This window comes from Odocoileus virginianus, chromosome 20 (genome assembly GCF_023699985.2).
Source record: "Odocoileus virginianus isolate 20LAN1187 ecotype Illinois chromosome 20, Ovbor_1.2, whole genome shotgun sequence".
NCBI lineage: Eukaryota > Metazoa > Chordata > Mammalia > Artiodactyla > Cervidae > Odocoileus > Odocoileus virginianus.
Genome location: NC_069693.1, coordinates 37,041,067 through 37,112,698, shown reverse-complemented (window position 1 = coordinate 37,112,698; position 71,632 = coordinate 37,041,067). Strand labels below are relative to the sequence as shown.

The 71,632-nt window shown below is 46.8% G+C and overlaps 1 protein-coding gene across 3 annotated transcripts; it reads left to right on the top strand.

Annotated features, from left to right (window-relative positions):
• Positions 1–14,632: 14,632 nt before the first annotated feature.
• Positions 14,633–37,801, top strand: IRX5 (iroquois homeobox 5). Of its 3 annotated transcripts, XM_070451293.1 has the most exons (5): positions 14,633–15,329; positions 16,397–16,802; positions 16,952–17,731; positions 20,539–20,617; positions 37,683–37,801. In XM_070451293.1, the coding sequence occupies exons 1-5, from the start codon at positions 15,081–15,083 to the stop codon at positions 37,768–37,770; spliced, it is 1,602 nt and encodes a 533-aa protein (XP_070307394.1). In that variant the 5' UTR covers positions 14,633–15,080; the 3' UTR covers positions 37,771–37,801. The 3 variants fall into 3 exon arrangements, with proteins under 3 accessions (XP_070307394.1, XP_070307395.1, XP_020770914.2); XM_070451294.1 differs by lacking the exon at positions 20,539–20,617; XM_020915255.2 differs by lacking the exons at positions 20,539–20,617; positions 37,683–37,801 and having other exon boundaries at positions 16,952–18,302.
• The last annotated feature ends 33,831 nt before the right edge of the window (positions 37,802–71,632 follow it).

Here is a 71,632-nt window from a genome sequence, read left to right as displayed (position 1 = left end):
CTTGCGGCTTCATGAAGAGTGACCACTGGTATTTATAGATTCCATGTGTCCACAATATCTTTTGTCCAGGTCATTTTCAAGGGCAAGGGCTATTTTATTGTCTTATGTAATTTATATCACTGTGGTCACGGCCATAATGGGTTAAAAATGAAGTTATATTTAGAATCACTGCAAGATTGGGGTCTGCTTGGCCTCAGGTGAGGCCCCTAAGGCCTCACTGGAAGAAATTAAAGATTTATAACATTGACTTTCGTTGGAAGGGTTATTGTGACCCCTTAATGGCGTCTGAAGGTTTCTGAAAAGACATGGGGCTCCATCTTCAGTAAGAGCGCTAAAGTCAATGTATGTAGAAAAGCAAAATAAAATTCTTTCAGAGGGTTTCTCCCAAAATATAACATAGATGCTTTTGTATATGCTTCATTACATCTCAGTAAGTATACCAGCATAATTTCTACCAGAGTTGGAAACAAAGTCATTCTTCCACTAAGCATCATATAAAGTAGCTGCATGTTAGGGGCCAGGTACTAGAAAAGATGGGTTTCCCAGGTAGCTTAGTGGTAAAATATCCACCTGCCAATGCAGGAGACTCAGAAGACACAGGTTTGATCCCTAGGTCAGGAAGATCCCCTGGAAAAGGAAATGGCAACTCACTCCAGTATTCTTGCCTGGAAAATCCCACAGACCAAGGAGCCTGGCAGGCTATAGTCCACAGGGTTGGTTGCAAAAGAGTCGGACACAGCTGAGCATGCCTGCACTAGAAAAAACACTTTTTGTTTTTCATTTCCTTCTTTTTCTTCCTACATGCCTATAGTTGAATTAGATGGGCATGAAACGCAACACAGCTGAACACAAATTGTAAAGATAATGAATTTATTCTACAAATAAAATCTGCAGGCAACACGGTAGTGACAAAAGTTAAAGTCTACAAATTGAAAAACTATTACAATATACCCTTGAATGGTAAGTCTCCTATTAACACTTGGAAATCTTCCCCAAGTAACCTGTCAGCTTTGCAGCCCTTTTCTATAGTGTACGTCTGCCTTTATTCCTTTACACAGAAATTGCTTCCCCCGCCCCCAAAAGTCAGTCTTTTCCCAAAAGTATTTCTCTAGAAATAAGAAGAAAATCTAGTTTGTGGAAAAATGGTTTTTTTTTTTATATCTAGCTACAAGTTATTTAAAATAGTCTGTATGTTTTGAAATCATAGACAAATCCAGTTAAAGCAAAAATACCACAAAAATGTAGATGTTCTCTTTGTCTCCCCTTCCATACACACAAAATCAATTCTAGTCTTAAAAAGACTCTATGTAATTATCATATGACCCACAATCACACTCCTGGGCATTTATCCCAGGAAAATGAAAACTTATGTTCACATAAAAATCTGTACATGCATGTTTACAGCAGTTTTATTCATAATAGTGAAAAACCAGAAACAACACTGAAGTCTCAACTGGTACAATGGTTAAACAAACTGTGGGGCAACCATACCCTGGGATATTACCCAACCATAAAAAGAACAGAATATTGATACATGCAAGTTGAATCTCCAGAAAATTGTGCTGAGTAAGAAAAGTCAATCCCAAGAAGTTATATACTCTATGATTCCATTTATAGAACATCCTTGAAAAGAAAAAAAAGATTATAGGAAAGGAGAACAGCCTAGTGATTGCTAAGATAAAAGGAGAGGACCAGGAGAGAAGCATGTATGACTATAAAAGGGCAGAGTGAGGAATCCTTCTGGTGATGGAAGTTCTGTATCTGAGCTGTAATGACACCAACATCCAGGTTGTGATACTTTCCCTACAGAGGGGAAACTTACTAACTAAAGGTACAAAGGACCTCTCCATTATTTAGTAAAACTGCATGTGAAATCTGTAATTATCTCAAAATATAAAGTTTAACTAAAAACAAAAAATATTCTAGCCTAAAAAACTCACTTTGCTGTACGGAGATCTGAGCTTAAGAATTTATCATAGCACTTTGTGAAAACTATAGAAGTGGATGAAGTACAAACTAGGTCATGTACAAAACAGTCACTCACCACTACTTCTTCAGGTGTCATCAGCATCTGTGCATCTCTCCAGTCCCCTCACTAAGGGCTACCTCTGGTCAGACATACCCCTTGACAGTGTTCACACCACAGAAGCCAGAGGCCTGCCTGCCACAGAGGAATACTTCCGTTTTCCTTCAGCCACCACAAAGGCCACAACAAGGAATTTCCCAATGACAAGGCAACCCCTCATTATTCAGTCTGCCCAAATACAAGAACTCTGTGGAAGACTGGATGTCAACCTTCTTTATATAAACCAAATATTTAAACACGTAACAAATGCTCTGCCAGTTGAGATGATTTTTCCCTCATACCTGAGTTGAGCTAATAGATTTTTTGAAAAGAAAATGTTCCATTCCAGAGGGACTATTATAGAGAATTAAAATTATATATATGGATACCTTTTAAGTCTTTCTTCTTCCATAAATATAATAGGGTCGCATTAAATTTTAAATCTATTCTAATGATATCAGATTGCCAGAAGAATTGCTATAATGGAGAAAGTGATTTTTCTCAGGAGGGAACCCTCTTTTTCACGTATAAACATTCGTTCAGTCCAATAAAGTCATTTTAGAAAAAAAGTCAACATATAAAATTGATTTTATTTTTTCTATACTTTGATTAAAACAGCATTCAGTAACATACTATAACACTAAGCATTTCAAATAAAATTGGTGATCAAGAAGGGCATAACCTCCTTCTGCATGACAACTGTGGATTTAATTGGAAAAATCCTGTAATCTATAAGTAAGAATATCCAAAACATATTTAAACCACTTGAGCACTTGATTTTTCCATGTCCTTTGCATCTAGATTGAACAGACCACAGGAAATTTCAAAGACTGATTGCTGAATCTAAAAGGGGGGGAAAAAAAAAGATCTATTTAGTTGTCATGATCACTGTTACCATCAACCCCTAATATCTTCTTATACTTCACCAACCTCACTTAATTTTGCCCAGCTGCTTTATGCTTGGGAGAAGACAAATCACTAATCAATCATGTATACTAATTAAAAATGCTACCTTTTGGAGGCATTGTAATACCTTAGTAATAGGGGTGAGGATTTCCTCTAACTGCTTACTTTTAAACATTTTTGATAACACATGAACCAGGATGCAGTGAACATTTGCAAATGCTTAATGCTAGAGTCTACATAAAATATCATATTGCCCCCCTCAAAAGTGGTGGTACAATTCTGCAACTGGTTGAGGTCACATGGAAAATAGAATTATATGCTAATTTGTTCCTATATTAAGTTATCATAGAAGGTCAGACCAAACAGAGTAAAATGAATTCTGGAAAAAAATTAACTAAGTAGATTGGTATGTACCGTATCAAAGTAAACTGTTTATCTTAATAGATACAAATGCAAGAAAGGTTTTTCAAACGGGGCATTTCCTCCTTTTTGAAAAAAAATAAATGTTTTAACCAACCCCAAGCAATGACTTGCATGATTTAAAAACACTTTATCTAAATAGTTTTTCCCTAAAGGAGAGCAAGGGCTGGATAGTTTTTTTTCAAGGGGAGAAAAGAAATAGAAAAGGGCAGAGTATCCAAAAGAGAATAATTTCCCCAGAAAAAGCTTTGTTTTATCTATGTAACTATTAAATTTTACTCACATAAATAGTTCTGCACATGTAGGCGAATAGCCAGGTTTAAACTACATGATGGGGTCAGGAGGTGCTTACCATATATATTTATTATTTTACTCCAAAATAAACTAAACAACAACATAGATGTTTTCCTTAACACAGATTTGTCTCAAGAAAATATGCTTTATTTTTTTAAATTACTGAGGAGAAAGATCTATATTTATTTTTTTCTGGAGGGTATACTCTGTAGATAAGTCTTATCCATAGATAAGTTCTAAGGATATGAGATCAACTTAGAAAACTATAAACCAAATTAATGATTGAAGAATTTGGGCTGTCAGTTTCACATATGATGATGGTGCAAGCTTTATATTTCTATTTTCAAAGGTCCTTTATAGAAAAAGGGAAAGAATTTGGAGGAGAGGATAATGGAGAACTAAAATCTTATAGCATTTGAAACCAAGGGACCAGTATTTTTTTTATAAAGTATCCAGTTTATTGTAGGACACAACTAGGATGAGTAACAGAAATCATCTGTCTCACACCCTCAGGCAAATTCCTGGGGGAAAAAAAAAACAAAATGATAATTTTTGTTCTAGAGTCTATCCTATTTTCCATTAAAAGACCTGTTTGTATTTTTTATTTTATTGCAACATTCCCGAAGCAGTACTGCAAAAGAACTAGCACTCACAAAGAGTCATCTGAATTTTCTTTAAATCAAAACTCATTTTTAATTTCTAAAGGGACTTTACCTACTGCTTTCAATAAAATTTCATTACTATTAGTTATCATAAAATATGTTAGGTTATACCAGTTTAGGTATAAGATCTTCAGGCTCCTCAATGAACTATAAAACAAAGCTATATACTACTTTACTATCATTCTTGTTTGAAGGGCCTTATATTTTAGAGCCTTAATCCATTAAAAAGTTGAGAATTACATTTGGAAAGGAGGGGAAATTCTAACCAAAATGGAAACATGCACTGCTGCCTAAAATATCAGGACTTAAGTAAATTAATCTTCATTCCCAGTGAAAGCAATCTGATGTCCAGGGACTGGGAATTATTCTACCATAAAATACAACACATTAAATACTACAATAGACCCATTTGAAATGTCTTAACATAATTATGATGTCATCTACAAATGACTGGATATGGACTTATATGTTAATATTTAATACCAGAGGTTCTAATGCAAAAGATGCTGAAATGGTAAATATATTAAGTTGGCTAAAGGTAACAGCAAGTAAACCAGTGTCTGTTCTATGACTAAAAGTAAGACTCCAAATAAGACTTGAAAAAGAATCGATAAAAGCAAGGGCAGAATATTTGGACCCTGGTTATCACAAATAACACTATCATTCTGATGGTTTGCATATTAGACTCCTTATCTCCACTAGTTGAAAAGAATGAAAAGCTTCTTACAACCAGCTAAAAAGAAAGTCTTTACCATGCTCCTTGAAAAAGCTCATTTTCACATTACTCAGGCTTCATTATGCTAAATCAATATTCGTTTAGTCACTGGGGTTATTGACATATTTTAAAATAAAAGTATACCCTTCAGCTACTGCACTCATTACAGGTAATTTGTCTTGTCAGAGAGCAGGGAATATTATCCCAGTCTTTCAGGGGCTGACAGCCCATGGAAATACCTCCCCATGGTTACAACTGTAAATAATTTTAAGGTAAAATATTGGAAAATCAATGACTGTTTCCTGCAATCTGTCACAAACAAATCAATCATAATCTGTACTGCCAGAGAGTATGATTTGAAGGAGATGGGAGCAGATGTAATTCTTGGCTGGAATCTCTCATTTCAAAATCACTTCACATAATGGTGTCATCATTTAAACACTTAACAGTCAGCGCAACTGCCACTGTAACATCTAGTTGGACAAAACCACAAGGAGGAGGAGGAGAAAAAATGCCATCACTATTATGTTAACAAACATTTAATTTAAATGGTTGCTGCATTAGGAAATTTCAGCTGAAAACAGTTTTACCTGCCCCCTTTCACAGTTTTAAATTAATCAAGGCTGATTTTCTGTGTACTAATGCTTAATAAATTAGTCCATGACCAAAGCACGTATTCCTTTTACTTTAAAAGTCCATTATAGAGAACAAAACTTGGAATTAATAAATAAAACATTTGAATTTTAGAATAATCCATTATTCTATCTATATTTCAAAGACAAAAAAATAGTGTCATAGATGTCAAGATTATACTTTTAAAATAGGTTTAAAGGTCTCAGTTGCCCAGATATTAAATTTTATATTTTCCTTCTATTAATAAATATTACATTTCAACTTTGTAATACTGAAGCACAATTTAGAATGACAAGCAAGACTTAGTCAATTCAAAAATACCCTTGTATTCCATACACAAACTATACCATAGATTGATATTTTAAAAGCTGGAGTAATAACCCAAGTAATATGAAGTGTAAAAGTTGGTCAAGGTCATAATATTGAATTGTTCTGCAAATGTAAACTGCCTTCCAAGTAATCACTTTTAGATAATTTTTTTCCAGGCCATATGTTAACAGCTCTTCAGCTGCTTCCAACTTCTACCTAGGCCAGAATAAAAGAATCTCAGATTGGTATGCTTCTTCTTCCTATTGTGTTAACCAAAAGTGTCATTTGATTTAAAGATTACAGAGTCTTCTTCTTGAAGTTTTTTGTTTTTAACTCTATACTAGCTGTTTAATAGAAGAAACTGATTTTAGCTACTACTACTGTTGCTTACCCATTTCCCAATTATATAATTAGACATCATAAAGTCCTTTATTATTCCATTAACATCCTTCTATAGCTATAGTTTGGGAAGTAGATGTTTTTGATGACTAGAAAAGTATATCATTTTTCTTAAAAAGGAAAAAAAATTACATAAATACCATAACACAATTTAAGCCTTTATAAACATTCTTCGAAATAGAATGATTGAATGATAGACTGATATTTTATAAAAGGATTTGACTCTGTTTTTAATTTAACTTGCACAGTCAAGGCAGCAGCAGAGCCTGAAAAGATGGAAGCTTTTCTTTTTGATACAAATTTTCTAATTTTTGATTTTTGTTGTTCAAGAATCTTAGATTCATTCTTGGACACCAACATTAGATTTTTGAAACTGAACAAGCATGCGGAGAAATGCTCAGAGATCTCATCCAGAATAAAACAGAGTCCTCCATTCCATGGGAATCCCTGTAACAGCTGCAGAAAGCAGCAAGCCAACCTAGTGAGAGGAAAGGGAAAGTATTACCCACAGCCCAGGGTTACACAGAAAACGGAAAGCGACCTAAAGCTGACAGCTAGGGAAGGGACCCGAGCAGCGGAGCTCCCGGCCTCCCGCGCGCTACACGGCCCCGGCTGGGCCTGGAGAGCGCCTTGGCAGAGCTCTGGAACCAGTTGTCAACCAGCGAGTCTCCCACTCTGAGCTGGGTGGTGGCTGACAGTAAACTGCCCTGCAGACAGCGTGTGCCCCCAGAGAAGGCAACAAAGCCAGGGAGGTCAATGAGGACAGCTAAGCAAGTGCTCAATGCGTTCACATCAACCACACACTAAAATGACACCTACTGGGATGGGTAGGCCACCATCACAGCGCTATTTCTCAGAAAGAAGCTATTTTAAGGGTGCTGAGTAGGCCTAGCTGAGATTTCTCAGCCCTCGCAACACAGCAGCTCAAAAACTCAGCAGAGAAAAATCAGATTGTTTCCATACCCCAAATTTAAAGAAAGTGCTGCCTCCTAGATAAAGTTCTTATATGTAATAAAGGCGCAGGATTATAGAGAAAAGTATTTTCTTAAAAGAGATAATATTACCTCCCTATCTTCAGAATCTCCTCCTTCCAAAAGCCAGTACAGTGGCTCCATTATGGACTGTAGATTCTTAAAGAGAAAAACAGCAAGAGTTAGCTTCATCTTTCCTACCACTTCCTTCCTTCATTGAATTACAATTTAATTGCCTATACTTCAATTGATTTTATTCCTGAATGATATATTTCTCAAAAAGCATACCTGAACCATTTCCACCAGAGAACATTTAGTATAACCTTCTCAATTAATCAACCATAATCTATTATTGTTGGAAAGGACATGCTTTCTTCATCTTTTCAAAAGTAGGGAACTCCCTTTCATACACCTATTTTATATAAAATGAGAATTAGTTTTAATATATTTAAATGCCATTAATATATAAGTAATAAATACGAATCAATAAATTTTGTTGAATAACAGATATAAAATCCAACCAATTTGCCTATATGTTTAGATTTTCCTGTATTCATTCTTAGGAAGGAAAAAAAAAATCTAATCCTCTGTCTTTAAAATTCAACAAGTTTATAAGTGGTTAAAAAAACAAAACCAAAACCAAAAACTAAGCTTAAAGACAAAGAGGAATCATTGTTCACTGTATAACATTGCTTTGTATCTGTGTGTTTCCTAAGTTACTATAATACTTCAGCTCTTGGTCATAAATGAAAACCTATAAGGCTCAATCAGTTATAGAAGAACACAAAGGTGCTATTTAAAAACAATTAGATACTACTTCATTTAATATTGGGAATCACTTTAACGCCTTTGAAAGTATTCACAGAGAAGCACTGATTCTATAGCAGACTGTACTCGAGTTGCCTTCTGTAGAATTAGCTTTTTTGGGGGGGGGGTCCTCTAACCATCTTTTTTACTTAAGAAAATATTCTCTATCACTGAATCCAGTATTTTGCTCTCCCCACTAGATAACACAAATATTCTGCACAATTTTTTTTTCTTATAGCTTTTCTCATCTGCTTGTGTTCAGCAGCCCCTATTCTGATGAGAAGGGACAAGTTTTGTGCACACCTGTATGTCCTTTGTCATTTAGAGAGTTTAGTACCTATGACTAGAGCTGATACCCCATTATATTTATTCTAAAAAGAACTGGGGTAATGAAAATAATAAAAAGCTGTAATTTGATATAAATATTTCCTTCAAATAATAATTCTATCTTTATAACACATCATAACCTTAGTCTTGATTTTTATGAAAAGCACTGAGTTCTTAAATTTCACTATCCAAAGATACCATTAAAAAATAAATCATTCAGTACATTTCCATGAAGCAAAATGCCCCTACTTATTAATACATTGGTAAAATTGTAACAAAGACCTCAAGTGACCTTCTTTCCATTCTGTACTGAGACCGTCCCTATTACCAATATAAATACTTTGGTAAAACAAACATTGATGCTATTTTGGGTTTACTCCCAAATATACAAGCACAATTGTGCAGACACTCACTTACAGATGAGCGAGGGGATGCTCAAGGACAAATTTCAGTCAACACTTGGAGGAACCCCATAGTTCAGACGTGAACTTAGCTGAAAACATCCAAATGTATTATGGAAGCATCATACTCATAACCTGCACAGAAAATAAAAATGATTCTGTTTAAGGAAATATAGAAGTCTGGTTAAATACTTCTGAGATATTAGATATGAATATCTAATCTAATTTTCTCCAAGGTATCACTTTATATTACTGCAAATAAACAAGTAAAGACTGTATCAAGGTGTGGAATATCATTAACCTGAGAAAAGGCTAGAAAAATGGATTACATAAAAGATAACTGCAGGAGAAAATTATATTCTCTTCTCCTGAACAAATGTTAAGTGCATCCTCACTAATAAAGATTTAAATTTTAACTACGTTTGTATATACTGGTTTTCAATTTTGAAGCATCTAAGTTAATTTACCATGCTAAATTGGTGCTTAGGTATACTTCAGCTATAAAAATACTACACATTTATGCAGAAATTAAGTCATGAGTACCACACTCCAGAGTAGTGCTATGAAAGCAAACCAGAGTCATTATCAAACAAAAATAATAATAATTCCAAGGTTTTACATCTTTTCAGAGTTGTATCAGCTGCTATTCTATTAAGGACAATTATTCTCTATAAAAACAGCTAACATTTATACCAAAAAGATGTTAAAACTACAGGAGTCAACACAATATAGACACTGAAGGGAAATATGTAAAGATATTGAGGTACTACCACACAAAACAAGCTCTGCTATCTCAGAGTGAAAACGTTATTCCAAAATACAATACTGTTTTCATAATCTGTTTTAAAAAACATGTTTAATTCACTCAGGATCACATGAACTCATTTACTTGCACATTATCAACTGAAAAACACTGAAAATTTCCCCAAGATTTCTATACTGTAAAAATACATAATTACATATTAATACATTAATAATTACTTGGTATTATTTATTAACCCAGATGACAGGTAATTAGCTCATATTCCAATTTCATCTCTTTTAACATAGCATATCATACTTGAAAATAATAGATGGATAATAACACTGGGATGCTGATACTGGCTGCCAGAAAAAAAAATTTTGATGGGGGAGTTGGGGGATAACTAAAGCAATTATCTCAAAAGTAATGCTCCTGTTTTCATTTTAGCAAACAAGTCTAAATAAATCATTCTTTGATTTTAGATTCCCATATAATGCCAGGCAGCTAATTATTCCTGGAGTCACGAGTAAGCTGTGACTCCATACCTGGCCTCTTCGATCATAACGCCTATGGCCTCCTCCACTTTCATTTCCTTTTTCTACAGTGAGTTTTAATATTAAAGAAAAACACTCACACATCTTACATACACACTGATGGACAGCCAGCTTCCAGGAAATCATGAGCTACAAAGAGAGGGGGGGGAATCTTAATGCAATACTTATGTTGAAGGGTATTAGGTGCTGGGTAAGCCAAGGGGTAATATAATCAACAGCATACGTCTTGCTATTGTTTTGGCATTCAGAGATTTGAAGTAAAGGACAGTAATATTATTTTAGTGGTCATCCAGGTTATGATTCAGATCCTTAAACTAATAAGAGTCTAAATGCACTATCTTCACTTGCTCATCAACTTGAATTTACAGAAACACATTTTGGAAGAAATAAAACAGTTTTCTTCTGTGTCTGGAAATAAAACAAGGCATTCCATAAACAATGTAGCTAAGTACTTGAGAAGAAAAAAGAAAATGTTTTAGATCATGAAAACCTCCTAAGAGACTTTAAAAAAAAAGAAGGGACATAAAATTTCTTATATATTTACTTTTTCATTACATTCCTGTTTCTGCACATTAAACATGTCTTCCTCTACATATTTTTTTCTGAATACTAATAAATGTTTGCTTAATAACATACTAGGTTATTCATGCTTTCCTTTCTAAATCAGAAACCATTATTCCACAAAGATGGAGCACAAAGAAAGCAGACAGAGGCATTGCCAAAAAAGCCACAAGTAGTATCAATACATGCCAGAACACTTCAACATTGAACTATCATTTCTCTCAAACTTGTACTGCCAAAGTGCTCACAAAATTTGGAACTCAAAGACAGATTTCTAGTGCAATTAAATTCTCCAGAAGCAAAACTGTACAAAAATATGCCGCCCTTCTTATGTCACCATTTTATAGACAACATTTTCTCAGGATCTTAATTAAGATAACGATGCACACCTGTGTCAACATTCTCTGGCAAGACAGCCTTATCAATCATAATCCTTAAGTACACTCCAAAACAGCAAAGCGATATGACAGAAGCAATCTGTTGCCTTTCCTAGCCTCAGTGTTGTGTCTCTCCCACAAGAATGATGAGATCTTTAAAATACAGCAGATCTACTTTTATAAGTCTTTAAAGTTTTTACTGTAAAAAGTTATTACACTAAATAAACAGGAATACCCTCTTTTGTACTTGATTTAAACAATGACAACTGTACAGCCAAAACTCTAAGAGCAAGCTCCACGCCATGTCTTAGCAATACAATTGTGTCTGTTATTTTAAAGCTCTAAATTTTAAGAGTAATGCGTAACAGGATCCGTGCAGACATGACAAACCAATAAACCCTTAGGAAGTTTTAAAATTAGAATGTTTTAAAGTCTTTCATTAAGATCAAGGCATGCCTAGCCCTAACCTAAGTGCAAATGTTCAGAAAGATACAAATGCACTTGTAAGCGGAAAAGAAGAAGAGTCGTCTTAGTAACCTGGAACCAGAGGGAGTTAGTTCCTGCCTGCCGGGCGGGGGGCGGGCGGGTGGGAAGCTTCAGTGACAGGAGATGAGTTAAACTACTGCTAAAAGTAAGCAGACTCCAAACTGGAAAGCTGATGAATAAAGGGGGGAAAAGAAGGAGGGGAGAGAAAGGAACGCATCCAAGGCTAAAAGTTAAAACCTCGGGTTTACCAGCAAAAACGGAAAGCTTTCACATGAAAACGGAGAAAACCCGCCAGATGCTACCCGCCTGCCTGCTAATAATCAGATCTTCCCTCTCGCATATTAACACGAGTCTATATCAGACGCCGGGCGGCGGTGGCCAGCCGAGCAGCAGAGCCATCAATGTGCAAATAAAGCAGAAAATAGAGACATCCTTAAGAAATGAGTCTCAAATTTGACGCAGAGCGGAGGTGACAACCACAGCAACAGAACCATAAATTCTAAATGCTTCAATATCTTCCAGGATTCTCTCCAAGTCCTTGACACCAAAAAGAAGACAGTATTAGAAAACCGGGGGTGGAGGCGCGGGAAGGAGTTGTAAATATGGTGTGTGTGTGTGTGTGTGTGTGTGTGTGTGTGTGTGTGTGTGTGTGTGTGTGTTGGGGGGGTAGTGGGGGTTGCCCAGAGTGGCAGGATGATGTAATGAGGATGTCTGTGTTGACAGACTCAGATTCTCGGTGGCACAAACCTCCAGGGCTCCATTTCCGAGATCAGCATTCTGGACTAGAGCCGAGAGGGTGAAGCCGCCGCGCGTGGATGGAGGGGACCACGCCCACGCCCGCCCGCTGGGGGGACCGTCACACCACGAGAATCCCGCCCAACGTTCACGCGGCCCATGCCTACCGAGAGCCCGGAGCGGCGCAGGGCACCAACCGCGTCCATCCGTCCACGGGCGGACGTGGACGCGGCTCGAGAGGCAGGAAGCCCGGCCGAGACGCGGAGGCTACGCGGTGGCAGGGTGGACGCGGGGCTCACCTCTCCTCCGCGGCGCGGGAGCGTGAGCCGCGGACGCTCCCTCGTGGCTGGCGCGAGCCCCCGGCGGGCGGCGCGCGCGGGCCGCTACCGACCGTTAGCGCGAGGGGCTGCGGCGGCGGCGGCGGCGGCGGCGGGCGGAGCCGGGGGCGGGCGCTGGGGAGCTGAAGGGCCGCCAGAGCGGGAGCGACGCGAGCAGGGCGGGGACGCTCCTGGGCACTCCCCGCGATCACCCCGGCCTAGCCCGAGCCCCGGAGGACATTGCCCCCTTGGCTGCCTGAGAGGCCGCCAGCGGTCGGCTCCGCGCGCTCGGGGCTGCTCGGCTTCGCCTCAGTCGCGGCCGGTTCGCTGCCACCTCAGCTGGGCTGTGCCCGCCACCGCCACCGCCGGCTTCCCGTCTCCATGACAATAGGGCGACGACGCCCCGCCCCGCCCCGCCCACTCGGCGCCTAGACTCTGAGGGAAGCGGGCTTACGTCGCCGAGGGGCGGAGCCTATAGAGGCCAGCGTCCAATTAGAGGTGAAGGCAGGGAGGGATAGGGCCGGGCGATTTCCGAAGTTGTAGGAGAATATCCGCTTGAGGGGCGGAGCCTGGGAGAACTGATGGGGGGGGAGGAGTCTGCGCGCGTGCGTGAAGTCGCGCTGCCGAGAGTGCGGGTGGGGAGAGTAGGCTTGTGTGCCAGACCCTGCTGGAACTTAGGAAATAAAAGAGTATCTCGACTGTCAGAGTCATTGAGGGAAACTTTGTGTCTAGGCATACTTCGGCTTCCGTGTGACTGCATTATAAAAGCCACAAAGTCCCTGATCTACTGGAGTGCCCAACACTGTGCCAGCCCCTGTCCTGGTTCACCAGCGCCCCTGTCTGTCCCAGAGTTCGAGTGCTTCTGTGGCTTGCGGCGGCGCTGGGTGTAGAGACAGGCAAAAGGTCTGTTTTGTATTCTGTGTGGCCTTCGTGGGCAAGGACTCGGCCTGTGACTCAGTTGTGTTTGCCTTGCCAGCGCCTCGCTGAACAAACAGTGGTTGGGTTGGTTACTCCTCCGCCGACTGCTAGCGGTGGAGCGTGGGCGGGTGCGAGCGAGAGTGCGTGCGAACGGCAAGAGGACCCCGCACTCTCCACCGCCGTCACCGCCGGCCTGGCGAGGAGAGCTGCCGGTGATGCAAAGCCCCAAGAAAGGGGCAGCGAGTCATTGCGGGAGAGGGAGTAATGGAGTCCAGAGACCTACTCCGGTATAGCTGCCTCTCCGTCTGGCAGTTCTTGCCCACAACCTCTCTAGAGAAAAGGCTCCCCCCGTAGTACTGGGTCCCCAGTGTCTCCTCCCTCGCCGTCTGGCGGGGAGTTGGTGGAAGGGAGGCTGAACCGGAGACGTGCAGATGTCCAAGGCCTGTCTCTCGCCCACCTGCTGCTGCTGGCGGAGAAGGACAGTCACCCCGGCCTCCCAGCGCCCTGAACGCTGGCATCCATCCGGCTCTCCCCTCATTCAGGGGCCTTCATTCCTGGTCTCCAGCTCTCTCGTTGGTCCTTTAACTAGGGGGAGAAGCCAGAGGAGGGTGGACGGCGATCCGCTTTGGAGCCCAGCCTCCTCGCGAACAAGAAATCCGCTAACTCCGCGATTTACTGTGGCGTAGAAAAAGCAGAGCGTTCGCTGGCGCGCGGTCCGCTGCCTCGTTCCCTTTGTGCTTCGGAACGGCGGACCGGCCATCAGGACCCGCTTGTGTCGGAACCGCCGCTCCGCCTCCCCGACTTAGCAGGGGAGGAAAGTTGGAAGAGATCTTCGCGCCTGGGATATGATTGTCATCCTGGGGCCGGCGCTCGAGAGTCTGAGTGAGAGAGAGGGAGAGACCGATGAGGGGAGGGGGGGGAATAAGAGGAGGGGGGAGAGGAGGGCCGCGGAGGAGAGGCGGGCGCTAGGGAGGGGCGAGGGGCGCGCCAGCGAGCGGGAGAGGGAGCCGGGGAGGAAGAGGGAGAGGACGAGGAGCGCCTGGCGGCCGGGTTGGCTGCGGCCGCCCAGAGGCTCCTGCCAGTCCTCCCACCGACTACACCCCGGGAAGGAGGAGCTTCAGGCGCGCACAAGGCGTCAGAATCCTCAATTTCCAACTTAGCATCTTGGCAGGACCTTTGCGAAGCCAAAAGCGGAGCCCCCCAGTGCAAAGAGCGAGGGGGAAAAAGAGAAAGCAACAAGGGAGGGGGGGGAAACCCTGCCGGGGCGAGCGAGGCGCGCAGAGGAGCGGGCTCATCTGTCGCGGCCGGAGGCGCGCGGGAAGCCAGCGAGGAGGCGCCGCGGGCCGGAGCCTGGGAGCCGGGGCCCGAGGAGCGGCGGCCCGGGGCAGCCGGAGACCAGGTGCCCGCCCGTTCGCCCTCGCAGGGCGCCGCCCGGCTCGTTGGCGGCCGCGGCGCGGAGCGCCCCATGCCCGTGTGTGGCCATGTCCTACCCGCAGGGCTACTTGTACCAGCCGTCCGCCTCGCTGGCGCTCTACTCCTGCCCGGCGTACAGCACCAGCGTCATCTCGGGGCCCCGCACGGATGAGCTCGGCCGCTCGTCGTCGGGCTCCGCGTTCTCGCCCTACGCCGGCTCCACCGCCTTCACGGCGCCCTCGCCGGGTTACAACTCGCACCTCCAGTACGGCGCCGACCCCGCGGCGGCAGCCGCCGCCGCCTTCTCCTCGTACGTGGTAAGTGAGCGGGAGCCTGGGCGGGCGAGGGCAGCTGGGGCCGCGCGGGGCGGGCGGGGGCTGCGGGGAACACGGGCCTCGGCTTCACCGCAGACCGTCCCGCCGAGCCTCGCGGCCCCTGCGAACTTGGGTGATTGTCTCTCTCGGCTTCGCCCGGGTCTCGGGCTCAGGAGTTGCACGGAGCGGAGAGCCGCGTCCTGCTCGGATCGCTAACTTGGCGGAAGGGGTTTTTTTGGGGGGAGAGGTCGCTTCAAAGAGCAACATTTGGTTCAAACGTGAGCTCTAGGCCGTCCTGCACATTTTACTCTATTTCATTTTGGGGGGTTCGGCCATTTGGCGAAAAGTAGTTCAAAAGAAATAGATCCGAAATCTGAACAGAAGCGTGCTCGGTCTGTGTAAATGTGTTTGGCCTCGCCTTTAATTAGTCCTCCAAAATGTTGCAAATCCGTAATCCTATCTTCGCAATCCGATTTGGAGGTATTAAATTTCTGAAAAGTCGGGCGAGCTGCGGTGCATCCGGGATTTTTCGGCCGGGTGCACTTTCTGGAGAAGCGCCGTGGCTTCGGTTTGGGGTAACACTTTTGGAGGGGTGGGAGTGCAGGGACAAGGCTTGGCTCTTCGTTTGCCTTTCTCTGTGGGGGAAAAAAATTCCTTGACTTCCTTTGCTCACTACCCTTGTTTCTACTGCGCAGCCACTCGGGCGCAGAGAGCAGAGTTAGCGCCGCTGCCCGGGCCTTTCTCTGGGTAGAGGGGCCTGGCCTCGGTGGCCGGATCTGCTCACGCGGGGGAGGACGTGCCCAGCCCGAGGGGGGCCTACCAGGTGCCAGGGAAGCCAGGACTGCTCCAAGCGCCTCCAAGGACTCAGGGATTGGCGGCCTCCGCTTCCTTCTAAGGAGGAAGAGGGGTTGCCCCAGGGTCTGAGCCCTCCAGCCCTACCCCAGGGGAAGCCTGAGTGCGGGCCTCGCTGCCCGAAGACCCCTGGGCGCAGGGGAAGTGCACTTCGGTCGCCCAGGTGGCTCCTGGGGACGTCGGCCCACTCTCACGTTCTCTCTGCCCGCTCCCTGCAGGGCTCTCCCTACGACCATACACCGGGCATGGCAGGTTCCTTGGGGTACCACCCGTATGCGGCGCCCCTGGGCTCGTACCCCTACGGGGACCCCGCGTACCGGAAGAACGCCACGCGAGACGCCACCGCTACGCTCAAGGCCTGGCTCAACGAGCACCGCAAGAACCCCTACCCCACCAAGGGCGAGAAGATCATGCTGGCCATCATCACCAAGATGACCCTCACCCAGGTGTCCACCTGGTTCGCCAACGCGCGCCGGCGCCTCAAGAAGGAGAACAAGATGACGTGGACGCCGCGGAACCGCAGCGAGGACGAGGAGGAGGAGGAGAACATTGATCTGGAGAAGAACGACGAGGATGAGCCCCAGAAGCCCGAGGACAAGGGCGACCCCGAGGGCCCCGAAGCAGGTTGGTGGACGCGGGAAAGGGTGTGTGGAGCCCAAGAGGGGCCTGGAGAGGGGGCGCCCATGGCCTGGAGGTTGGGGACAGGGCTTTTTGCCTTTGCGGGTGGGGACCTGTGGCCTCCGCGCCTCTGACCGCCTGGGTTTCACCCGCAGGAGGAGCAGAGCAAAAGGCGGTTTCTGGCTGCGAACGGCTGCAGGGGCCGCCCACCCCTGCCGGCAAGGAGACCGAGGGCAGCCTCAGCGACTCGGATTTTAAGGAGCCGCCATCCGAGGGCCGCCTCGACGCGCTGCCCGGGCCCCCCCGCGCCGGCGGGCCCTCCCCGGCCGGGCCCGCGGCAGCGCGGCTGGCCGAGGATCCAGCCCCTCATTACCCCTCAGGCGCGCCGGCTCCGGGCACGCACCCAGCCGCGGGAGAGCTGCCCCCCGGTCCCGGAGGGCCCTCGGTCATACACTCGCCGCCGCCGCCGCCGCCGCAGGCGGTGCTCGCCAAGCCCAAACTGTGGTCTCTGGCGGAGATCGCCACATCCTCGGACAAGGTCAAGGACGGGGGCGGCGGGAGCGAGGGCTCTCCGTGCCCACCGTGCCCCGGGCCCGTAGCCGGGCAAGCCCTAGGAGGCAGCCGCGCGTCGCCAGCCCCGGCGCCATCGCGCTCGCCCTCGGCGCAGTGTCCCTTCCCAGGCGGGACGGTGCTGTCCCGGCCTCTCTACTACACGGCGCCCTTCTATCCTGGCTACACGAACTATGGCTCCTTCGGACACCTTCACGGCCACCCGGGGCCCGGGCCAGGCCCCACCACGGGTCCGGGCTCGCATTTCAATGGATTAAACCAGACCGTGTTGAACCGAGCGGACGCTTTGGCTAAAGACCCGAAAATGTTGCGGAGCCAGTCCCAGCTAGACCTGTGCAAAGACTCTCCCTATGAATTGAAGAAAGGTATGTCCGACATTTAACGCGGGCTGCGTCGGTCCCGGACTTTCCTAATTTATTAAAAAAGAAAACATGGCCTTGGCAGTTATTTTTCCATCAACATGAGAGAAAAGCAAAACTACCCCTCCTACTAAAAAGTTTATAGTACATGGAGATGGATGATATAAAAATGTAAACATCTCCACACACCCACAGAAATGTCTTAACCAACTGAAAAGAAAATTTAAAAAAGGATTTGTATTAAATCTTATTCTGTATATTTAATGTAGCATTTTTGTATTTAAATTGATAATTCAATATCTTTGAAGTAAATTATGAAATTAAGACACCTGTACAGGCATTTAATGTTTTTTTGTAATATAAATATATACATTTGTGTTTCCCCCAAAACTGTTTCATAGTTTAAAAATACAAGTTTAATTTAATTTTTTTACACCTATTGATTTTTTTTCTGGGTATGAGCTAAAGTATTATTACAGAAAGGAAACAGGTTATACTCTTAGATTTGAAAAGTAAAAGAAACTGCAGCCGCCTTTGTAAAATGCAAAATATTTAATTAAAAGAGATTTTAACATAATCAGAGCCACTCATTACTTGTTAGAAGCCTCAATAAACTGTCCATCGCCCTGGACAAAAGGTGCAAACTGCAACTTTTTTTTCCGAATTGGGGAATGAAAGGTTCCACCGAACCCAGTTTGCCAGCGGGAAACCGTAATTAGGCTTCGAGCTCCAGGGAACGTGGCCCTGCCCGGAATGCAAATTTGGATCACTGATGCGGGCTGCTCTGGGGGTGGGGGTGGGGGGTGATTGGACCCTGGAGGAGGGACGAGAGAGACCCAAGTGTGTGCCCAGAAGGGAGAAGAGATGGCAAAGCCAGTTAGAGACACGCACCACCCGAGCTCCAACGCTTAACCTAATTACTTCCAATCAGTGTCGTGTTTTATGCAAAGCAATCAGCTGGTGAACTTTGCTAATGAGTTCGATTTTATGCCGGATTTAGCCCTTATTACTATTTCAAAGGTGCTCTGGGCTAATGCGGGCGGGAAGCAGTTGGGGGATGCCAAGGAGAAGGCTTTCCCAAGTCACTGTCGTTTCTACCCCTTCAAAATTGGGCATTGATCTCTTCGCTGGATTTGATTAAATTAGTAAATGTTCCATCCGCGATCGTGCGGGTGGTAGGCGGCCTGGTAGATTCCCCGCGGAGCCGCGGGGCTGGGGCCGCGGGACCAGCGAGGGGATGGTTACCCCCTTTCACAGGTAGGTGTCACACTTGTCCTGAATTACAAGCCTGCACTTTGCAGAGTCGGAGATTGGAGAGAGGGGGCGGAAGTGGGGGAGGGAGCACCACAGGCGCTTGGGGGAAGCAAGGGGAGCCCCGGATGGACCAGAAGAGTCCCCCGCCCCACCCCACGGACCCCCTTTTTGGACAAGAGGCATTCAGCAGTTAAAGGACGTTTGCCTTGAAAATGAGGCCGTTGTGGACTTGATCAGGCTTGTCGTCACCTTAGCACTTCTCCCATCGCGGATTCAAGAGTCCCGAGTAGCTGCAAAAGTATTTCTGAGGTTTTGTTTTCTCCGTTTAATCCGGCACATTTCATCTCAAAACGAAGTCAGGTCGGGTCTCAATCCCAAACGAGGAAGAGAAACGGCCCTGCGCCCGAGGCCCGCTAGCACTGTCGGTGCTCCAGTCTGCATTTGGCGCTGGAGATGGAGAGTCGCGGACGTGTGGAATTTCGTGGGAAATTTTCACTGGTCGGGGAAGGGGAGGCTTTAGAGCAAAAACATACGCCAGCGAGGGGAATTAATTTGCTCTATTAAACCCAAGCCTGAGTGTAGAGAGAATGTGTTTGCACATAACACCGGTTTAATTAGGCTAAATCAAAATGCACATATTTGCATTTCTACTCAAGACTACTTTAACCCTAGTTGGTTTTTTAAACACCGCCCAAACTTTCACCGGAGTTTTTACTTTTGCTACTTTCCCTTTTTCCTTTAAACCTGCAACGGGGCTCCTTTAGCTTATTCGAATTTAAACAAGTTTGAAAGCAGCATTGTCCAGATGTTTTGGTGAACAGCAGTCGACTTCAGAGTTTAAATTAGTGAGAAAATTCACGCAGGGAAAATGGTTTCAAAGTTGGAAGTGTGAATGATTAAATATGCATGAGACGACCGTATTTTACTTTGTCCCTTTAATTATAAATGATTTTTTTTTAAACAATTGAATTCCAGAGATGACTTGCCTACCCCCCGCGCTCCAATCCCCTCCATCGACAACTGCCCCCCGCACACACAGCGCGGTTCACAATCAGCCCCCCCCCCCCCCTGTTGAATATGCAACCCCAGGAATCACCTTCTCTTCTAAAAAAGTCAGAAGAATAGGCCAGTTCCCTTCTCTTAAGAGAGAGTTTAAGGACGACATCAACTCTGCGGGATTTGGAAGCACTGGCCCTAAACCCTGCCCAGTGATTTTAAAAAGAAAATTACAGGCCTCCTTGTGTTCCCGGGAATATGCAAATGGCGAGGCGCGGGCCTCCCGGGTCTGATTGCCGAGGCTCGGGGCTGGGAGCCGATTGCCCGCGGGGGCTGCCTGGGAACGGGAGCCGCGCACCGGGGAGCCCGCGGCATTTCTCCCCAACGAGGGGCTGCGGGAAGCGCCTCCAGCTGGGCAGCGAAACCGCCAGAGGTTGGAAGGCTGATGCCCAAATTCGCTGTCCCCTGCCCGCATCCCTCCTACCTTGGCCTCTAGAGTTTTCTTTGCGTACTTCGCCCTAAGTACAAGCCCCAAATTAAGTTTAGGGTTTTCTCCTTTGCAGAGCTGGGGTTCGCTGACCAGTGGTTTTTCTGGTGTGTAGAGACTTTTCAGTTTGGGGGCAGCCTGCCGGGCGGATCGAGGTATGTGCGGTTAAGACATGTCTCCCGCGTTTAATCCCAGAAGTAGTGGCTTGTCGGTAAAGTTTCAAGTCCCTCCTAGAGCCTCTGAGCCTCTGCTTGGCCGCATCTTGGACCGTGTCGAAGGCGATGCTCTCTGCAAGGGGCGGTGGGACGGTGGGGCGGTGGGTCAGTGGGGCGGGGAGGGCGGGGAGGGCGCAAGGGGGAGAAACCTTCCGGCCTGTGCCAGGGGTTTGTTCGCACACTTGAACTGGGGCGCGTAAATTACGCGATGCGAAGCAGCGCCTAAAACACCTCGGTGCTGGGGTTGCGTGGCATTTGTCACCTGCACTTGGCTGCGCTGGTTCCAGTACCCAAACAGAGGCTAGCCTGGCACTAAAGGTGACTAGGAGTCGCTGAATCTCGCAAAAGAGTTGCTGAGTCCAGCAACGGAGGCCGCGGGATCATTGAGTGGGGTCCCTGCAGTCAGCCCCCGCCACCCTCACCGAGGCAGCTCCAAACCGGAGACCCGCCGGGTTTCTTCCCTTTTCCTTTCTGTACGCGGCGGAATCAGCTTCTGGGATTTGGGGTGAGAAGCCAACAGCCCAGTCAGTCCCCGAGGGCTCAAAGAGGTTGAGATTGCAGAAAGGGCCCTTTTTCCTACCCACTCCTCGGATCCGGGGCCCAGGGCCCGAACTGTTGTTCTTAGGCCTGGGTGAGGAGCCTTCGTCGAGGCCTCCTGGTTGCAAACCCCTCGGGGCCCTCTCATTTCCCCCGAGATGTACGCAACTCTTGGAGCCTGGAAGATTGAGGGGCTGGGGTAAGGTGGTCGTGCGTGCGGTTTCAGAACTGGTGGTGCCTACCAGCCCACCTGTCCCGCCTCACAAGCTGCCAACCGCGGGCAGAGACACAAAATAATGCCCTTGCAAAGCGCCCAAAGTGAAAGGAATGTGCTTGCGCTCCCAAGAGGGAGACGCAGGCGGATGCAGTTCAGGAAGGGCGCCGCCTACTGGTCCCCGGGCGCCCTGCGGCTCGCAGAGAGGAGGAGTTAGGCGACACCCGGCCATGCCCCCTCACCACCCCCCCCGCCGCGGGGTCCTTAGCTCTGGACCCCAAGAGGGTCAAATGTAAATTGCCCCGCCATCCCACTGGCTCAGGCCTGGGACCCAGAGCCCAGTTAACACTGGGGATTCGGGAAGCAGGGCCTGCGACCAAAAGAGGATTAACCCTGCAGATGCCTGCCACGGCTGGAGCACAGTCTTTTACTAACCAGCGGCAGGCAGTTGAGCAACCTGCGGGCGGCCGGAGCAGCCTTCCGGTGGGGGCCGCCGCCCCGCGCAGCCCGGGCATTTCAGATGCCCCCGCTCGGCTTTAGGGGCACGCATTCCGTTTCTGCGGGCCTTCCCACGCCCGGCCTCTGGGCCCCCGCACAGTTTTTTATTTGCGGTTTGGCACGTCGCGGGGTCTACCACGCAGCCGCCCCCCCCCCCCCCCAATATCATTTCTAGCATTTGGCCTGTGGGTTAGACATCTTTAGGCAAGGGAAAAATAAAACTACCCTCGAATTCTTCAAACCCGATCTCTAGCGCATCTTTAACAAGGTTGGCGTGGCAAAGCTGGAGGTGCTCACCTGGACATGCCCTCCACCCCTTCTGAAGGTGTCCCCTGGTCTCCCGTCGGGCCAAGACGTTGGAGGGCAGCGGGAGGCGCGCCCTCTGTTTGGCTCTTCGCATTCCGTTGCCTCTCGGTCGCCGAATAGGAGGGAAATCGGCCGGACCCGGATCTTGCCCCCTGCTCTTCCCCCTAAACTGGCCAAAGCTGCCGGACTGTCCATAGACCCACCCGGTGGGTCTCCCTTTTGGACCAGGCCGGAGCGGATCTCCTTTTCGTTTTCGCTCTAAATGCGACTTGGGTCCCAGGCACCAGGTGGGGCCCAGTTTGTGGCCTAACACGATCGCCTCGGGGGCCAGGCAGCAGCTCCGGCTGCACACCCCGCCCTGACCGGGGCCCCTCCGGGCCGTTGGGGATCTCTGGCCTCCAGTCGGCCTCAAGCCCCAACCCTAGGTCCCCAAGACCGCCCTCCAGGCCGCGCTCGTTTCCGGCGCTCGGAGGAGCCGGGCGCTCCCAGACGCCACTTTTCCCAGTGAAATCTGCTTTTATTTGCTCCGAGCAAACCCCGGGCTCTCAGCGCTCCCGCCTGATGGATGCAAATGTAAATGTGCACTTATTTAATTGGATCAGGCCCCAAGATAAAAGAGATAAACGGCTCCCCGTTTGCTAACTTATTTTCCGAGGCAGCGCCGCGTGGAGGGGAAGCTAATGAAGGAGGGGCGCGTCGCCGGGCGCTCGAGCTCTCCGCGGCCGTGCGCGCTGGTCAGTCGGCTCGGCTTGGACCGCGGCTTCTCGTCCATCTCCCCTGCCCGCCGGGTAGGATCCCCTTGGTCCCTTCGGTGCTCCAGGACCGGAAAGTGAGAAGGCGCGGCTTCGGCTTCGCGCTTGCAAATACCCAACCATTCGCCACAACGTTCTGTGGTTTGTTCCCCTCTTCTTTCATACCCAACGCCCCATACTGGAGTCCTACTGGCCAGGCCCATTCTATGGAAAATCCTTTCCTGCTCCCCTCCCCAGGCGTCGTCTTTCACCCCACGTGGCTAGGGCCACGAAAAAGGCCAGGCGTGTCCCCCGCCTCCAGACACCAGGGTCCCGTGGAGCCGCCCTTGAGGCGGCTCTCTGTTCCCAGACGGCTCTCTTTTGGATCCAGGGATTTCTTGCAGGACTGGCATGGACACTCCCTCTCCCCAATAAAATATGCCCGCAATACACACAACCCTTCCATGGCTTCAAGGGGTCGCAGAACCCCGACATCCAAGGGCTACCTGGTTTCTCCTCCCCTGGGCGGGAGTTCAGAACTTGAGCATCAGTGCGTCTGTCTCCTTAACCTTCGGAGAAGTTCGTTACCCGATTTTGATCCTCGGTGTTTCCAACAGTTTCTTTTCTGTTTAGAAGGGTTGAGGAGCAGGTAGGGGTGGGTGAGGGCAAGAGGGCGGCTGAGACAGACGGCGGAGGATGGGTGCAAAAGAGCTGGGGAAAGGGGGCGCCCTAGGACGAGACACTCGCCAAGTAGCCGCCGCAAGCTAGGCTGGGCAGGGCTGGGCCTGGTGAGGGTCGGCTGGTCCTAGCAGGCCGGCCGCTCCCCATTCCCAGTGCGCTGATGGATTGGCTTGTCAGGAGAGCTCTATGCACGGAGCCCATCAGAAAGCACTTACCTCGCTAAACTGAAATTACTGTCTTTTCAGGGGCTAATTTGTGTAACTCCCATGGAGGGTCTTGGAGGGGGTTTGATGAGGCATAAAATGATGATTAATGAATTTATTGGCCGCTGCTCATCAAACAAGGGCTGGAGGGCTCCGGTGCGCACCAGCGGCCTGTCGGAGGCGCTCAACACAGCTGGGGTTCTACCTCGGAGGATTCAGCATCTTCAAGGATTGCCATTTGCACCCAGCCCTGGCCCTGGGCGCTTTCCTTTCCAAAGCCACCTTTTGCTGGCCAGCCTTATATTTGGGGCGTGGGCTCCAGCCATTCCACCATCCCAGCAGGCTGCTGGCTCTAGCGTGGGGTTGGGGGGAGCAGGAGGGACTCCTGTGGCAGTAGGCTCAGAGGTGGACAGCACCCCTCCAGTGTTCTAGAAGCCAGGAATTGAGTGTGACCAGGGCACCCCAGGCAACATGGAGATGGAGATATAGGCTGTTGTCCAGAGACATTAGAGCTTACTGCTTGGGCCCTTTGGCCTTGGTGACTCAAACCTACCTCTGCAATTTAATAAGCTGTGTGTCCCTGGGCAGATCACATAACCTCTCTGATCCTCAATGACCCCTTCTGTACAATGGCCTGTACCACCTACCACCTTTTTGTGAGAATTCTAATGGGTGGCACATGGTCATCCTTTAATATACTTATTATGGTCATACTCTTTTAAGACCTCACTTCACTGAAGATGCTAGCCAAGGCCTGAGGCTGGAGGGGGGGGGGTGGGGGGAAGGGAGGGAGACTTGAGGCTTTGGGTTCTGACTTGGGGAGAATCCTGCCAGCATGGCTGACGTCCTGTAGAACTCTTCCCTTCCCCACCTCCCCGGCATCTGTACATTACTCTCTGGAACTTGACTGAGAGGGGGCAGTGGGGAGCCTGGGAAGGCAGCTCTGACCCTTGGGAGCTGACTAGACCTGGCTTGGGATCCCCTACAGGGGCAGAATTGAATTTCCGGTTAGCCCACAGGACAGCTCACAGCTATTCTCATTCACACATAACCCACCCTTTCTCTACAGGCTCCTGTCTTTTGGAGTGTGTCCCAGGGCCTTTTAGCTACTTCCCCTAGTCCGAATCAAAAACCTGCAGCCCGTAAACTTATAAACTCAGCTTGGAGTCTTTGCCTCCCCTGCCTACCTGTACCCCCCACAGCACCCCACCCACATCTCCCAACAAGCTCTACCTTTGTCTCCCCCGACTTGCCACCCTGCTGAAGCAGAGCATGGGGAAGCCCTTGGCATTGACCAATCCAGTGGAAAGCTTAGGCTGGCCTCTATGTTAGTGCAGCTCCACTTAAACCATTACCTTCTCTCTCTCTCCAACATACATTAATTGAGCATCTATAATGTGCCAGATACATTGTTCTAGGTGCTGATGATGCAGCAAGCAACAAAGCAAAGACCCTGCCCTCCTGAAGCTTACATTTTAGAGGGAAGGACAGAAAGTAAACAAATAAGTGTGATAATGGTTCATCACCATCTCCAGGTGATGAACATTAGGGAAAAAAATTAAGGCAAGGCAGTCTGGGAAGCATTACCTGGGAGGGGGCATTTGAGCAGATAAGTTGGGGGAATAGGTGCGTGTGCAGGTATTTTCATTCAGTTGTGTCTGATTCTTTGTGACCCCATGGACTGTAGCCTGCCAGGCTCCTCTATCTATCGGATTTCCCAAGCAAGAATACTGGAATGGGTTGCCATTTCCTCCTCCAGGGGATCTTTCCGATCCAGGGATTGAACTCGAGTCTCCTAAATCTCTTGCGTTGGCAGGTGGATTCTTTACCACTGAACCACCTGAAAAGGACAGGCAGATAATTGGAGGGAGAGAATTCCAGGCAGAAGGCATAGCAGGTGCAGAGATCCTGAGGTAGGAGCAAGTTTGAGCAACAGCAAGAAGACTTTTGAGGGAGGGAATTAGACCAAGGCAAAACCAGGTTCACATTATATGGGGCCTCATAGGTCCATGTGAGATTTTTGGATTTTGTGATGAGAGAGAGAGGGAGGAAGTGAGGGAGGGAAGGTTTTCAGGGGAGAGACAGGATCTAAATTATATTTTAAAGGCATCCCCAGGTATGAGGCGCTGAGACTCTGGAAGGGGAAGAGTAGACACAGGGACCAGTTAAGAGGCTGATGGAGATTGGGGGGAGGTGATGGAATTCAGTCTTGGGCCAGCATGGTAGCCAGGGAAGTAGGGAGAAGCAGTCAGGTCTGGGCGATATTTTGAAGGCAGAGTCAACAAGTTTTGCTGGTGGGTTGGATCCATAAACACTCTTGGGAACAAGAGAAATAGAATTCTGGATGCCTTCAAGAATTTGAACCTGAAAACCCAGAGGCATGGGGTTGCCATTTGCTGAGTTGGCCAACAGTAAGGGAGGAACAGGGATTTTTTTTTTTTTTTTTTTTTTTTCAGAGAAGGGGGAAGTAAGACACTCCCTTGACCTGATACCCAAGTCCTTTGGCCCAAAGGAGTTGCTCTCAACATGCTGGCAATCCAGTGGCAAAGGAGTTGGTGTCCGGGCCAAACCCTGAAGTGAACAAATCATACCTCCTGAAACCAGAGAGCTCAGAACTCTCTAGTTCAGTTCCCTTTTTATTCCTGTCTTTTCCCCCTTTTTCCTTTTCTTTTTTCTTTTTTAAATCAGTGGAAAAACTGAGGTTTAGGAAGTGAAAATGACTTGCCCAAACTCACATAGTGAGTTTATTATGTGTGCATGTGTGCACGCTTCAGTCGTGTCCAACTCTTTGTGATCCTATGGTGAGGCCTCCAGGCCCTTCTGTCCATGGGACTCTCCAGGCAAGAATACGGGAGTGGGTTGCCTTGCCCTCCTCCAGGGGATCTTCCCAACCCCAGGGATCAAACCCTTGTCTCTTACATCTCTTGGATTGGCAGCAGGTTCTTTACCACTAGCGCCACCTGGGAAGCCCCGCTGAGTCTATGCTGCTGCTAAGTCGCTTCAGTCGTCTCTGACTCTGTGCCACTGCATAGATGGCAGCCCACCAGGCTCCCCCGTCCCTGGGATTCTCCAGGCAAGAACACTGGAGTGGGTTGCCATTTCCTTCTCCGATGCATGCAAGTGAAAAGTGAAAGTGAAGTTGCTCAGTCGTGTCTGACTCTTAGCGACCCCAAGGACTGCAGCCTACCAGGCTCCTCCATCCATGGGATTTTCCAGGCAAGAGTGCTGGAGTGGGGTGCCATTGCCTTATCTGCACTGAGTCTATAGGCAGAACCGAATGGAAACCTGAGTCTCCTAACACCTAGGCTGTGTTCTGCTCTCCCTCTGTCTCAGCCAAGCTAAGATCTCGCCGATATCTGTATTTTAACCGAGAACTCCTGGAAACAAAATGCCTTAACAGAGAGGAATGAATTTATAATGGTGGAATCTCAGACACTGTGACAGGCTGTCAAGGGAGATATTTTTAGGCTGGGCTGGGAAACATCTTAGCCCTCCTCCAACGCTGCTGGAGGACGGGCTGCCTCCTCAGGACTCCGTGTGTGAAGTACAGATGAGGGAAAAGCTAGGAGTATGTCATCTCCCCCAGACACTCACCAGCAAGGAAGGACTAGGACTGCTGCTCCTGCCAAGGAGTGTTTACTTCCCCAAATAATTGCCATCTGAAAAGATTTGCTCATTTTTCCTGTTGGAAGTGACTGCCTGCCCGCCCACAATGATCTCACATAATGCAAGCAAAAAATGAATGTGCCTTCACCCATCGTTTTACAGAGCAACTTCTAGCAAACAGATTTGAGTTGGGGACAAGGACTTCCATCATGAGTCTTTCATGCATTTATTTTGTATTTTTTCTTCTTTTTTAAAACTTAAAAAAAATTTTTGTTCTTGTTGTTGTTTAGTTGTTAAGTTGTGTCCAACTTTTTTGGGACCCCATGGACTATAGTCCGTCAGGCTCCTCTGTCCATGGGATTTTCCAGGCAAGAATACTGGAGTGGGTTGCCATTTCCTTCTCCATCTTCTTCTTCTTCTTTTTTTTTTTTTTGATGTCTCAGTTTGACTGTTTTTTGCTTCCTCCAACCCCTCAATCCTTTTCTTGAGTCCTTGTGTTGTATATATGGTCGTCACCTTGGGGATTTTTTTTTTTTTTCCTGTAAAAACTATCAGTGGCTTTGTCCCCAAGGGAACCCACAGGCCCTTAGAAACATCATCTTAACATCTTTCGAGCAGAGTGAGACATCTGTTAGCCCTAGATTCCAAATACCCTCACAGTTCCAGCGCATACCAGACACCTTCCCAGCTAACACAGTTTGACATCAGACTTACCACACAGTTGTCATTTCTGAGACTTTTTTTTAGATCTAGACCACAAGTTTTTTTGTTGTTGGTTGGTTGATTGGTTGGTTTTGTTTGCCTTCTATTTGTATCCAGCATCTAAATCTAAACCCTGTGGTAATAGGTGGCTCTTCTAAACACTCATATGTGCAAAGATCTTCATGGCTAGTTGAGGACTGACTCTCTTGGATCACATAAAAGAGTGGATGAGTGGTGACTTGGAGAAAAGGCCTCATTTGGAATAAACATCACCTCTTTACTCTCATGAAGAATGTGGTAGAAATCATTGGCCTGGTTTATTTTGGTTGGTGGAGATTATTTTTTCTCTCCAGATTTGTTTTTTCTTTCCTACCTTCTTTTAAATTTTTTCTTTGAACCAGGTAAATGCCTGACAAGTTGTAGAAAATGTCTGAGAAGACTCCATAGGACTCAAAATTGCAAGGAACAAACCCTAAACTTCCTCAGTGTTCCCTGAAACTTACTCATTTGAGCCCCACCCTCCCAATACTTGTCATCACCTCTGACTCTTGAAATTACTATTTACAGAATAATTTCCTTCGAATTTTGTCACCATTTCCTTACATTGAAAGGAATGTTTATACCATCACAGTCACTGAAAAGCTAGTATCACTTGTCATCAATGGAAGACAGTGATTGCAAAACCAATTAACTTAGTGAAGTTCTTGGCTGCCTGGGCTTCGAAGGCAACTGGCATCTCTCAGGGTCTCTGGTTGTTCTAGAGGTTTCCCCCAACCCCAGTCCTTCCGCTTTGCCCATGGTTATGTGTCTCCTCCTCCCCTTCTCCCCCTGCTGGAGATGTGCTTACTACACTTTGAAAAATAGTAACTGCTCATTTTATAGAAATGGAAACTCAGGCCCTGAGAGGTAAAACCATTTGCTCAAGATCATGCAGCTGGTTGGTGACAGAGCAGTCAGAGATGCCTGCTTCCTGTCCCCACCCTATTCCCCTATGCTCTTTCCTAATTAATCCCCTGCACTATAACCCTTACGGCTTTCCAGGTAGCTCAGGAGGTAAAGAATTCACTTGCACTGTAAGAGATGCAGGTTCGATCCCTGGGTCAGGAATATCCCTGGAGGCGGGCACAGCAACCAGCTCTCGTATTCTCGCCTGGAGAATCCCCGTGGACAGAGGAGCCTGGCGGGCCACGGCCCATAAGAGATCACAAAGAGTTGGACACGACTGAAGTGACTGCGCATGTACTGTAACTCTTATCTCCAGGCGTGCTTCTGCAGGAGCAGGACCAAGATGGGAGTATCGTTAGAAACCTGCTAAGCTTTTGTTCCTTCCATTTCACTGGTTCTGCAGGGCCTGAGTCTCTTTTATTGTACTTCATTTTGGGGGGGTTAAGAACTTCCCAGGTGGTAAAGTGGCAAGGACTCTGCCTGCCAATGCAGGAGACACAGGAGACAAGTGTTAAAGAAGAGTCGGGAAGATTCCCTGGAGAAGGACATGGCAACCCACTCCAGCATTCTTGCATGGAAAATCCCATGGACAGGCAAGCCCAGAGGGCTGCAGTCCTTGGGCTCACAAAGTGTCGGGCAACTTAATGACTGAGCATGCACACTTTAGGGATAAGAGGCTAAGATCTACAAACCAATATGCTCTTTGACACCATAAAAGACTCTAGTCCTTCTCTGTTCCTTCTGCAGGGCAAGAAGAGAGGGTTAGAGTCCAGCTCTGAGCAAAGTTTGGGGAAGGGGTGGGTGAGCTTGAGGACATGGATACATTGCCCTTTGAGAGGTCCCTGCCCCATCAGTGCGCCCTTTGCCAGATGCTTACAAAAGGGAGGTCCCCATCTCTCTCCTCTTCTTCCTAAAGCCGACCAAAGAGGCACATGGAAACTTTGGTTAGTGCTATCAAGTAAAGGGCTGTTGGGTTCGCAGCTGTAATGTCACTCCAAGTTAAGCCCCCTCCCCAAACATACACCTTGTCCCTTTCCCCCCTCTTTTCTTTTCTCTCTGGGTGAGGACCTTCAGCCTAGCTTGCTTATTGGGTAGGCCCTCCCCAACCTCTCAGTGGGGCTGCAGCGCACCTGGCCTGCCTCCAGTGCCACCCCCGGCCCCTGCTCCAGGGCACTCATCTCACTACCTGAATTATATTTCCTGCTGGAAGGACTTCAAGTAACTCAAACTCAAAATGTCCCAAACCAGGTTATTTTATTCTTTTCAATGCCATGGTAAATGGGATTGTTTCCTCAATGTCTATGTTTCCTTAATTTCTATATATATAGTAGAGTACTATTCAGCCATTAAAAAGAAGAATGAAAATTTGCCATGTGCCATGGATGGACTTTGAGGGTATTATGCCAGAAAGTGAAATCAGTGACACAAAAAAAGACAAATACTGTCTGATATCACTTATGTGTGTGTGTGTGTGAGTTGCTCAGTCACGTCTGACGCTTTGCCACCCTATGGAATGTAGCCCACCAGGATCCTTTGTCCATGGGATTCTCCAGGCAAGAATACCAGACTGGGTTGCCATTCCTTTCTCCAGGGATCTTCGTGATCCAGAGATCGAACCCTGGTCTCCTGCATGTGGAATCTAAAAAATACAACAAACTAGTGAATACAACAAAAAAGAAGCAAACTCACAGACACAGAGAACAAGCTAGTGGTTACCAGTAGGGAGAGAGAGAGGAGAAGAGCAATATAGGGGTGCGGGAGTAACAGATACAAACTAGTAGGTATAAAATAAGCTACACAGATACATTGTACAACATGAGAAATATACCCAATATTTTTATAATAATTGTAAATGGAAAAGAAACTTTAACATCTGTGAATACTATATTGTATACCTATAATATATAATATGGTACATCAACTACACTTTAATAAAAATAATTATAAATATTTTTATATATAAGAATAAAGCCATATAAAATGACAGATGAAAAAAGTGACCCAAACTAAAGTCACCTCCTTCCCATTCCTAACCTCACCCCAGATCTTGGTTTCTCTTGTCTTCCTTCATCCAATGATCCAGTGGAAAGACTTCAGAAATGTGCCAGCAGTTTGCTTTGCCCCATGCTTCACATACATGCACTCCTCAAGTCCTATAGCTCCTTCTGAGGAGTCTTATTCAATGGTCTCTCCCACCCACAGCACTAGTTGAGCCTCATCATCTATCACATTGACCATCACATACCCTCCTGAAGGTCCTCCTGCCCCAGCCAACTTTGTAGAACCAACATAGAGACCAAAGCCTGGAGCATCCTGGGCATTCAATACATGTCGATGGAAGTGAAAATAAAGAAATGCACCCCAAGCCAGGGTTCTTGGATTTTCCCATAGAAATATGAATTTAAAAACTGCTGTGGGGCCAGACAGATGGAAATTCAAATCTTGACTGTACTTTCTTATCTGGGGTGTATTGAAGAACCAGATTAGACAATCAAAAAATCTAAAGAGAGAGGCCCAGGATCTGTGGTGACTGAGAAGGTAGACTCTGTTGGGTGCCAGCCTTCTTAGATTCCATTCCCATCTGTGCCCTCTGTCAGCTGTGCAACCCTGGGAAAGTTTCTTAGCCTCTCTCAAATTCAGCATCTGCATCTATACAACAAGAATAATACAGTACCTACCTCATTGCTTGTTTAAATGTTAGAGTGAAAGTGAAAGTCGCTCAGTTGTGTCCAACTCTACGACCCCATGGACTACACAGTCCATGAAATGCTCCAGGACAGAATACTGGAGTAGGTAGCTGTTCCCTTCTCCAGGGGATCTTCCCAACCCAGGGATCAAACCCAGGTCTCCCACATTGCAGGTGGATTCTTCACCAGCTGAGCCACCAGGGAAGCCCAAGAATACTGGAGTGGGTCCAGTTCAGCTCAGTCGCTCAGTCGTGTCCGACTCTCTGCGACCCCATGAACCGCAGCACGCCAGGCCTCCCTGTCCATCACTAACTCCCGGAGTTTACTCAGACTCATGTCCATTGAGTCCGTGATGCCATCCAACCATCTCATCCTCTGTTGTCCCCTTCTCCTCCTGCCCCCAATCCCTCCCAGCATCAGGGTCTTTTCCAATGAGTCAACTCTTCATATGAGGTGGCCAAAGTATTGGAATTTCAGCTTCAGCATCAGTCCTTCCAATGAACACCCAGGACTGATCTCCTTTAGAATGGACTGGTTGGATCTTCTTGCAGTGCAGGGAACTCTCAAGAGTCTTCTCTAACACCACAGTTCAAAAGCATCAATTTTTCAGTGCTCAGCTTTCCTCACAGTCCAACTCTCACATCCATATATGACCACTGGAAAAACCATAGCCTTGACCAGACGGACTTTTGTTGGCAAAGTAATGTCTCTGCTTTTTAATATGCTATCTAGGTTGGTCATAACTTTCCTTCCAAGGAGTGTCTTTTAATATCATGGCTGCAATCACCATCTGCATTTTTTGGAGCCCCCAAAATTAAAGTCTGACACTGTTTCCACTGTCTCCCCATTTATTTCCCATGAAGTGATGGGACCAGATGCCATGATCTTAGTTTTCTGAATGTTGAGCTTAAAGCCAACTTTTTCACTCTCCTCTTTAACTTTCATCAAGAGGCTTTTTAGTTCATCTTCACTTTCTGCCATAAGGGTGGTATCATCTGCATATCTGAGGTTATTGATATTTCTCCCAGCAATCTTGATTCCAGCTTGTGCTTCTTCCAGCCCAGCGTTTCTCATGATGTACTCTGCATATAAGTTAAATAAGAAGGGTGACAATATACAGCCTTGACGTACTCCTTTTCCTATTTGGAACCAGTCTGTTGTTCCATGTCCAGTTCTAACTGTTGCTTCCTGACCTGCATACAGGTTTCTCAGGAGGCATGTCAGGTGGTCTGGTATTCCCATCTCTTTCAGAATTTTCCACACTTTTTTGTGATCCACACAGTCGAAGGCTTTGGTGTAGTCAATAAAGAAAAATAGATGTTTTTCTGGAACTCTCTTGCTTTTTTGATGATCTATCAGATGTTGGCAATTTGATCTCTGGTTCCTCTGCCTTTTCTAGAATGGGTAGCCTATCCCTTCTCCAGTGGATCTTCCCAATCCAGGAATTGAACTGGGGTCTCCTGCATTGCAGGTGGATTCTTTACCAGCTGAGCTACCAGGGAAGCCTAAATGTTCAAGAATGAGGATTAAATGAGATAATGGACACAAAGCCCACTGAAGCCCATGGTGCACTCTCAAGAAATGTGAGCACTTACCATTATTACTTACTACATACGGTTTCCCATGATTGAAAATGACTTCATCTGAGAACTTCTAAAATTGTGTAGCATGTTTTCTCCAGTTCTTAACTACTTCACATCTTTTTGCTGACCGACAATGGTTAAAATGGCTAGAGTTAAAAAAAAAAAAAAAGCTTATTTTAAGAATCACTCCTCGGAACATTATTTCATTACTTAAACTTTCTGCTGACTCATCTGTTCCATGGTAACTGAGTCTCTCTTTACCAATAACTTTAATTACATCAATCACTCATTTCCAAAATTGCTGAATACTGAAAACTCCTAGAGGTGACACCATGGACTTCTGTCACAAAAGCAGGGAGTTTTGGAGGGAGATAGAATAGGCTTTTCTTTATTTTAAAAAATAGTCAGTACTTCAAATAGGGAAATGTATTTAGCTTTCATGATTTACTATCTGTTCATCTATCTCTCTATTACTTTATAATTAGGAATGACAAGTCACAGCTTCCTGAATTGAATGGAATGGAATTTGTTTCATCTTCTGACATTTCTTAATCATGTCTCCACCTTGATGATAAGATAAATGATGTTTGAGAATTCTAACACCTACTCCTCTGCTAAAAGCTGCTAATCGATTGCATAGAACAGCAGTTAACATAATACCTAAACAATTATTTTGCTATTGATAATAATAGCTACCTCATTGAGCTCTTAGTGTATACTAGTTATTCTACTGAAGGTTTTACATACATGAGCTCAGTAAAGCCTCATCAAACCTAGGGAGTATGTATTATTATTAGGCCCATTTTATAGGTGAAGAAACTGGGGCACTGAGGTTTACTTGCCTGAGTCAGTGTCAAAGTGAGATATGGACCTAGGAATATCTGACTCTTGTCTTTTGTGCCTAGATGGATCCAGGATGGAGTTGCTGTGTGTTCTTTACAGTTTTAGGCCGTAGTTATTTTTCTGGCTACTTTATAGCTCAATTCTACTGTGAGTAGAATAAATTACCTGCTATCTGCTGAGCTTGAAATGCTATCTGATAATGCAGAGAAGTGCTAATCCTGTGTGATGAGGACCAGGGTGATGGTGGGGAAGGGGTTGGCATGCATCTCAGGAAACCCCTCCCTGAAGACTATGCTCTTCCTTCCTCCTGTCCCCTTCAGGCCCTTATCCTCTCTGTCTGGGACTGTGACATCAGCTTCCTAATAGGTCTCTCTGTCTCCAGGCACTCTCCCATCTTTCCACTCACATGCTCTTGTCTTATTAGCCAGGAGACAGTAGCCAAGGGAGCTACAGAAGGTTGTAGAATGGGAGAGTGACAAAATCTAAGCTACATTTCCACCGATAGGAGTCACAATTCCTCTCTCTGTCTTTGAAGCTCTTCATCCGTCTGACCCCATGCGCCCATGTGACAAGACCCTTTCCTGGGTGTCTTATGCTCTGGTCACACTGGCTACACAGTCACTTTCCAAGCCACTTTCCCCCAGCCTGGTTCCTTGGCATCTGAGCAACCTCCCAGTCACCTGTCCAAATGCATTTGCCCTTCAGAGATTGTGTTCAGTTCTTCTAGAGGCTTCCAGGACTTTCTCAGTGGCTCCATCCCCACACTGCTCCCTCTCCAGGGGAGGTGCTGTTGGGGAAGAGGCATCAGGGAAGTCCTTCCTTCTTGCTTTTCTTGTTCAAAACTATTCGACTTAGCTATTTGGGAGCATTTATGCTTCCATGCAAGTTTTAGGATGAATTTATCATATTGAAATCATTGATTTTTGTTCTTTTTCCCTCAGTACTGTGCCAGGTACAGCACCTGAGCTTCAGGCTTATAGGGATGAGAGCATCCAGGTAATTCTCTGAGGATACAGATGGAGAAAGGAACCAGGTACATGCCAGATTCTACCAGGAAATCTGAGGGCCCAGGTGTCTTACCTTGGGAGGCAAAGATGGGGGCTCCAGGCAGGATGAGGAAGGGGCTCACTGCCTGGTGAGTGGCCCTCACCTATGCCTGGTATTCTTCGCAGGGTGAGGAACTGGATGGGTGAGGACTTATACCCACACCCAGTGAAGGAGGTTTCCTCACTTGGATCAGGGTTCCCTTAATACCCGTGGCCCAGTCTTGAGCCCTATAGGGGGATAAGGACAGGGCATCCAGAGTACATCATAATGAGCAATGCAGCCTCAGGAGCCAGGATGCCTCAGTTCCTGCCCTCCACCCTCACCTCCCGCCAGCCCCACCTTAGCCAATGGCACCACCATCTAGAAACCTGAGACTCAGTCTCAGCTTTTCCTGTCTTCTCCATATTGTCATCTCCAGTTACCAAATCTGGATTCAGATTTGGTGGATTCAACGTCCTTGATTTTTCTCTTGAGTCTCCACTTCTTTCCCATCACCAACGCTGGAATCCAGGCCACTGTCATCTCTCATCTCCTTAGTGGTCTCTTAGATCTAGTCCTATTCCCTGAAACTGATTTTCCCCATGAAGATAAATTGGATATGTGATGATATCATTCTTCTGCCTAAAATATCTATCAGTTCTCTACTGCCCTCATAAAGGCTTAAACTCCTAAGTATGATAGTCCTTTAATTATTAGGCTCTAAACCTACAAAACCATTTGTCATTTCTGTGTACTATTTTGCCTCTGGGATTTTGCACATGCTGTTCCCTCTGTCATGCCCCAGTTCTCACTGTCTGTCCCTGACCTTTCTACAGTTAACCCCTAGATGGTGAAATATTTGTGCTTAAAGTTCCCTTCTCCCTCAGTGATAAAGGAGCAAAGCAAGGGGCAAGCAAAACTACCTACTTGTGTGAACTTGGGTACTTAATTCATCTCTGAAGTTTGGTTTCTCTTTCTCTAAAATGGGGCACCATCACAGTTATAAGGGTCCATTCTAGATAGACAGCTTAAAAGTCATAGGATTGTTTTGAGGATTAAAAGAGATCATTGCAGGCAAATTTCAAAAACCAGTGGGGAATAAACAGAGACACAAGACCCAGTCCTAGCCTTAAGGAATTTTCTGTGAAATCAGATTCACACCAACACAGCTGACAGCTCCTGGAGAATCATTTCCTTCCTTCTCTTTTCCTAAAGGAACCCCACCTCAGTGTGGAGTGGCAACGTGACCAGCCCTAAGGGATGGACCATTTATATCTCGGCCAGTTGTGATCATTCTATTCCCCTTGCCAGATGCTCACTTTCCCAGACTTCCTTGCAACGAGGAGGTCAGGTGACCCATTCTGGCCAATGAGACATGAAGAGAAATCTACTGATCTTTCTGAATCTCAGTCTCAATTTTTTTAAAATGAGGAGGTGGGATCAAAGACCAGTGTTGTTTAGCCCTCTTGTTTTGTTTGTTTGCTTTTTTAAGTAGAGAATCCCACTTTTTTAGTTCCAAAGAAATCTTACATGGAATGCTAATATTTAATAAACAGAGCACAATTACTCTAATTGAAAGGGAGCTTGGAGAGTGTGGAAACTCCAGTGTAGTCTTAAAACCCATGAAACAACACTTGGAAAGCCACTGGGTCGGAGCATCTCTACATCCTGTAGTGGATATGCATAATTTTATTTGTGTATATTTTTGGATACTTATTCTAGTCCAGCATTCTGAATTTCCCTTGGGAGCCATCTGTCTTCACCTCTGGGTCTAAATGCTTTTGATGAATTTAATTCAATTTTGATTCTAGTGCTAGACATATGATTTAAGACTGCCCAACATTCCATCCCCCTGGCTTCAGTGACTGGTTTAGGAATGTACACACGACCCAAAGTGGTCAAGATTGAGACTGAAACCTCAGATTTTTACTAAACTTAAAGAGAGGTACAGGCTCTTTTTTTTTCTCATGGAACTTTAACTTGGGTCTGTAAAGACCTGAAAACAAAGTCTACAAGGAAAGGAACAGAGCTAAGAGACGGTAAAAGACCAGATGTTAGAGACTTTGAGTCCTTGGATTAAGTTTTGCCTGAAGACAGACAGATCTGCCATGGAATTTTAGTTTTGAGAGTCAATAAATTTCCTTTCATTTAAGTAGTCTGAATTTCACCTTCTATATTTGCCACCCAAATTGTCCCAATAAGTACAGATCCTTTCCATATCTAGAATCTTGGATCCTCTGAGAGGTATATATGAAGGCTGTTTCACAAACTTTTCAGTTTTTCTCCTCCTGGGCATGTAGGAGAATTGTCCTTCTCCACTGGTTCTGAGAGAGACAGAGCATATGCCTTCCTTTGCCAAGGAAATACATTGTTTCCAGGTGGGTCTTTAAACATCCTGCATAATTCACCATGCTCTCTTTTCCTTCCCATAATGATGTTCCAGATGGTGGAGCCTCTATCATCCTGGGTCCCAGACTGAGGACAACATGGAGCGGAGACCCCTGCTGATCCTCGATGGATACGCACCGTGAGCAAGAAATAAACCTTTGTTGTTTTAAGCCATTGAGATTTGGGGTCATTTGTTATAACAGCATAACTTAGCCTATCCTGAGTAATATATTCAGAAACATTCTCCTCCTCCTCTTTCTCCCTCTTCCCCTCCTTGTCCCTTCCTTTCCCACGGCTGCCCTGCTCTGCCCAGCAGTCTTGTATAACTCTATTTCTTTACTTATCTTCTGTCAACAGACTATTAAAAGGCATCCATGATTGGTCATCTCCTGCCTTCCCAGTGATATTCAAGTGGACCTTGGCAGGAGATCACCAGCCTGCCCCACAAGGCCATGTCCCTGGAACCATCAGCAGTGCCCATCAATTACAACTGTCAGTTAGCAGGCCTCCCCAGCACTGTCCTCATCAGGAGGTAACTTCTTAAGCAAATTATTGGATCCACAGGGCTCTGCATTCTGAAACAAAACCTTCTCCAGGAATGCCCACCCATTATCTTAGGAAGATGAACAAGATCCTGAAGTTCATAACAATACTCTGCCAACATTAAAAAAATTTGACAATTAAAAGAATTATATATGCTGGCCTTCATTGTTAATATGCAATTTCTAGAGCTTATCAGTCAATGAAGATGATGTATGAGATTCTGCAGCTGTGGTGAAGGTTTGGCGATGACTAAGTTCTTTGGAAAGCAGAAAAGAAATAAAACATTCCTGAAGCTTGAGTGTGATCATCTTTATGAATAGGTATGATACTTGCACAGCTCAAGAGTCTCAAACTTCCCTGCTGACTTGGCCAGAAAGGCCATACAGATGGGCAAGCAAGCCGTATGAGAGTGGTGGCAACCAAGCGTCCTAGCGCTGCCTTTTCTACATTCAGTACTGGCTGATTGTCACCATCCAGGAATGCAAAGCCCATATTGCTAGTTCTTTCCTTTTCTTTTTTCAGTGAAATTTGAAGTCCATATAAATCATCAACTGCATCACATTTTCCCTAAAATACTCCAACATCCAAGCTTAGTGGGTAGGCACAGGTAGAATGTTTCATAGAATATAACTTGGTCACCCTTATCATCTCTTCCCATTTTACACCATCTCCATTTTCCAGATTAGGAAACTAAGGTTCAGAAAGGGAACGTGACCTACCCAAAAGGACACAGCCAGACTTTTTGAAACTCAAACCATACCTTCTAACTGCTTTTCTTCCTCTTGTGTCCCAGCCATCTTCTTAAGGCTCAAGTATGGAGCAGAGGACTAAATGTCCACCAAAGAGTCATACACTCACTTCTGTAATATAGGTTGCTAGTAGGAAGCAGCCACCAGCCAGCACTACATTTCCCAGCATTCCTTCTAGGTGAGGTCATGTGACTCATTCTTACCAATGACAGGATGTGATATGATTCATTTTCAGGCACCAGCAGTTAAGAAATATATGTGCCTTCCCCCACCTCTTCTCCCTCCTTCCACAGCTCACTGCAGATGAACACAGCAAACTTAGAAGTTGAAGATGAAAGGACCACAAGGCATTGCATCTGGCTTCCTGAATCACAATTCGGAGAAAAGACCCTTCCAAGTAGGAGTATCCATTTTGGACTTGACATTAGGGATAAATAAACTTCCATTGTATTTGAGCCATCATATAATTTTGGCCTTTAAAAATTATAGCAATCAGCATTACCTTAACTATACACATAGATTCTTAAAAATATTTCTTTTATTCCCCTTTCTATAGTGTTGGAGGGGTTTGTAACAGGGCCATCCACATGAATTCAACCCACTTGAATTCAATGGGCCTCAAGTGAGAAAACGGTGCCGATTAAGTTGGGTTTCTGGGTACAGAGGTCGAGGGGCTCTGAGTGTCACTGCATCCTGCCTCCCTCCCCCTGCCCCCAAAACCACATTGGCTTTGAAGAGGGGCTTGTTCACATTTCAGCTGAAGGTGCGCATATATCCATTGAGCCCTCCTGGAGGAAGACGAAAGACAAAACAAGCATTTGGCTTGTCTGGGCCACACACCCTCAACCAAGATAGGAGTGAACATGTTTGGGAACATCAAAGGCAGTATGATATCTTAAGCATAAGGAGATTAACGTTTACAAAGGTTTGCCCCTCGGCCGGTTCCCAAGAATCCAGCAGACAGAGCCAGAAGGGACAATTAACATCACCCATCTGCACTGGGGTCTTCTGACGTCTCATATTAATTTCTTTTGAGCTTTCTGCTAGATTTAGGATGGAGGAGACAAAGTCTGGTCTCCTATTTCAACATGAATCCTCCACACACAAGGGAGATGTTAAAAAGGACTGTGAAATGACAGCCTAGGAACCAAGTCTTGGGGAAGTCTTTTGCCCTCACAGGTACCAGGCCACTTGCACTCAGAGACAGACTGACAGACAGTCTTTACAGATCTTCTCATAGTCCAGAAACATTCAGCACTCTCCTAAGCCAGCCAGTCAGTAAAAAGCAGGGCTGAGACTGTTTGCATGAATGGAGGAGGGGTGAGGCACTGGTTTTGTCCCTTTGAAGCAAGAGGCCAAGAATATCTCAACACACTCCAAGTACCAGCAACAGTAGGCAATGGATGGAGACCAAAATCCCTTACAGCTGTTGGAAACCATACCCTATTCAGAGATAATTGGCAATTAGTTAAACAACTCCTGTTTAAAATACTCCTCCTCCCCACCCTCAAAGACAGCTGTGTTTAAAAAGGGGCGGGGAGAGACTTCTCAAGAAATGTGGAAACCTAATCTTCAAGTCAATAAAACAAAACAGGGCCCTGGGAGTAAAGGAGTTAGAGAATTAAAAAATATGTCTAGGTAATGGAACATCTTTTTGAAAAAAAATCCATCGCTCCATTTGTCTCTCGTAGTAGGACTTGGTGGTCAGGAACACAACTTTTGGGGTGTGAAAGGCCTAGGTCTGAGGACCTGTGCTGCCATTTACCAGCTATGTGAACTTGGCAAGTTTCTTAAACTAACAAGTCTCAGTGTTCTCATCTGTAAAATGGGAATGATAGTAATTGTACTGTGAAGGTTAAATGAGATATTGCATGGGGCCTGGCACATAGTAAGTGTTCAGAAGTGTTAGTCCTTAGGCATACATGCTTATACAAAACCAAATTCCCCATCTGGGCATTCAATTTTGCAAAGCTGGGCTTTGCAATTTTTCTCCAACCTACTCTTCCAAACTCTTTCCCATTGTCCCCTCTCCTTTCAACTGGCAACTAGAAGGAGCCAGTCTCCCAGGCCTTAATTTCCTAATCTATGAAGTGAGATAGACAAACTAGATTCTCTCTAAGGATCCTGCCGATCTTTTCTTCCCATCTTGCAAGTCAGTTTTACAAGGACAGGTTCAAATGCCACCATGAGCCCTTCCCTGGGAAAGAATTGATTCCTTCTTGCAAAGCTCAAACCTGAGTTGAAAACTAGTGGCCTTTTTGTTTGACCTGCACTATGTTTTTAAAAATCAGAAAACGGTACCCCAAATGGTGCTTTTCCATCTTCTTTCAAAAGAGTCTAAAGACCTGTCAATCCTGGTCCCACATTCCTGGACAAAAACAATTGTTTGTAGATGGGTCACTGCTGCCCCCTGCAGGCGGGGCAGGCATTTCAAGATTTCTCCACTTCGGTGGATTCCCAGGTAAACTTGTCTGACTGAGCCCTGAAGGCAACTAAGATCCTCCCTCATCCCCTCTCCTCCTACTTCCCCTTCTCTTCCACTCTCTGTTTTTCTTGTGGGTGCTGTTTCTTGCTTTCTATCTGCTGTAAGAATTACTAATGTTTATAGGCATCTTCAGGGCCTCCCCCATGGCTCAGCTGGTAAAGAATCTGCCTGCAGTGCAGGAGACCTGGGTTCGATCCCTGGGTTGGGAAGATCCCCTGGAGGAGGGCATGGCAACCCGCTCCAGTAGTCTTGCCTGGAGAAATCCCGTGGACAGAGGAGCCTGGTGGACTACAGTCCAAAGTGTTGCAGAGAGTTGGACATGCTTGAGAGACTAAGCATGCATGCATCCATAGGCATCTTCATCTCCTCTGCTACAGACTGTGTGATCCTTGGGCTGGTGGTGGGAGGGACTCTCTTTTATTAGCCTGTGAAGCCCAAAGTACGTGTCCTGGTGTCTGGTCTCAGAAAGAGAATGAGCAAGGTGCCTACATATGTAATGTCACCCCCTGGGGTTGTGCAAAGTGATTGACTAAGTGACCTAGTGAGTGAGGGAAAGGGTGAATAAATGATGAAGGCATGCACTTATAAAGCACCTACTGTGTGCCAGGCACTGGACTAAGTACTTTACAGATAGATGAATAAACATAGGGTATATTCTGAATACCAAATGAATGGGTCTCTCTGTTTGGTTCCCAGCTCACAGTTGGAGACCCCTGCTCTGTGAAAGTTACAAACAGATATTCCAACTCTGGGCCTTGGAAATTTGGGGGCTCAGTCCAAGTGCCAGGTCTAGGTCTTAACAAGATCCACTCTCATCAGTGGAATGGGGATACAGATACTGTGATTGTTTTCAACTAGAAAACATTGTTTGTTGTCCAAAGAGGAAGCCTCAGTGAGACCCCAAAACCAGTAGACAGCGGTCACGATAGCTGCAGAGCTAGACTATCTTCTTAGTTTCTCTTCCAGTGTCACCCAGAACATCTGTTAGGGTTTTATTCCCTGGAGACAGAATAAAACACTCTTTGGACCAAATCTGTTTCATGCGTATGATGTTTCAGAGCTTCAAAATATGTCCCCATTCATGATCTACTCAGATCTTGAAAAACTACATTTCTCTCCCTCCTTCCCACCTCCTTTAGGAGGCACATAAAACATGTGTTACCTTATACCCATTTTATAGATGAGGAAACTGGGGTAAAAATGGAGGAAAGGAATTGTTTTAGGTCACACTGGAAGGCAGAGGTTATTGCTTGGTCTTCTGACTCAAATCTTTTTCTAGGTTTCATTGCAAACCTCTATATAGGTGGAGAAAACCTATCAATCCACTTGCCACTGATGTCATATCAGCAGAGAGGAAGACATGGTGGCCGTGTGGACTGAGGGGGGAAGAAAGAGGTTCAGAGGAGTATGTGTGTTAGTTGCTCAGTCATGTCCAACTCTTTGTGACCCCCATGGACTGTAACCTGCCAGGCTCCTCTGTCCATGAGATTCTCCAGGCAAGAATACTAGAGTGGGTAGCCATTCCCTTCTCCGGAGGATCTTCCTGACCCAGGGATCAAACCCAGGTCTCCTGCATTGCAGACAGATTCTTTACCCTCTGAGCCACCAGGAGAACCCTCAGGGAGGAGAGACCTGGCGAGAGTGGCTGGGCTACAGGCTCAACTCCTTCTTCCCACCCCCTTCCCCATTAGAGCCCCCTTTCCCAAGCCTGTCCTAACCTGAGGCAGGGGAGCAAAGACCATGGGCACAGATTCTAAGAGAATCAAAGAGGAGGAAAGCAGGAAGGGACCTCAGGAGCCACAAGACGGGCAGGGCAGTGAGTGGGAGCATAGCCTCTGATGTGGCGACGCCTGGGTTTAAATCTCCCTTCCTTCTAGCTGTGTGATCTTGAGTAACTAACTGACCTAAGCTCTGTGGCCTCAGTTCAGTTCAGTTCAGTTCGGTTGTGCTCAGGATTTGTGACCCCATGGACTGCAGCACGCCAGGCCTCCCTGTCCATCACTAACTCCCGGAGTTTACTCAAACTCATGTCCATTGAGTGGGGGATGCCATCCAACCATCTCATCCTCTGTCATCCCCTTCTCCTCCCGCCTTCAATCTTTCCAGCATCAGGGCCTTTTCAAATGAGTCAGTTCTTCACATCAGGTGGCCAAAGTTAGCTCATCTGTAAATAAGGACTGTGATTGTGCCAAGGCTGTTGGGAAGAAGAGCTGAGACCCTATGTAGTAAATACTCAATAACTGGTAGCTGTTGTATGTATTAACTCCTTTGATCTCCTGGATATACCTCTAAGAGAAGGGAACAGGCTCATCTCTAGTCACGAGGTAAGAGAGGGACCTTCCAGCCCGCTGCTCTTCCAACACATCGCTCAGCATTCTAAGTGGGGGGTCTGGAGGCTCCTGGGGGACACAAGCCCACTCTCCGGTTAACAGATACTGTACCCTATCTTCACTCTCTTGGGCTTGTCCCAGTCTTAGCAAAATTTCCTGTTGGTTTAAAAGTCAGGTGATGAGACCCAGCAGGAGATGACCTTTTACGCCACCTGCGATCTCTCCCTTCTCCTCCAGAAAGATGTCCCTTCTCCCTAGGTTGGGAGGCTGGTTATGATCCACTGCCACGCCACTGAGAAGGTCCTGGGACCCCCGGAGGTAGCTCTGCCCTCCCTCTCCCCAGCCCCAGCATCCACACCCCCACCCTCAACCCATGGCCAGCAGCTGCCGCCTGCCTCTCCCCCACTTCCAGACTCTTCTTCCTAAGCCTGCTGCCCCGACCCGTGTCCTCACTAAAGTTTAACTGCACCCCTGCCTCAAAGGGCTGAAAAGAGTCAACCATCGCGGAGCCATCGAGGACTGCAAGAGAAATGAGAGCCAGAGAGCGCGCGAGTGAGGCAGATACATAATTTATGGTATGGCGGAGGGTGAGTGACAGGCAGCAGCAGGAGGCCTCAGCACCTTATCGATCCTTTCAAAAAACCTGAGAAAGGGCCCCGTGCTGAGGGTCAGGGGAGGCATGGAAGGTGCAGGCGGGGGCAAGGCCATTAAGGACGCACCGCGACCAGGCCGGCCGCCGGGGGGTGGGCGGGGGGCTCCGGCAGGTGGGGCACACACACGCGTGCCTCCGATCGATGACACCATGTCAAAACATAAAATGCATGCTTTGGCTCTTAAGCCAAATGTGCGTGAGATTTTTTAAAAGCATTGATTCAGGATGGATCAATGGAAATCGAGGCGTATCTTTTTTTTTTTTTTTCTTCCTCCCCTGTGCAAAAAGGGGGTAATAACACTTTGCAGAGAGGCCCCCGGCAGGGGTGGCAAGAGTAAATGTTCTAGCAGGAGTGCCTTCTATTCCTCTGCTGGCCACCAAGAGCTCAGGAGGAAGGTCAAGGTGCTTGTTTGTCTCAGCTTGCCCTCACGGCGTGGAGGCGCCCACCGCAGCGAGGGGCTGAAGGCTTGCTTGGCTGCCTGGCCAGGTAGGGAGCCGCATCTTGTTCACCCGGTGCTCCCCCTGTCACCATCCCAGGGTGATCCCACTCTTTCTCCATTGTCTAAGCAACCCAGCCAGCTCTGTCTCCAGGATCCTCACCTCCATTGCTTCTGCCTGTCCATCTCTTACCTGGACTACTGTCTCTACATCCATTTCCCACACAGCAGCCAGACAGCTCCCATCTGGCCCAGAGTAGCATCAGTTCTTGCGAGATCTGACCACATCTCCTCCGTCTACTTCAGACCCCACTTAGAGACGCCTTCCCAACTGTCCAAACACATTGTGCCCCCTGCCCATTCCATCCCAACCTGCCCCACCCCAGGACCCTTGTCTATTTTTTTTTTCTCAAAGTGCTTAATATGATTTATAGTATTATTGTTTGTATTGTCGTTGTTCAGTTGCTAAGTCGTGTCTGACTTTCTGTGACCCCATGGACTGCAGCACGCCTGGTTTCCCTGTCCTTCACCTTCTCCCGCAGTTTGCTCAAACTCATGTCCATTGATTCAATGATGCCATCCAACCATCTCATCCTCTGTTGTCCCCTTCTCCTTCTGCCTTTAAACTTTCCCAGCATCAGGGGCTTTTCCAGTGAGTTGGCTCTTTGCATCAGTTGACCAAAGTATTGGAGCTTCAGCTTCAGCATTAGTCCTTCCAATGAATATTCAGGGTTGATTTCCTTTAGGATGGACTAGTTTGATCTCCTTGCATCCAAGGGGCTCTCAAGAGTCTTCTGTAGCATTGTTTGTGGGTTTGTTTCTTTTCCTGTTTATTGTCTATCATTTCTTTATAGAATGTGAGTTATGAGAACAGGAATCTTGTCTTGTTCACTGCTGGATTCTCAGAGCTTAGAACAGGGTTTGGCACAAGATAGGTGCTCATTAGATGTTTATTGAAATAAAGGCGAGAGGAAATGAGAGAGGAGGGAAGGAAGGAAAGGAGGGAAGGAAGAGAGGGGGATGGAAGAAAGATGAAGGAAGGAAGAGGAGAGGGAAGGAGGGAAAGAAGGAAGAGGCTACACTCAAGGAGGAGACAGCAAAGCATTATGAAGCTACCGTCAGCACTGTTGCTATAAAACATGAAAACAAAAAGAAATCCCATCACCAGTTATGAACAGCATAGACTTTCACAGGGGCTGGTCCTCCATAGTTAGGAGTTCTAACTAGAAGCTCTGAATTGAGGAGTTAGTATCATTGAGGAAAGCGAATTATCAAAAACTGCTCTTCTTGAGGGTCAAGCTCACCTTTCTCTCTGATTCAAATGAAACTCAAGCAGTGTCATAAATAAGCTTTGGTCCCCTTACCCAGCCTCTTTGGGGCAGGGCATCCCTAGGGCTTGACCTCTCTTTCTCTGGGGTCCAGTAGGGGAGAAGAGGCTCCTGTCGTAAAACCGTGGAGCCAGGGACTGTGGGTTTTCCTGCTGTCCCAGGGAGACCCAGGCCTCCTGTCATCCCAGGCACCAGCATGTGGGCTCCCACTTGCAGATGGAGGCTGGAGACCTGCCTTTTATTTCTCTGGTATCCTTCCTGGAACCACATGCCATTTTTCACTGTCGTGAGTACTTCCTCGGCCAGGACCATCAGACATGAAGATGAAATGAATCTTTACCACCCGTCAGGCAAAGAGAGAGAAAGACTGAGGAGTTAATTCCACCAGCAGGCCGGTAACCTGGTTCCCCAACCCTTCCTCCACTGCTTCAGCCCCTCCTTGGAATAAAAAGGGGGCAGAATCATTTTATTTGGCCAGTACTCACAATGAAACTAATTCAATTATTTCCCTAAATAATTTTCCAAGAGGCCACTCTCACTCTATTTGTTATGTATAGGATAACTTAATCACAACTTTGACCAGGCAGGGAAACAGGGATGGGAACCAGGGATGTGGGGGAAGGGGAGATTAAAAAGAGGTTGTTCAAAATGATTCTCTCTCCTTTTATTTTTTTTCCAATTGCTTCAATATGTCTCTCTTCCCCTTCTCTCTCCATCTCACTCCCTCCCCATTCCCTCTGCTGGCCTCTCTAAGTCTGCTTCTCTTTCTGGTTTAATAGCGCCCCTCCCCCACCCATTCTCATCTTCCCACTGTGCCCCCTCCCTGCCTTGGCCCCCAGGCTGGCTCGCAGACAAACTTGACCCCTAATCATTTCTGACAGTAAGATCACCCCTGTGCAGAGCAGAGCAAGGTGCCCACCTTCCCCATCTCATCTTTTATTGGCACATCCTGTGGGTTTCCATTAGTGAACCCAGCCCCTGGGGAAGCGTCAAACATGAACATCTCATTCCTGGGACTCTGTTTGGTCCCAGTCGAGGGTGTCTCCCGACCCCTGATCCAGGCTACATCATCTGGTGCTGTTCAGAGTTAGGGAGGCCCGTATTTCTCCAGGTACCTTCCCCCATACCTAGATGCGAATTTCGCATGCAGGTTAGAGGCCCTCAAGCCTGAAGACGGCCTTTGTCTAGGAGATAGGCAGAAAAGTTGGAGGACTCTGGAGCCAGATTGCAGTACTTACTAGCTGTGTGATCCTGGACCAACTACCTAAACTCTCTGGGCCTCAGTTTCCTGATCTGTACAATGGGGATAAGTTATACCCCCTTCATAGGGTTTATATAAGGATTACCTGTGTTAATACTTATAAAGCACTTGGAACAGAGGCTGACACATAAGTACACATTCAGTGTTTGTTATCATCAATATCTATCATCCCAGGTTGCCATCCTGGGGAGGCACTGTCTGGCCTGGACCCAAATAGAACAAGCCAGTCATCTTTTTTTTTTTAAAAATTATTTATTCCTTTATTCATTTCTTTGGGGCTGCGCTGGGTCTTCCTTGCTGCACACGTGTTTCTCTAGTTGTGGTGAGCAGGGTTACTCTGTTGCTGCGCCTGGGCTTCTCATTGCAGTGGCTTCTCTTGCGGCCCAGGTTCCGGGGCACGTGGGCTTAGTAGCTGCAGCATTCAGGCTTGATTTCCCCAAGGGACGTGGGATCTCAGTTCCCAGACCAGGGATCAAACCTGTGTCCCCTGCAATGGCAGTCAGATTCTTAACCACTGAACCACCAGGGAAGTCCCCAAGCCAGTCACCTTGCTGCTCACGAAGCTTAAACCTTGAGCAAATCACGTTTCTTCCCTGAGTCTTACTTAATTTTACTATCCCCACAATGCAAGTGCTGCTGGCACCCCATTATAGGAGTGTTTGGAAACAGAAATAAGTTAGTGCATGTTAAGAGCAAAGGTGCTAATGCCAGCCAGGCCTTGTGAGTACAAATCCGATCTCTACTGCTTACTAGCTGTATGACCTTGGACAGGTTGCTTAACCTCTCTGTGCCCCAGATACTTCATCTGTCAGTAACACTCCCCTAGAGTATTTGGGGAGAATGAAATGAATTAATTCATCTAAAGAACTTAGCACATGGTCTGGCACAGAGTAACACCTAGGCAAGTGTTAGTTTTTACCGATAACTCCCAGAAAAACATTGCTCTCCTCCCTTCTGTCTCTGAAGGATTTTTTTCTCCTCTCCTCACTCTCTCCCATCAGGTGGCTCGGGGCAGAAGTTCCTAGTTTTTCATCTAAATCCAAATTGTTCTGACAGTCTCAGCCTAGCAAGTCTTACCTCTGGAGGCAGAGGGAGGAGTTGAGATGTCACAGGTGGACCCATGTCAGTGACAAACTGGAGAAGGTGATGAGGAGCTGAAACTCCTAGACCCGGGCCTTGGGAGCTGGTGCTGGAAAAGCCAGCACCTCCCAGTGTGACCTTGACGGGCCCCTTAATGCTTTTTTTGGCTTCAGTTTTCTCATCTGTCCATTGGAGCTGGTTGCCTACTTCCCACGTTATCATGACACTTTAATAAGATAACCAAGAAGAAGATAACATCAGATTGGAAAAAATGCCGCAGAGTCCAGGGTTGTCTGCTCTATTTGGGTTCTCTGGGTGGCAAGAAACAGCCCCACTCACGGGGCATTGTGTCATGGAGGGCACGTGGGCAGGAACCAGAGAAATAAGGCCTGCCAACCTCTGGAAAGGTGGGGATTGAAGGGCAGCTCCAGTCCTAAGTCAAAAATGCATGGATTACCTATCTCTATGAGCTTTACCATCCTCAAAGGCTTGTTGGGTCTGCTTTTTCAGCCTCCCAGGAAGTACTTTATTCCTTTATTCTCATACCTGCTTTTTGGCTTTGCTGCCTTAAAACATCAACTTGCACATGGTCTTGTTTAGCTTGAGGGCTTTCTCTATCCCCCTATCCATCTACCTATCCATCCCTCCATCCATCCATGCATGCATCCATCCATCCACCTATCCAGTTATCCATCCATGTATGCATGCATGGATCTACCTGTCTATCCATCCATGCATTCATCCATCCATCCACCTATCCAGTTATCCATCCATGTATGCATGCATGGATCTACCTGGCTATCCATCCGTGCATTCATTCATACATCCATGTGTGCATCACCCATCCAAAAAAATATTTATCAATCTTCTGCTCTGCACCAGGCACCACAGTAGGTGAAAGTGTAAGTCGCTCAGTCATGTCCGACTCTTTGCGATCCCATGGACTGTATAGCCCATGGAATTCTCTAGGCCAGAATACTGTAGTGAGTAGCCTTTCTCCTTTTCCTTCTCCAGGGGAGCTTGCCAACCCAGGGATCAAACCCAGGTCTCCTGCATTGCAGGCAGATTCTTTACCAGCTGAGCCACCAGGGAAGCCACCGTGACCACTGCTGGAGTGTTATTTCCCCACAGAGTCCAGCAAAACCTAACATAGCCAGGCCTGGTCCTAGAAGTGACAGTGTCAGGAGTGAGGCAGACCCTGGGCGTCCTGCCACTGAGTCCAGGCTGGAGGTGGACTGGCTTAGGCTTAGGACTCCCTAGAGCTGAGGGAGGAGGGGATGTGTGGGATCCACAGGGCTCTGGACATTCACTGTGGCCTGGATGAGGCTCTGGTACCTGCTGTTCCAGCAGGCTGTGCACTCAGGACTGGGGATGAGGAGAGGTTTATGAAAACAAGTGATTCACTCTGGTGCTTACGGATCAGCGAGGCAAGGTTTAACTCCCGCCCTGTTCCTTACTAGCTGATGACCTTGCGCAGGTACCTGCCTCTCTGAGGCCCAGTTTTCCCACCTGTAGAAAGGACACAATCACAGTGCCCTCCCATGGCCATTGGAAACATCCAGTGATAATGGCTGAGCACATAGAGCTTAATACATTTTAGCTATTTTTCTTATAGTCTTTTTTTTTTTTTTAGCTCCATGCACCAGCAATTCTGGGGCCTCCCTGGTGGCTCAGCAGTAAAGAATCTGCTTACAATGCAGGAAATGTGGGTTTGATCCCTGGGTCAGGAAGACCCCACTGGAGAAGGAAATGGCAACCCACTCCAGTATTCTTGCCTGGGAAATCCCATGGACAGAGGAGCCTGGTGGGCTATAGTTCATGGAGTCACAAAAGAGTCGGACATGGCTTAGCGGCTAAATGACAAACAACAACAAATCAGCAATTCTAGATGACGTTAGCAGTAAAACACCCCTCTCCATCTTGACTTGTAAGTGGTGACCTTATAATTTATTGCTCACATTGAGGCATCAGGACAACAGATGTCAACTGAGACCCTTAAAGATCCTATGGGATCTGGCCCCCAGCTACTGCTCTAAATTAATTCCTTGACATTTTCTAACTCAAACTGAGCAGCCAACTCTGTGCTTCACAAATGTTCCAAGTTTCTTCCTACTTTGAGGCTCCGCCCAAGACCTGAAGGCTGGGACTTGTTTGGGGCCAAGGGAAGGGTCCCTGCAGCCTGAGGGAGGGTCTTTCATGAGGGCTTCATGACACTTCCCTTGGTTCTCATCCAGGATCTTCAGACCTCAGGATCTTTTTAGAGGTTTTCCCTAAAACTAAGCCTTCAGTGGGACGAGGTCTCTTTCTTACATGGCTCCTTTCCTCCACATCTTATTTTACAGTGGTGGTTGTTTTGATATTCATGTGATTACTGTTTATGACCCTCTCCCCAGCAGGCTCTAAGTTCCATGATGTCAGAGGCCATGCCTGATTTGTTCATGTTTGTACCCTCGGCCCATGATGCAGTATCCGGCACATAGCAGGCACACACCCAAGTATTGATCAAGTGCATTTATGCGTGTCTGATAGAGCTGAGATCCAAAACGAGCCCACATTCTTTCCACCACCCTTATACTAAGGCCGTCAGCCTGGTAGGAAACACTGTTCATGTCTGGGTTAGAGACACTCTTTATCAAAGTCAAGGCCAAGATCAGTGGGAAAGGATCAGATAAAAACAAAGGATCCAGATGTGCAAATTCTCTTCAATGAGGCAGACGTGACCCAGTGATTCCACGCCAGGCATAACGGTTGCTTCTGATTCCTCATCTCCATGAAAGGAATCGTAGCAGGTGCAAAACCCGGAGATTATCCCAAGAATTAAGATATGAAAAGCATGTTAGATCACTAAACTCCAATTAGGGAAATTAAATTGTGCACACTCCCCTCCTGATGCAATATCGGGCGTTTGCATTAGCTCTGGGCTGCAGTTCTAATAAAATTAGAGAATAACACTTTAATTGAATTGTGCTTAAAAGGATCATGCTGACAAATGTGATTGTATCTGGCTGGGATACACACCTTCTCCAGCAATCATTAAATCCAATGAAATGCCAGTCTCAGGATCTTGACAGTTTTCTGAAACAATCTGTGAACCGTGCTGTATCTTGGAGTATCTAATCAATTTAGAGCCGCCTCATTAGGACTTGGCTGCTAACGGATACTTAAAAATCAAAGCAAATTACTGCACTCCATGGATAACTAGCTAATCATATCGATACAACATGGCTGGATTGTGTTGCAACAATTCATTTCCTCTTTAAGAAGCCACTGTCACCCATAATTTAGGGATTGAGATTCATAAGCCTGACACAGACAGCTCCAATGTCAAGGATTTTCCTGAGCTCAGCACCAAAGGGTACATGCCACCCCAGCCAGTGAGGGTGAGCTAAAGCCAGCCTCAGTCTCCTTTTATTTATACCCTACCTGCCCCCCAAGTTCATTCCTGAATAATGAATCCAAGACTGCTATTGAACAAAAAAGGAATTGGAAACTTAGAGACGAACAGAATATTTCCTAAGGTCACACAGCATATTAGTGGCACAGCCAGGATTTGGCTCTTCTTGATATCAAATTTTCCAATATCACTTTAATAGGCATTTAGAACTGTGATTTTTCCTTCATTGACAGTTTACTTTTGTCCTTCTTTAATATCCTGACTATTTATTAATAAACAGTACCACCATCATTATTATTGTAATGTGAACAGCCTATATTTACATAGAACTTATTATAAATTGAATTCCTTTCATTCTCTCAACACCTCTAGAAATACGTTATATGATTATTTGTCATCATTTAATCACTAAGTCCTGTCCGACTCTTTCCAACTCCCTGGACTGTAGCCCACCAGGCTCCTCTGTCCATGGGATTACCCAGGCAAGAATACTTGAGTGGGTCGTCATTTCCTTCTCCAGGGGATCTTCCCAACTCAGGGATCGAACCTGGGTCTCCTACGTGGCAGGTGGATTCTTTAACCACCGAGCCACCTAGGAAGCCCTCTGTGATTACTGACTTGGCATTAATGCTATTCACCAAGTATTTCTGGCTTTCTCTCTCCAGAACACATGGATTGCTTTTCCTTTAATTGGAAGGATCAGGAGACTCTATCTGGCCATTGAGTATGAACGGGGAGACGTGTGTTATTTACAGGCCAGAGCACGATTGCTGGTTCAGGATCTCTATCATTCTTTTTCCCTCCCATTATCACCCAGCAACACTTGGGTTGGTAGCCACTCTGAGCAAAATGAGCAGAAACTCCTTCATGACTCACAGCGGACTTGTAGTATAAGTGAGAAACACACCTGTGTTGTTGGCAGCCACTGAGCTTTGGGGTTGCTTGTTACTGCAAGATAACCAAACTTGTCCTGCTTCGTGGAGTTATCATCCCCATTTTACAGATGAGAAAGCTAAGGCACAAAAAGATTTGATGGCTAATACTAAGTCCAGTTCAGGCACTAGCAGTACATTTCTAAAGCCCAGAGATCTCCTTGGCTCCTTTTCCATTTCCCAGTTTCTCTCCTTGTCTTGTGGCAAGTCCTTGGTAACTACTTCTGGGTCAGGGCTGACAGTAAGCAGCGGGTGCCAAATCTCAGTTTAGAGACGCAAGTCTGACTTATCCAGACCACTCAACACTGTCGCTCAGATCAGGGCTGAGCAGATCTACTTTTTTTTTTTAAATTGAATTGTAGTTGATTTACAATATTGTGTGAGGTTTAGGTTTATATGCACAGCCAAGTGATTTAGTTATAAACACACACATATATATTTATATATTCTTTTTTCAGATTATTTTCCATTATAGGTTGTAACAAGATACTGAATATAGTTCCCTCTGCTATATAGTAGATCCTTGTTGGTTAAATACTTTATATATAGTACTGTGTATATGTTAATCCCAAACTCCTAATTTCCACCACCCCCCCATCCCTCTTGGTAACCATAAATTTTCTATGCCTGTGAGTTTATTTCTGTTTTGTAAATAAGTTCATGTGTCTGTTTTAGTTTCCACATGTAAGTGATATATGATATTTGTCTTTTGACTTACTTCACTTAGTATGATAATTTCTAAGTCCATCAATGTTGCTGCAAAATGGCATTATTTCTTTCCTCTTTATGGCTGAGAAATATTCCATTGTATATGTGTACCACATCTTCTTTATCCATTCCTCTTCAATGGACATTTAAGTTGCTTCCATATTTTGACTATTGTAAATAGTGATACTAAGAGCTTTGGGGTTCATGTGTCTTTTAAATTATTTTAGTTTCCTCCAGCTACTTGCCCAGGAGTGGGGTTGCTGGATCATATCATAATTCTATGTTTAGTCTTTTAAGGAACCTCTAAACTGTTTTCCATAGTAGTTGTACCAACTTACATTCCCACCAACCGTGTAGGAGGATTCCCTCTTCTCCACACCCTTGCCAGCATTTATCTACTTTTGAATATGTTCTGTTTTAGGCATCTGAACCATTGACTTTCTCTGAAGAAGTCCTTTTGGCATCCTCTAGTGATAAACATTATCTAGCAGGTGCTTTATGAGAGCCATCTTTACCAAAGGACTGAGTCTCTGATGGAGATATTCCAGGCACTGTGAAGGTCTGGGTAGAGATCATTAACCAGGGATTTTTTCTGCACTGTCTTTCCCCGACACTTACACCCTTACCCTCAGCTGCAGCCATGGATCTGAGTTGTGGGCAAAGAAGGCCCTGCATTTCTATTCCCTGGATCATGCCTCGCCACTGCCCTTGAAAGAGAAGTTTATGGGATAGGACTGGAGGGAGGGAGCTTGAACCCCCAGCTCTAGAAGAGGGAGATGAGGGAAAAGTTTGCAAAAATTGTATACAGCTTCAGGAAATGTCTGCCCTCCACCAGCCATATCTGCGTTGGTTAAGACAGTAATTGCAGACCTTCCCCGACACAGAGAGAGGGCAGGATGGCAGGGGCTGCTATTATCATGTTCTCTCAGGCACAACAGCTTGTTTAGGGAGGGCTGTGGACGGCGGGGTGATTGTCTGGTGGCTCCAGGGGCAAGGGCTGCTGCCCCAACCCCTGCTCATTCTTGGGCCCATGCCAGGAATCCTGGTGACCAGTCCTGGGAGTGTGCCTTGCCAGGATGCTCGGCTGGGGGTGGGGCCGGGTTCCTGGGGTGCAGAGTTTTCATGCGTGCACGTGTGCCCAGTTCAGTTGTGCTCGACTCTTTGCGACCCCATGGACTGCAGCCTGGAGGCTCCTCTGCCCTTGGGATTTTCCAGACAAGAAAACCGGAGTAGGTTGCCATTTCCCCCTCCAGGGGTTCCTCCCAACACAGGGCTTGAACCCACCTCTCCTGTGCTTCCTGAATTGCAGGTGGATTCTTTACTACTGAGCCATTGGAGAAGCCCTCAGACCTTTCACTCAATTCTGTCATTAGCTCCCACTCAAGCCTCATCGCCTCCCTACCTGCCACACACAGGCCCAGAGAAGGCCAGCCCAGCTCCAACGGGGCTCCTTCACTGGAAAGCCCTGGGGGCCTAAAGGCGCAGAATCTGCCTTCCACCCTGGACTCTGTTACTCTCCCACTGTGGGACCCTGGAGGTTCCATCTCCTGTCACACCCTCCATCTTTCATTTTAAAATGAGTCTCACTGGGTTAGTGCTTATATATGTTATGTACCCAATCCTTTCAAAGTGGGGGATTGCTTCTTGTGGATGCTGAGGTTCAGCACAGATTATTTTTATTTTAATATTCCTCTGATATTTATAGGTATGTTGCAAACAACAGGAAACTATGACAGTAATACAAGCAGAAACATATGAATGAAAGACTGTAGAGTGGCTAATAAACTCCTTGAAGACCAGTGTACAAGGATGAAAACCCCATAACATCAAATCAAATGGCAGAACTGGTCCTACAAAGCTTGGGGTAGGAGCCCTGCTGGCATAGATGCCAGAGTTGTCTCTGCATCTTTTCACGTTAAATTTCTCTCTGTCCCTTTTCTCCTAAGCCCTCAGTGATTACAGTTGTTGATACCAGTGTGAATGTAACCAAAAAAGCAGACATGGCTTTGGAAAGTGTATCACTTCTCAGTTAGAAGGTGGTCACCCCAGTGGCCAGGATATTCTGAGAATAGTAATCAATGTAAAAAACTCTTTACTTCCCCAAGTCCTCCACAATCTAAAGGTTTCTCTCACATGTTCCCCCTCCAACTTTGTATGGTATATATCAGTCCTGCTGGACAAAATTTCCAGTTTCTCTCCCCTTCCAGGCACAGAGGGATTACATTTTCTTCTCCTTAAAGTTGAGTGTGGCTCTGTGACTTTCCCAGATCAAGAGATGTGGCACTTCTGAGTAGAAGCATTTCAGATTAATTCACAATTCTCCACTTTCACTTCACCCTGTTATAATGACCAGGGATATTCCAGATAGTGGTACCACTACCAGCCTAGATGAATGTAGATGACATGGACTAAGCTCTGTGCCAATGGGATAAACATGAGTATGTGTGAACAAATGCATTTTTCTTGTTTCAAAGCACTGAAAATTTGAAGTTGTTTGTTACACAGCGTGACCAGTCTGTCCTGACTGATACACTTAGTAAGGCAGGGGTTACAATTTTTATAATCTCCTTCTTATACAACAAATAACTCTGGCACAGAAAGTTGAGACAACCTTGCTCAAAGTCAGACAGGTAAAAAAATTTTAGGTGTAGAATGGAAATCCCAGTCTAAGTCACTCCAAATCCCAGGCCTCTCTCAGCAGCTCACACAGGGGAGATGACAGAGTCTCTACAAAGACTGATTACAGCCAGTGAGGAAGGCTAATAGAAAGCATGGCGTGTCTCAATGGCTGGAGTACAAGTTTTCATAGCCACCTATGTAAAAGACCATGCTGAGTGCCAAGTACATTTCCACTTCAAAGTTTTCCAAGCTTAATAGTGAAGCATTCTGAAGGTTTAAATTAAAAAAAAAAAAATCATAGTTCTCAAATTCTTTCCAACAGCCAGGGAGGTCGAGAAGATGACAGATGTGTTTGGAGCTGTTGAGCTTCCAATTGAAGAAGCAGTCTCTGGCTGTAAACCTGCTCACAGCAGTGATGTGTGTCCCAGTGTCTGTGGGTGGGCATGCAGTTTGCAGAAGAGAGACTCTACTTTCTGCCTAGAGGGCTCCACCCCACCTTCACTTGAGAAGAAAGCATCCCAACTGGAGGCCTGTGAGACAGGTGACTTAGGAAAACACCAGGGGGTATTGGAAGTTCACTGTCTCTTTCACAGGATGATATTAGGGGGCTGCACCTAGAAATAGGTGGGCTTTACTATTTGTGGTACTATTTGTAAAGAAATGCCTGCCAATGCAGGAGACATAAGAGATGCAGATTCAATCCCTGGGTCCCAGAAAAGTCCTGGAGGAGAGCATGACAACCCACATTGGAATGCTTGCCTGGAGAATCCCATAGACAGAGGAGCCTGGTGGGCTACAGTCCATAGGGTCACAAAGAGTCAGACACGACTACGGTGATAGCATGCACGCAAGCACTAGGGTAAAAAGAGAGAGATGCCCTTGAGGGCTTGGTCAGAACAATAACGCTCATGCTCATTCCCTTGTTCTGTGAAGGTCCTTGCAAACCTGGACTTCACCGAGATGACTCCCTGCTTCTTTTTCCATCCCACACCACCATGGGTGATCTTTCTCCTCCCGATTATTTTCTTTCTTTTAAAAACACTTTTTATACATTCCACATCTCTCCATTGGCAGGTATTTTCAAGTTCTGAAGAATGGTAACCATAATCAGTCCTCAAGATACTCTGCTTCCTACAGGACAAAGGGAAAGAGGTCCCATGCTTTCTGTGTCCTTAATAGACCCCTGTGGGGACTCCAAACCTCAAAAGGAAGCTAGGGATGAGGTTAAGTTCACGACTGACTGTGGATCCCACTTCAGCCTCTGCGTCCAAGAGACATGTACCAGTGTTCTTTCTAGATTACCTGCAAGCCTGGGACACCCTGTCACGATGGGTATTCATCTTCTTTGGAGTCGCTTCTGTTTGCTCCCATGTGGAGGAGGGGCCATTTTTCCCATTAACGTGGCTTTGCTGCTGCCCACGGGAACTCCTACCATTCTTACCCCTCCACCATCATTATTGTGCTAGCATTTCATTTCTCTTTTTCTGCTCCTACTTGACCCTAGCTTCTTTCATAAAGACTATCACATTGACTGTAAAAAGATCTGTCTGTGTGCAACCCAGGAGAAAAGATGCTTTTGATCTTAACTGTCCCCCTGAAAGGGGGCATGGACTCCTGCCATATACACTCTCTTATTCGATCTCCCACCTAATTTGTGATGGTTATATCATAATCCTCATTTTGTGCATTTGCAGAATTCAAGATTCAGAGACATGAAGTCACTTTTTCAAGATCACATAGCAAGTTAGCAAAATTTCAAATCCAGATAGATGGAGTCTATATAATGTAAGGTAATGCCAGCTGTAAAACAGATAAACTTCAAAATCTCGGCAGTTTGACAAAGAGAAAAATCTGTTTCTCACTTGTGTCCAGTATCCTGAAAGGGTATTTCTCTTGCACTTCAGGACTCAGGCACCTTTCTTTTTGTGGTTCTGCCCTTTGCAGTACTTGACTTTCCATGTTACCCCGCGGACCTTTTTAGTCCAACCAGGTGGAAAGGGAAAGAGCAGAGAGGATGCGCAGAGGGCAGTTGATGGGGGAGTTCTGGGTACCACCCACCCGCAGGCCAGACTCATTCTCTCCTATGCTGAACAGGCTCTGAATCCCCTCCAAACAACTCTGTAGGCTGCCGCTACTGACAAATTGAAGTTGCTGCCTAAGAAGAAACGCCCCTGCCACCTTGATTCCAACGGCTCAAGCAACACACTTTTTTTTTTTTTGCTCTCTAGTTTGGGGGGGGGGGGCGCGTGGAGGAAGGGCATCAGAACTATGTCTGAAAAATTTGTAAAAGCTTTTGAAATGAGCTGGAAATAAATGGTTGTGTGTGCTGTTTAGTTCCTCCTTGTGGATGACCTTCACATTTCTTAGTCTTTGAGCTATTTTACATCTCTGAAAGTTGTGGAAAACTAATAAGAATTCAAATGCTTCTCATCCATTGGAATGCAAATGAACTTTGTTTGGTTGCAATGCAATTGATTAATGCTGGCCAGGTGGATTATTTTTGCATCTATTTGTAAATTTATTTCCCCAGTTTCTCAATTGCCTATATATGTGGGTGCTTTGAGTTCTACTTTGAACAGCTGTAATGTCGAACTTGTTGCCTCATTAATTAATGAATTAAATAAAATCTTTGACACATGTTCACTTTATATTTGTATGTGAATCATGACTTTATTATATATATATATATATACACATATGTATAGATAGAAAGATAGATAAATCTTTTAACAACTAAAAATCCCCAGGGAGAGAAGGAAAATCCTTTGATACATTTCACTCCCTTGTTATTGCTTTTCAGGTGCCTCAAACTCCTTTTAGAAGAGAGTCTGGGGAAGGATTTTTAATTCCATCTTGCAGCTCAGGAAACTGAGACTCATAGAGGGGGACTCAAAGATACCAGAGATCTCATAACTAGAAATGGTGAGGCTAAGAGTTCAGTTCCACCTGTGTTTGACCCTAAAACCTGCGATCTTAACCACCCTGCCCCATTTCTCAACAACTTCTCCTGAGGTGAATGGGATATAAACAAGGATAGATATTAACACCTTCCTCATTTTATAAATGATGAAACTCAGGCTCAGAGAAGTTAAATGCACATTCGCTGAGGTGAATGGGATATAAACAAGGGTAGATATTAACATCCTCCTCATTTGATAAATGATGAAAATCAGGCTCAGAGAAGTTAAATGACTCAGAGGTAAATCTGGATCCAGAACCCAAGGCTGAACCTCTGTTTCCTGGGTCATCTTTATATAATCCAAGTGAGTATGCTTTTCTAGCTAGGATGTTCCTTGAACATCTTTTTTTTTTTTTTTTTTAAAGTCAGGGAAGATTACTAGGTGGTTTTGGTTCCTAAAATGCTCTCTGAACCTTTATTCATAGAAGCATAAGTGAGACAGGAACCTGGGCCAAAACGGGCAGCATCTGCTTTGTAGAGCTCAGGCTTGGCCCCTAGAAATGGCCAGCAGCTGCAGAGCTGGCATGAGACGCTCCTCTGGGGCCATGGGAAGGTCATGGTCAGTAGACGCTCCTGCTCAGAGGGCTGTTCTCCGGATTTGCTAAGGCAGAGCAGAGTCAGGACTGGGAGGCTTCCCAAGTGTGGAAGACACTGGCTTAGCGATGAGGCCGATCAGAGTTCAAATCCTGTTTCTGCCACTTATCAGATGTGTGACTTTGAGCATGAAATGTGTGGCACCCTTCTGGACTTCAGTTTCTCCCTCGGTAGGATGGAGATCACCACCCTCATATTCCAGGGGGAGCCCAGTCTAGCCTGCCTTCCACTCAACCAAGTCCCATGCCTGGGGAGTGCTTCTGCCCAGAGTGGATGCTGTTGTTCAATTCACCTACCTTATATGGGCCTGCAGCATACTGGGCGGTCATGAATGGCTGCTTGGGAGATGGAGTAGGGAAGGGTCCTTAGAACTGTCTCACCTTTCCTCATACTTCTTTCCTCTCTTCAATCACCAACCTCCTTCCCTTCTGCAAGATGGCTGCAACTCATCACAGTTGGCTAGTTAAGTTCATTGACATCTGATCACAAAGGGTAAGCAGGTCCATGGAAATATAGCAGAGAGGCCAGGACCAGGGCCCCAGGTGCCCAGACCCTCCCACGCCTGGAGTCCGAGCTGGGACCTCTCCCTAATAAAGCTTGTCATGTTGTGCCCTAGCCATCTTATTTACCTTGTCCCCAAGAAAATCCACCCTAGAGATGCCCGAGGTCTGCCCCTCTGTTCAAGCTGGTTTTGCCGGGCAATTGCGTCACCACTGGATCCTTGTTTTCGACTTCTCAGGCCCAGGTCCTGCGGGAACCCTCTGTAAACTTCACCTCTTGTCAATGGTCCCCGTTCAGGAAAATTGGCTCCTTTGACACCGTTTTAGACAAACCATAATGTGTGTGGAGCTGAAAGAGGTTCTATTTACAAGTCTGCAGGAAATAGCCCTGGGCAGAGGATGGTAATTGTAGGGTGAAGGTTCACCAGGGGCGCAGAGGGGAGCGAGGTCCGCCCTGGGGAGAGGGTGCTGTGATGGGCGAGAGAATGCAGGAGCTGCCTCTGTCCCCGTGACCCATGGCAGAGGGGCAGGCCTAGGGTGTGGAGAACTCTCCTTCTGTATCCTCCAGGATCCCTCAGCACCTCTGTGCTTCACACTCTCTGCTGGGGTGCTCTTCCCCCAGGTGTCTGAATGGATCACACACTCACGTCCTTCCCGTCCCACTTCAAACATGAGCTTTCCTGATCTCCATTCCCAGCCCCCTACACAGTCTCACACACACACATGCACACACACACACACCACACATGTATATGTATACACACTGGTGTACACAGAGACACACACACATATATGCCGCACATGCATACACACACATATAAACACACAAGCATGCATACACACACGTGCACACAATGTACACAGAGAAATACATGTGCACATGTATATGTGCGTACACACATAGAAACACTCTAACACATACATACACAGAGAGAGACACATGCACACACATGTGCATGCATAAACACATATACGCATACACACATACACCTACACACATTCAGTTCAGTTCAGTCCAATCGCTCATTCGCGTCCGACTCTTTGTGACACCATGGACTGCAGCACACCAGGCCTTCCTTTCCATCACCAACTCCCAGAGTTTACCCAAACTCATGTCCGTTGAGCTGGTGATGCCATCCAACCATCTCATCCTCTGTCATCCCTTTCTCCTCCTGCCTTCAATCTTTCCCAGCATCAGGGTCTTTTCCAATGAGTCAGCTCTTCGCATATTGGAGTTTCAGCTTCAACATCAGTCCTTCCAATGAATACCCAGCACTGATCTCCTTTAGGATGGACTGGTTGGATCTCCTTGCAGTCCAAGGGATTCTCGAGTCTCCTCCAACACCATAGTTCAAAAGCATCAGTTCTTCAGCGTTCAGCTTTCTTTATAGTCCAACTCTCACATTCATACATGGCTACTGGAAAAACCATAGCCTTGACTAGGCAGATCTTTGTTGGCAAACTAATGTATCTGTTTTGTAACATGCTGTCTAGGTTGGTCATAACCTTTCTTCCAAGGAGTAAGCGTCTTTTTATTTCATGGCTGCAGTCACCATCTGCAGTGATTTTGGAGCCCCCCCCCCCAAAATAAAATCTGCCACTGTTTCCACTGTTTTTCCATCTATTTTCCATGAAGTGACGGGACCAGATGCTATGATCTTTGTTTTCTGAATGTTGAGCTTTAAGCCAACTTTTTCACTCTCCTCTTTCACTTTCATCAAGAGGCTCTTTAGTTCTTTTTCACTTTCTTCGTAAGGGTGGTGTCATCTGCATATCTGAGGTTACTATGTTTCTCCCAGCAATCTTGATTCCAGCTTGTGCTTCATCCAGCCCAGCGTTTCTCATGATGTACTCTGCATATAAGTTAAGTAAGCAGAGTGATAACATACAGCCTTGACATACTCCTTTTTCTATTTGGAACCAGTCTGTTGGTCCATGTCCAGTTCTAACTGTTGCATCCTGACCTGCATACAGATTTCTCAAGAGGCAGGTCAGGTGGTCTGGTATTCCCATCTCTTTCAGAATTTTCCACAGTTTATTTTGATCCACACAGTCGAAGGCTTGGCATAGTCAATAAAGCAAAAATAGATGTTTTTCTGGAACTCTCTTGCTTTTTTGATGATCCATCAGATGTTGGCAATTTGATCTCTGGTTCCTCTGCCTTTTCTAAAACCAGCTTGAACATCTGGAAGTTCACGGTTCACATATTGTTGAAATACGTTTCAGCTCACATTACATACATATATATACCTTCATACATATACACATAGAAACATTCACACACATACATGGATACATGCTCATGTAGAGATGTGTGCACAAACATACTTATTCATATACATACACATACACACATATATGGTGGCTTCCCTGGTGGCTCAGTGGTAAAGAATCTACCTGCCAATGCAGGAGATGGGGATTCAATTCCTGGGTCAGAAGAATTTCCTGGAGAATAAATGGCAACCCACTCCAGTGCTCTTGCCTGGGAAATCCCATGGACAGAAGATGGCTTGGCAGTCTAGGGCTACAGTCCTTGGGGTAACAAAAGAGTCAGACACAACTTAGCGACTAAATAATGATAACAAGACACATACACACATGCATACACACACACACTACCTATTTGTTTAACCTGCTTTCTTTTTCTTCTTGGCCCCCATCACTTTTGAACACACTGCTTCATCCACTGGTGCCCTGGCTGTCTATTCCTTCTACAAAGTAAGTTCTATAAGGATTTAGGGCGTGGATTTGCTCCCCTCTGAATGAGCGACTGAACTTACTGAACTGACTGAATTGCTATTGTCTAGATGAATGCCTGGAGAAGGCAATGGCAACCCACTCCAGTACTCTTGCCTGGAAAATCCCATGGAAGGAGGAGCCTGGTAGGCTGCAGTCCATGGAGTCGCAAAGAGTTGGACAAGACTGAGCGACTTAGCAGCAGCAGCAGATGAATGCCTGAATGTAGGTGGTGCTTTCTCAAAAAATCTTCAAGGAATAACTAAAGAATGGAACAGATGAGAAAATGAATGAATGAATGATTAGATCCTAACATCAAGGGTTCATTAGGTTCCCTCTTCCCCCTGGATCCAATCTCCCCAGATAGAGATGGCCTCACTATGCAGTAGACTTTGACCTTCAAGCTGAAGAACCCACAGTTCCGTTGGCGTTCTCATCTGGTAGAAGCCATGGAAAGTCACCCAAATAAGATGTTTGCAAGATGGTCAGAGCCAAGGATCTGAGGCCTGGGAAGCTGGGTGATGTGTCCAAGGTCACCCAAGGTCAACATCCAACCAAACCAGGATTCGGAAGAGTTTTCTCCCTCCTGGTGTCCCGGGCTTACCAGTTTAGCAGGTGAGAAAGCAGAGAACAGAGTGAGATCTCAACTGACTGGGTCCTCACTTTATCCCTCCTGAAGAAGGTGGTCCCGGTCTGTGGGATTATGAGTGTGGAGAAGGAATACAGGCGGTAGGGGTGCGGACTTGGGTCTTCCTGCAACAAGAAAAGGGCTGGTGGGGCCTGGGGAAGTGACGCCATCATGCAGACTTCTGCCCTCCTCACCTCCTCAGCAGGACGCCACTCTGGCCAGGCAGGCCTTTGTTCCAATTACAGCTGTTTCTCAACTATTCATACATCTGTCCTCCACCTACAGCCGTGTGACCTCCACAGGTCACTTAACCGCCTTCCCCGCAACCTCTCTACTAATGGAAACCGTGACTAACATTATCCAAAACCAAAGGGCTCCTGGGTGGGCTTGAGCCTTCAGCAGCCCGCCCCCCAGGAAAGACCAGGCCCTTCTCACCCAGGAAGGGAGGCCAGGCCCGCGAGAGGGTAGAGACCGGTCACCTCAGTCTGGCCTCGGTATTTTTAGCATCTTCCCTCCTCCCCTCCCTCCCACAAGCCACTAGCCCACTCCTTGCCCAAATAACAGCCACCAAAATAGCCCTGGCAGGGAACTGAGGGGCCCTGGGAGGGTCTCCTCCCTCCTGCCGGTCAGTCAGGCTGAGCAGAGGCCCTGGGGTTGGGCGAGGCCCAAGCGGAGGCTGTTAATTGTACCTTTGGCCCGAATAAAAAAAGAGCTCTGCTCAGGGCTGGTCCTGAGGAGCCAGGTACCTGCCTCATGTGCCAGCCCCTGAGTTGCCTGGGCGTGGACGCCCCGGCACCTTGTCAGGAGACAAGGTGACCAGAGCGAACATCTTGCTCAGTTCTTCCTGTCACACAGTCATCTGGATGAAGAGACCGAGGGTCAGAGAGGATACTCTGTGTGCTGGGCCATCGCCTGCTCAGAGAGAACTTCACCCTCCCTGCTGAAGCAGGCCGCTGGCAGGAGCCCCTTATCTTCTCTAGCTTCTTTAATAGCACCCCTCATTCTCCGCAAGCTATTGTGTATCTCTTTCCATCTGCCTCTCTCACTGCCCCCACTAGAAAATCAGCTGCCGGAGGCAGGGTATATGGCTGTTGGCTCCCCACTGTATCTTCAGCACTTAGACTAATGCCTGGAGCTCAACATTAGCAAACAATTTGATGGAGAAGAAAACACACAAGGTACTGGGTTGGCCGATAAGTTCATTTGGGTTTTTCCAGATGAGGTAATGGAAAGACCTGAAGAAACTCACTGGCCAACCCAATATATCATATCTGGTCAGTTCTGATGCCATGCTTCTCCTTCTTCTGGCTGGTCCATGCTGTGACAAGCCAGAAGAAGGAGAAGCAAGAAGCAAGGCCCCATCAGTACCAAGTTCCCCCAGATAAGAGTAAGACAAGCTTCCCCATGTGCTCAGCTCTCTCTCGAAGCAGAGCCCACTCTGTCCTCACAAGAGCCCTGGGCAGCAGAGCTGGTCCCAGTTATTAACAAGGAACTAAGCTCCTTCTAATGACTTTATTTATGTGACTAACGCAGCTTTGGTAGTTACCCTAAGTAAAGTCAGCCCCGTTACACTCTCCAGGTTATAGATGAGGAAACTGGGATCCCAGGAAATAAAGTAACTTGATCCAAATTGTAAGACACCTTTGTATCAGTGCTGGGATTGGAACCCAGACTGAGGTTTGAACCGAGGCAACTAGAGGACCTATCTTAATTTCTGCACACATGGCCTGTTGTCCAATGAGATCCCTGGTGTTCCAATAGGTGTTCGTGACCTTCCCTTGGCCAGACCAGAGGCTCATTGCCCTGCCTCTGTTAATAGTATCATCAGTGAGGCCTGAACTTCTCTTCAAGGGCCTTCACAGAGCTTGCTACATGTCTTTTCACTGACGCTGCGTAACATGCCTGAGAGGATGTATTGTTCACTTCACCCCATTTTTCAGGATCTGCCAAGCAGAGGCCCTGAGAGGACAGGTGACTTGCAGAATGTCACCGTGGGCAGAATCTCCTGACTCCCTCTGCTTTCACAGTGCTCAGCCTTCTTGGCCCAGACTAATGTGTTGGCAGCTACTTTGCCCGGGAGGCAACACCTGCAGGAGCCCTTAGCATTGCTCGGTGGCCGCTAAACACATTCCCGACTTTCTATGAGCTTTGTCACCTTGTCACGCCCCAAATTGTCCTTTTGGCAGCACCACTAAGGTGAATCATCAGCAGTAACAAATCCATGGATGTTGGACCTAGTGAGTTCCACTCAAGAGCACAGACTGCAAACATCTGACAGTGAGGCAGGGTGTGAACTGGAATCACTGCCTGTGACCCCCAGCATCCCACCCTCCCCAAAAGGTCTTCTCCAGGGTTTAAAGGACCTAGATTCTAGGGTATTCTTCATTAATTTCTTTGTGTCTTGGATATCGGTCTTGCCTTGGGGTTCTTTTGCAGGAGTCTGACTTGGATCACAAGTGATGGGACACAGGGTTTTAAGATTGTGTTTGCAGGCCCCACCCCCACCCCTCACCCAACACAAATCTCCGTTTTCAAGGTTTTCTTTCAAAGTCCAATCTGTCCCTCTCTGGGGATTCCTGAGGTTTCTCTCTAGTGACCTGTGTGGGCCAGCCTGCCCCAGCCCTTTGCAAAGTCTGGATTTTTCTCTACTCTTTCTTTCTTTCCTTCTTTCTTTCTTTCCTTCTTCCTTTCTTTTTATCATTCAGTCATTCATTGCAGGCTCCAATTTACCTTCTTAGAGTCCTTCCTTCTTTCCTTTATTTTGCATTACAGTTTCATCTCTCTCTAATCCCTTACTTGGTTTTTCTTCTTTATGAGTAAACTTTGTTGTCCAGTCACTGTCATATCTGACTCCTTGTGACTCCATGGACTGCAGCACGCCAGGCTTCCCTATCCTTCACTATCTCCTGGGACTTGCTCAAACTCATGCCCATTGAGTCAGTGATGCCACCCAACCATCTCATCCTCTGTCGCCCCCTTCTCCTGCCCTCAATCTTTCCCAGCATCAGGGTCTTTTCCAATAAGTCAGCTCTTCACATCAGGTGGCCAAAGTATTCGAGCTTCAGCTTCAGCATCAGTCCTTCCAATGAATATTCAGGGTTGATTTCCATACTTGACATTAATTACTTAACATCTTCAGATTCTGTCCCTCCTATTAGAACGTCAGCCGCAGGAGGGCTGGAACTCTACCTGATGTTCCTCTCAAGATCTGCAAAGCTTGGAACAGCACCTGGCACAGAGGAAGAGCTCAGGAAATATTTACTGAATCTTAAATTCATTTGTCCAATCCCTGCAGAGTAAGACAATCCCAACAGAAAAGTCTCCTTACAAGTTGTCTCTGAAGTGGATCTGTCCAGACACCTGGCTTGTCCACTGATGCTTGTAATGCAGGCCATATGGACAACCCTGAAGCTTCAGGGTGGACCAGAAAGCCTTAGCAAAAGACGCTATTTTTATCTGGGGGTTCAGACACTCTTCCACCTTCTCGGGGAGCCCACAAAGTTTCCTCAGGGTTCTTACCCCACTCCCACCCAACTAAAAAGTACAGATCCTCTTTTGATAAGCCTTACACACCAAGGCTCTGCCCAAGATTTTGTTTAAAGAAAGACTTCCAAGTAGAAAACAAACTTTTGAAAAAGGAAATTCTGTCTCTCTCTCTTTTTTTTAATAGAGCAGCAGATAATGTACTAGCACAGGGACCAGGGGTCTGAAAGGAAATCTTTTCAGCTTTGTGGGCCATACAGTCCAGGCAGCTACTGACCTCGTGTAGCTTGAAAGTGCCCAAAGACAACCTGTAAATGCATGAAAGGCCATGTCCCAGTAAAACTTTTTTCATTGACACTTAAATTTCATGGAATTTTCTTTTTATAAAAAAAGAATTATTTGTTCATTTATGGCTGTGCTGGTCTTCATTGCTTTGCTCTGGCTTTCTCTAACTGTGGTGATTGGGAACTGTGGTTCCCATTTCAGTGGTTTCCTTTTTTGCAGAGCAAAGGTTCTAGGCTCACGGGCTTCAGTAGTTATAGCATGTGACTCTTTGACCCTAGAGCACCTGGGCTCAGTTGTTGCTCATTGGCTTAGCTGCTCCGAGGCATGTGGGATCTTCCCAGACCGGGGATTGAACCTGTGTCCCCTGCATTGGCGGGTGATTCTTATCCACTGCACCACCAGGGAAGTCCCCATGGAATTGTCACATGCTTTTTCGTCTTTTGGGTTTCCCTGATGGCTCAGATGGTAAAGAACCTGAATGTAATGTATGAGACTGGGGTTCATTCCTTGGGCCAGGAAGATCCCCTGGAGAAGGGAATGGCAACTCACTCCAGTATTCTTGCCTGGGAAATCCCATGGACAGAGGAGCCTGGTGGCCTACAGTCCGTGGGATCACAAAGAGTAGGACATGACTAAGTGATTAACAGTTTCAATTGTTTTCAACTATTGAAAAATGCAAGAACTCTTTGCTCTTAGGCTGCTGAAAAACAAGACAAAACAAGACATCGAGTAGGTTTGGCCTGCGGGCCCTAGTTTGCTGACCCCGTCATCATCAGAAAACTAGAGTTCAAGTCCTGCTATGTCATCACCTCCTGAGTAATGGTGAACAGCTAGCCATGATAGCCTCCCAGGGCCCATTTTCCCTATCTGGAAGAGGAGGGCTTGGTCCAGATGATCTCCAAAGACCTACTCCACTTTAATACCTAACAGTGGAAATTCCAGGAATTTTGCTGGCTGGGTAGAAGGAGTCACTTTTGCCAGGAGTGAGGGAAGAAATTCTTCTAGGAACCTTCAAATTCCAATGTCTGGGAGGAAGAGAGGGTGCCTTCTTGTCTGCACCCTATTCCACTGTCCTCCACTAGACGCTGAGTGGGTCTTAGAGCCTCGGAGGCCCAGTGACCCGTGGACAAAGGGATTTTGGCTGAAACATCAGAAGCGATCATCCTTACCCCTTCCCGGCTCCCAGCTGGGGTCCCGCACCATTCATCATGCCCGCCCCCCTCCTTACCCCGATGCCTTGCTTAACAAAGACAGAGACAGTAGTTGACACTGTAATGTTGAAAATTGCTTGTTTCAGGACATCCCAGTAAACAAGCCCGTCTTTGTTTTAATCCCAGCCTAGCTTACTGTAGTTAATTATAGGAATTTGTGGCTATTTATGTGAACCGAGGACAGGCAAAAACATTCATTTGTCGGCCATGTAAGTGCTGGGTGGGAGTGGGCTCCAAGGACCGAGGGAGAACCCAGGTAGCATTTGTCCTGGGGGTTGTGCAAGGTGGGGATGGCCCCAGGTGTGTAATTAGCCCTTCAGCCCCAGAAACAGAGCAGGCCGCCATAGAAAGTGACACCTAATGACTGTTTTCAGCCACACTGGTCCCGGGGAAGTTCCCCGTGTTTAAGGCAATTGCCTGAGATGTGGGTCTTGCACCTGCCAGGTGAGCTGGGTTATTTCTGGGCCTGTCCCTGGTGGCTTGGGCAAGAAGGAAACAGGGCCAAGGTTTCCCAGGGGTTTGAGGAGCTGGGAGTGGGGCCACGGAAGCCAGAGGGCCTGGGTGCCGCCTTCCTCTCTCCGCTCCAGCCCCCGAGGAGCCACAGTTAGTGAGGAATGTTAACAAAGAGGAGACAGCGCTGGCTAAACAGAGGCCCTACGACAATTCCCGGCCCAAACAAAGCTACCCGGGCCCCCACCCGAATGAGAAAACAAGCCAGGCCTTTGTGCACACTGGATAATTATCACTCGCAATTACCCAAGTCAGGGCCACTGGGCTTGGCTGGGGCGGCGGGTATGGAGCACTTCTGAAAACTCTGGGCGTCTGGGGGTACAGGGTCTGCTGCTCAGACCAGTTCTCTAGGACACCACCTGCCAGGGGCCACTAAGAGGTCCAGGTGCCCTGCTCCAGACTCTTCGCGGACTGGACTTCCACTCTGGGCCCAGTTATTAGAAGCCCCAAGAGGCTCAGCCTGCATATGCCACCCAGTCTACACTGAGGGGGTTTGGGCTCACTCTAAGCTGAACTCTCATCCCCTTGCTGTCCATCTCTCATCCCTCACAGGTTCCCGTCTATGTGTGTCCTCTCTCTGGACCCCAATCATCCGCTTACTCCTTTCCTCTTCTCTTACCTCCTCCAGATTTGAATCCTGCCTCCTCCAGGAAACCTCCTGGGATTGCTCCACCCAAAGCTAATCTCTCCTTGCCTGGCCTTTCAGAAGTTAGTGAGAGAGAGTGTGTGTGTATACGTACATGTACACAAGAGTGTTGCTTGGCCAACTCAGTTATGAACTTGATAACATTAATCCCAGGGATTGTAATTATATCCAGTGCTAACTGGATGCTTCCTATGTGCTAGGCCCAACGCAGAGTGTTTTCCAGGCATTTACCATTTACATCTTACGATCATCTTAAGAAATAGACACTAATATGATTCCCGTTCTACTCTCTGAGGCATAGAGGGGTTAAGTAACTTGTCTGAGGTCACAGAGCAGCCAGGGATAGAGCTGGAGGCCATGGTGAGCTGGAGACGACATGGAATGGCTTGAGAGAGATGATCACTTTGAAATCGGCATGAGGGTAATATTCACACAATGTGCCTGCAAGCTAAGTCGCTTCAGTCATGTCCAGTTCTGTGGGACCCTATGGACTGTGGCCTGCCAGGCTCCTCTGCCCATGGGATTCTCCAGGCAAGAATATATGCCCTCCTCCAGGGGATCTTCAGGACCCATGGATCGAACCCGGGACTCCTGCATTGCAGGCAGATTCTTTAACATCTGAGCTACCAAGGAATCTCCATTCACACCTTGGAAATCAGCAAATAAGGCCAGAGATAAGAGTTACTCCCCTTCCTCTGATGTCGATTGTCAAACATTTCCCTGCAAACCACGGGACTGGACTCACGTTGTCGAGTGACCAAGACTGTGCTTCCCACGTCATGGATTAGGAAGTTTCTGCAACTCCTTCACTGACGCCCACACCACAGGGCAGTTTGGGGTGCGTATGGTGTCAGCTTGCTCATCGGGCTCTCAGATGAGCAGGGATTCATTTCCAGGCTATTCCATGGGGAAAGGGAGCTTGGCTTTAAGTTTGGAGAAGGACATCACCTTCTTCCTTGGTCGCAGATGCCCTTTGGTGTACAGAGGTCCCCGTTACTCCTCTGTAAGTCTGGAGCCCACCAATGGCTCCCAGAGAATCAGCAGAGCCGGGCTTGATGCTGGCTCAGGCCACTCACCTCTGTTCAGCTGCCGGGCACAGCCAAGAACTGCAGACACCAGGTCAATTAGAGACTAGCTTCATCTTTGTTTTCCCAAAGACAAGACAAGAAAAGCTGTGGATAATGTTAGAAAGGGTCAAAGTTAGCCCTTTTCTGAAAGCCCAGTGGGGCCAGGCCGGACGGCTGTCTCGTGAAGTTATTTTGGTTTCTCCGGCCGGTGTGGCTTGGAGCAATTTGCTGGGTATCCATTGGCCAGGGACACCGTGCGGCTCCTGCATTGGGAGCTGCCATTTTACACCAGGATAATGATGGTTTCTGAGCAAGAGAGATCAATAGTGGATAAAAATAGGCTTCCATCCCATCTGGATGCCTGCTCTGGGTCCCTCGATGACTCAGGCACCCTAAAAGGAACTAGGGTGGTTTAGACAGGTCTGACTAAACACGGCAGGGACCCAGCCCCTCAGGGTTCTGTAGCCCCCAGACCACTGAGAAGTCAGTGTGGAAGACCACATTCTCACCCAGTATTCTCAAAGAAGGGTCCTCTCAGCTGTCTGTAGGACAAGAGGAGCGAGGGACATTGAGAGCAGGGAGCCAGCCAGCACTTCCCAGCTCTGGTTCTGTGATGACAAAAAAGCAAGAAAACTCAGACTCATCTGCCCTTGGAGAATATGTAGTCTGGGGTAAGGGGACACTCAAGGGACCAGACAAATATCTCACAGAGAGACGGCCCTGCAGGCATCCGGGGAGGCACAGAGCAGGGCTCCTAACTCATCAAAACAAACAGATAATAAAGACATAGAGACACATCAGTTATAGCAGTGATGGTTTAGGTACCAGCCTCTTTAGCTGCATCCTCTCCCTTAATTCTCATAGCAAC

Coding starts and splice junctions, on each gene's coding strand:
- IRX5 (XM_070451293.1), top strand. CDS start 15,081: ATGTCCTACCCGCAGGGCTACTTGTACCAGCCGTCCGCCTCGCTGGCG. Junction 16,803..16,951: donor CCCCGAGGGCCCCGAAGCAG/GTTGGTGGACGC, acceptor TTTCACCCGCAG/GAGGAGCAGAGCAAAAGGCG. Junction 17,732..20,538: donor TCCCTATGAATTGAAGAAAG/GTATGTCCGACA, acceptor TCTCCTTTGCAG/AGCTGGGGTTCGCTGACCAG.